The 57,620-nt window shown below is 39.7% G+C and overlaps 1 protein-coding gene across 2 annotated transcripts; it reads left to right on the forward strand.

Annotated features, from left to right (window-relative positions):
* The first annotated feature begins 8,988 nt into the window (after window positions 1-8,988).
* On the forward strand, window positions 8,989-36,203 carry LOC114058716 (hippocampus abundant transcript-like protein 1). Of its 2 annotated transcripts, none has more exons than XM_027886293.1 (12): window positions 8,989-9,208; window positions 20,926-21,021; window positions 23,769-23,831; window positions 25,188-25,315; window positions 26,164-26,278; window positions 27,496-27,714; window positions 28,802-28,915; window positions 29,468-29,539; window positions 31,513-31,625; window positions 32,494-32,591; window positions 34,326-34,483; window positions 35,937-36,203. In XM_027886293.1, exons 1-12 carry the CDS (start codon window positions 9,029-9,031, stop codon window positions 36,141-36,143), a joined length of 1,563 nt encoding a protein of 520 aa, XP_027742094.1. In that variant the 5' UTR covers window positions 8,989-9,028; the 3' UTR covers window positions 36,144-36,203. The 2 variants fall into 2 exon arrangements, with proteins under 2 accessions (XP_027742094.1, XP_027742095.1); XM_027886294.1 differs by having other exon boundaries at window positions 20,929-21,021.
* The last annotated feature ends 21,417 nt before the right edge of the window (window positions 36,204-57,620 follow it).

Here is a 57,620-nt window from a genome sequence, read left to right on the forward strand (position 1 = left end):
GCTGTGTTGGAGAAACCAAAACAGAAATGGGTTTCCCTTCCTCTTCCCACACACTGGGAAAGGGGAGAGGGAGAGGGGAGAGAGAAACAACCACCAAAAGAAAATCCTCCCCAATGGAAAAAAAAATCCAAACCCCAGACTCACTCTGTTCGCCTACTCTAATCTGCAGCACAGTCCTCTCTCTCCCCCCTGGTGTGCACAAGGACCACCACCAGGAAAAAAAACCAAACGGGAACAGGGAAAGGGAAAAACTTCCAGAAAATAGCTCCTCTCGGAGGAAAAAATCCAAGCAGGATCGGAAGCTGGCAAGCAGACTGAGGACAACAGGACACCACACCGAGCCTCCAGCTTGACCTTGTTCCAACCTGCACAGCAAGAGCCTCCAGCCCGACCTTGTTCCAACCTGCACAGCAAGCCTCAAAATTCTTCCCCTCGTTTTCCAGGAGACGAGAGAAAAAAAGGAAAGCAAAGCTCCTCATCCCCCCAACTCCTAGGAGACAAGATTCACAGCAATTCACCAGAAAGCTACTTCTTTTGTGTCCCTTAAGTGCCCACTTCACAAGCCTGCCCGCAGTGGGCAGGGGGAAGGAAAAAATTCCTCTCTAGTTTCCAAGAACCGGCAAAAGCGTGACAGAAGGCCAGGCAGATCAAACCCATCACACCCCCACAAACCCGCCAAGTGGAAGCACCAAGTGTTGAGAATGGTGGACACAAGCAGTGGATGGCCGGAGACACAGCCTGGAGACACAGCCCGTGCCTCACTGTCGTGGTTTTGCTCTGGGTCAATTTGCTTTTACATCCCCCCACCCAAATTACTATTAGTTGAGAGAAGGTTTATGCAGACCTAAGAGATTGGATTTGGGGAAAATAGGAGAAGCGTTTCTTACTAGCAAAAGAAATATTCCTAAAGAATTCCATTGACAAGAATTCTACTGAAGGAAAACTATTCTGTATTTACAGAGATACTTCTCCCCCCTTTCTATCAGTTCAAGGAGAAAAAGTAGTCTCTCTCTTCTCAGAGCTCCAAGTCTCTTCAACAATAGTGCAGCACTCTCGTCGCAGCTGCAACTCTTTCTCTCTCTCTGGGTTGGCCTCCAGGGCTGGGCCTACCCCCTTCCTGGGCTGAGGCCTGAGGTTGGGGGTTACCCAGGCCCTGAAGTTTTTTTTCCCATGGTCGTGTTGATGCCCAAAAAAGCAGATAAAAACTGTTTAGACAGGGTTTTATGTCTAAAGCAGCAAGGTATTTATTTATTTATTTAACGGCCAGGCAGCCTGCCAGCTAGTGCTGGGAAAACAGGCTCCGAGTTGGTTAGGTTAGAGTGAGTATTTTTTACAGGTTTGGCAATGATTACAACATAGATTACAATATTCATAACAGGTGGAGTTAGGGGCGGAGATTGAGGCGTGGTTTCCATTTTGAGGAATATTATGGTGGGAGATCCTGTTTGCCTTCATCCTGGGGGTTGCTTTTTAATCCTCATCCTCACCTCACCTCGGGGACCTTTTGTTCTTTCTATTGTTTCTGTGTTCTGTTCACTGAGGCTTCAAGAAAGCCTTGGCTTGGGGCCTATTTCACCTATTGAGATGTCACCTTGGCTCCTCTGGATGAGATTTATGGGTGCTGGGTTCTTTGTTCTATGTATCTGTAAATATTTTAGGTCTGCAGAATTGGTACAGAACAAGATCTCCTTTGAGCAAGGTAGAGAAATGGGGGGGGAGAACAGTGGGCCCCTGCAGCAAGATGCTTCAATTAACCCTTCTTCCTTCAATATGAATCTGTCATTGAAAGCAAAGTGCTGTGAATGCTTCAACCTGTAGTCTCTTTCAAAGAAATTAAATCTCTGCAATAGTTAACATTCTATTACTTTGGCAAAAGTATAAAAAAGTAAGAATTGAATTCTTCTTCCTTATGTGGCGACATATGTGATATGTAAGTCAGGGATATAGGCAAGTCAGAACATTAGGGATGGCTTTTGTACTAATCTAGTAGTAAGGCTGAGGTCAAGCTATGGCTCAATTAGCTTTTGCCTTACACCAGAGAAGCAGAGTAACAGTAGCATCAGCAATGTTTAACTGGATAAGAGCAATGCCAGCTGAAATTTCAATAGAGAAAATATCTGATTTGCAGCTGTATACACTGGAATTTTTGATATTCACATTTTCTCTTCCTTGAGCAAATTCAGGTTTAAATAAGTATGTTCTGCAACCTTGGCATTTTTCCTTACTTCAAATTGACTCTCCTATATTCTTTATTTTATCTACTACATTATACAAGCTGCTGCAAACTGTTGAACTGCAGCTATTTGTGGTTGACTTTCTAAAGGTCTGTTTCAATCCAAACTATTCTAACTCTTGCATTTTGAATTAATTGCAGAGACTACTTCAGTAGCACTGATGACCAGTTCATGTGTCTCCAATCAACATTAATTGAAGCTATTGTGCAACCTACATTTTGCAATACAGAGTTGCTTTATCGATCAGCTGTTTTAAAATTGATATAGAAGTTGAAATAGGCAATATTGAAAGGGAAAATGCTAATGCTTAGCTTGTAAAAGGGACTTTTCCTTAGTCCCTTACCATGCCATGAGGTAATTTCATGTGAAGCAGCAAAAGAACCCCACTCAAGCCAACTAGTTATTACAATTCATCAGGAATATGATTTTAGAAAACATCTGCATGGAAATCTTCCAGGTCTTCTTTGAATACTCTAACAACTCAAACAATAACTCATTGCTGCTCGTTAGCAAAGACATTTTTACAGTTTTTTAAAGGACATTTACCTAAATTTGATTAAATTAGCTTCAATATTTTCATGTATTTAACAGTAAAGCACTTTGTAAAGAATTACCCCAGGACTGCTTTGAGCAGAAAACCCAAACTGATGTCTGCTCCTTGATGCTTTGTTATAAAAAAGTCAGGGGTAAATTGAAACATGCTTATCACCTTCTTCAGTTCACAGGGGATGATGCTTCATTCCTGAATGATAACTGGTTATTGTATTTTCACATAAGCTACTTGACAAGTATTAATAGAAATGATGGAAGCCACATCTTCATCACTGCACTGATAAATCTAAAGCAAACTTTTTGAATGATCATGAATATCACTCTTATGGCTGTACACAAAGTAAAAGCAAGTTAAATTGAAATTTTTTTCCAAAGCTGCTAGTGAAAAAACAAAAAGTGACCAATATCCTCTGCAGCTGTGGATCCCTAAATTGCACAGAATTGCCTTTAAGCCTGTTAGCCTGAAGAGTTCCAAGTTACCACTCATAGGCAATAACAAATGTAGCTGCAGGTGAGTGATCTCATGGACTAGTCTTTGAATTTTTGCCACTAATTTCTGCTGTTATGTTTTTATATGTTGCATATCTTATTCATAACAATATCCTGTTCTGCTTGATGTAATAATTTTGACCTTCTGTCTACAGAATTAAGGAGATGATCTAACCAGTGTGTATTTCCTTTTGTAACACAAGAAATATATCCTTCTTCTCCAAAGTCATAGACGGATGGAGAGAAAGAACCCAGTGTGAGGGACCCTTGACAAATAAGAATGTTAAAGAAGAAACTGACATTGTATACTTCCATTATTCTTCTATAATAACTTCACCTTACTACTATTTTTTATTTGGAAAACAGCACATATTACATCTTGTGATGTGGATGATTCTAGTAAGATATGAATTACATATAATCCAGAAAGAAAATGTTCTTGAGCTCCTATCCTGCTGAAACCCGCATTTTCTCTGCGATATGATTGAGGAAAAATCCAAACCTCAAGTATATATTTTAAAAGGGATCATGAAAAAGTAATTTCATGTGTTCTATGTCTGGCAGCAACAGCAAACTGTTCTAACTATATAGAATATTTTGACAAGCATATATTAATACAGCAGGTTAGCAAATAACAACTGTTGAATGTGTCTAAATAAACCCTTTTCTGGGAGATCTCCTGTGATGCTCACCCACCTTCACAATGAATAAATGTTTCCTGAGGTTCAGGAGGAAACTCCTGTGTTTCAGCCCACTGACTCCGGCCCTGCCAATTAAAAGGGATGTAATAGACTGCAGAGAACCAAATAGGTGGAAGCTGGTGTATTTATTTCAGTGTCCAGCTGAAAAAAGTAGCTCAGGAGGATCCCTGGAAAAAAAAAACCAACCCCTTGGTTCACATCAGAAAAAGAAAGACACAAATCTTGCAGTTCATGCTGGAAAATTCTCAGCAGTGTCATCCACTCATTTTACATGTCTTTAATTCCAAAGGTGTGAAGTATTGCCTTCAGTCAAAATAAAAAGCATTTTCCTTCCAAAATTTAACCTTCAAACACAAAAATCTCAGTACCAGGTATCACACAATGATTTAATATTTTGCAGTAAGTAGGACCTGCTTCTTTTAATTATCTTTCAAACTTTGTTGAGCTGCTGTTATTCAAATTTCCATGACAGCTAATTACTGGTGGAAGGTAATAGCCATGCCATAGTGTTGCAGAACCACAAAGCTGAACTCATTAATTGTGCAACAACTGTAATAAATGCATGATGTAAAAAAAAAAAAAAAAAGAACTGCAAAAGATCAAAATTTCAACAAATTGCAATATATGAGGGATAAGTGGTTTTTAGTTAATTATAAGATTTAAGCACAGAGAAGAAATAAAAATGGCAAGTATAAGAAAAAGCTTAATTTCTTATTCATGGGTCAAATAACTTAGCTACACACAAAAAAGTTTCGTGGAAGCTGAATTACAGAGTAATGCAGACATGAAGTTGGAAGGCGTCTTGCAAGCACCAGATAAATTAACATAATGTGCCTTGGGATTGGATAATCTCCAATGACCTCTTCCATAATCCAATTTCCACTTGCTAATGCCATCTTTGAACAGTGGGGGGGTGGGTGGGGTGGAGAAGTATTGTCAAGTTCAGAAGGACACTCAGAATTGTATTAATGGACTCAATTATTTCACCTAAAAATTTTGGAAGAAACAAACTGCCATTGTATATTTCTTATGCTTGTTATTGTTTCATGGGGTAAGTGACAGTTCTTCTGACAGCTCCCAAGCCATAAATCTCTTTTGCTGGAAAAAAGTTTAAATATTGAGAGTCAGTGAGCCAAAAGTGAAGTAAAAAACTTTTAAATATGCTTGATTTTCCAGTACCTCTTTCTGGAATTCACAACATTTGATATAATTCCTGGATGACTCTCAATTTCCTTGTGTTCCTGTCCTTGTCCAGTTCCACCTCCCTCTCTTTTTTTTTTAACTTCCAATGGTTTTAAAAGTTAAATTTCATTTGCAATCTTTTACCAAAGACTGTTGATAGAAATGATTTAGTATTCATTAAATTCAATTAAGTTCATTACAACAGAGATGACCCTTGAGTTTCCCATCATAATACTTAAAATGTAAAATACAAAGACATTACTATAAATATTAATTAAACTGACATACTAATAAAAGTGTTCTAAGCATACAAATATGGTACAAGATTATTAATATAAGTTTTTATATAATCAAAAAACGGACAATGTAAAAAATTAAATTTGTGAATCAATTTGTTTTCACTGGATTTTTGTGTATATGTTCTTCATTTTAGTTATTACTACATTTGATCGATTCTTATTTGAGAAACTTTGTTTAAAACTGAACAGTAATGAGGATCTAGGAACATAATTATTATATATATTTAATGTAATTATTTATTATTGATTTCAGGGAAATTCAAACCCAGTTATAGGGCAGTCCTGTGCTAACCAGTTTTTTTTTACAAAAATAAAGAAATAAACAAAAACTCTAGTCCAAACAGTTCACAGATTATGGTACAAATGGTGTCACTAATGTCAAATTAGGATGATTAGTGCCATATTTATTTTTTTTTCTGTAACTGCTATATATTAGCATATGAAATGGTACTGAAGTAGTGCTGGGGATAGCAAAGAAAAAACCCCAAATTTCAGCCATGAAATCTATGAACAGTGGCAACAGTGCCCCAAACACTTACTCAGATGAAGCTGCAATAACTTATGGTGAATGTCAGAATGGTCAAAAAAAATGTTCCGGTGAGCCAAAGAAATAAAGACAATGTGTTCTAATTTCATAGAATTATGTTGCCAGTTTGAACATCATAAGAAGCAAAAGAGTGCTTAGCCTCAAACCAAATGAGAAAATACTCTCCCTTTGAAACTATAACCCCATCTAGTGGAACTCCCTTTCAGCAGCTGATAGGATTTGATCTATTCCTTACTCTGACTGAGTACTTTGTGTTACTAAAAACCATCAAATAACACTGGGAGATTCCCAGGTTTCCTCTATATCAGATCTCTCTCTTTGCTACTGTTATGATTACTTCATTAAAAAAGGGTTGATGCATATGGGAAGCTATTTACTTTATTTTCTGGATGAGCTCTGAAAAAACTTAGCATAACACCGTGGAAAAAGTGTTTTATGAGATGTAATTGATTATAGGTAGAAAAGTACAATGTGCAAGAAGTGTTGTCAATGCACTTATGCTCTTAGCTTGCATAAATTTCCTTCAAAGTTGTCTGTGCTTACAGAAATTAATAAATTATAAGGGACCCCAGGAGCATAAAAGAGGGTAATATTACTTTGGTGAATGTTTGGGACTAGGCTATAATGAATTTGAGCAAACCAACAAGGATTTTTCGCAGTGTGCACAGCTAAATTGCAGTACTGGACCACAGTCCACTGGTTTTGTTCTTTGCCTTTAATAAAACACAAAGAAATGAAAGAGGAAGAATGGCTTGTTGGTTCTAAACTCTTCTCTCTGGGAGCTGTGACATACCGAGAAGGAGAAAATGGTTTTGTAGCCCTTAACAGGGTTTTACTCCATAAAAATATCTAATTGTCTTTTAAACCACTTGAACTTGTTTAACCAAAACATTATGTGGAAATGAGTTTCATAATTACTGACAATTTGACTGGAAAAACATTTGCTTCTGCCTGTTTTAAACTCGCTACTTGATAATCCCATTTGGTGTTCTCCAGAAGGGAAAGGGAAACCTGGCTACCCTGGACAAGGAAAAGGGTGAGGTTCTCACCCCGAGGCTTCTATGCCTCCGACTTCAACAGCAAGTGCTCTAGCCAAGCCTCCCAAGTCAGAAAAGGCAACTGCAGAGACTGGAAGAATGAGGACCCTAAGCCCACTGTAGGAGAGGATCAAGGTCAAGACCTTCCAAGGAACCTGAATGTGCACATCAGTCCATAGGACCTGATGAGGTTCATCCCAGGGTCCTGAGGGAGACAGCAGACAAAATTGCTAAGCCACTAAATTGTGGCAGTGAGGTGCAGTCCAGGATGACAGGAAAAAAAGGGAATATAACACCCAGTTTTTAAAAAGAGAAAGCAGAAGATCTGGGGAATTACAGACCAGTCAGTCTTGTAATAGATTGTTAACTTTGTTCATAAAATCTTATGTTTATGAGGGAATAAGGAACTTTTGTTATAATTCAACAAGATAAGTTTCATGGACATCCTGTTAATTAAGCAAGTGTCAGTAAAAAAAATTGCAGACATCTTGCTAAACAAACAAGTATCAGTATTGGTAAAATTTACAGCTGATAAGAACTTCAGCTTTCATCTTTGACAAATCCCAGATGACCACTTAGCAGTGAACCACGAACTCAAGCCTCAACGCAGCCGCATTCAAAACTCGGGACTTGGAAATGTATAAAAAGGAACATTTACTACATTTTCGGTGTGTGTCTCGGGCGGGGCAATTGCCCCCCAGGCCACCCAGCGCTGTTTGCTTTATTATCGCTTGCTTAATAAATTTATCAATGTTTAATTGGAATTGAGTTGTCTAAAGTCTTATAATAACTTATTACAAGTCTCACCTCTGTGCCAGGCAAGACTGTGGAGCAGATTCTACTGGAAACTATGCTAAGGCAGATGGAAAACAAAGAGGCAGTTGGTCGCAGCCAACATGGCTTTACTAAGGGAAAATAAAGCCTGACAAATCCAGTGTCCTTCCATGACAGGCTGCAGCACTGGTAGATGGGGCAGAGCAACTGACATTGTCTACCTGAACTCACACAAAGCATTTGAGACAGTCCTGCATGACATCCTCTAAATTGGAGAGACACGGATTTGATGGAGGGACCGCCCAGCGCATAAAGAACTGGATGGATAACTGCATGCTTATGACAACCAGTTGGCCTTGCAGTACTTCTGAGAGGGGAAACCAAGCTAAAAGTGTTGTACCTGCCTGATGACGAAGGACTGAAGGGCCCAGCAAGGTTTAACGGAGCCATACACGATGCTGGTTCGGAAGAGATTCGCTTTCTGTATCAGAAGCAGTGTGGCCAGCAGGACGAGGGAAGTGATTGTCTCACTGAACTTAGCACTGGTAAGGCCAACCTTAAATCCTCTTTCAATTTCTGGGCCCCTCAGTTCGGGAAGGACACTGAGGTGCTAGAGGGTGTCCAGAGAAAGGGAATGGAGCTGGGGAAGGGTCTGGAGCTCTAGTCTGATGAGGACTGGCTGAGAGAGCTGGAGAAAAGTAGACTCAGAGGAGACCTTATTGCTCTCTGAAACTACCTGAAAGGAGGGTTTGGAGAGGTGGGGATCGCCCTTTTTTTTCCCAGGCAAATAATCACAGGACAGGAGGAAATTGCCTCAGGCTGCACCAGGGGAGGTTTAGACTGAATATTAGGGAGAACTTCTTCAGAGAAGGGACTGATTAGACACTGGAATGAGCTCCTTGAGGAGCTGGCGGAGTCAGCATCCCTGCAGGTAACTTAGTGCCGACGTGGTGGTGCTCGACCTCAGGCTGGGCTCGGTGACCTCGGAGTCCTTTTCCATCCTAACCCAGCCGGCATTCCCCGGGCTGGGGGCCGGGTGCGAGCCCGGGCCCGCCCCAGGGGCGGCTCCGCGGGGCGGGCGGGGCCGCGCGGTCTCGGCCTCGGCACCGCGGGGCGGCATCGCGGGGAGGCGCCGCTGCCCTGCCCTGCCCTGCCCTGCCCTGCCCGGCCCGGCCCGGCCCGGCCGCCGCACGGGCACCATGCCGGCCGCGACATGAGCCCCGAGCCGGAGCCGCCGCCAGCCCCGGCCTGGCAGGCGGAGGAGGACGAGGAGGAGCCGCCGCCGCCGCCATCGTCGTCGTCATCGTCGTCGGAGGGCGGCGGTGGCGGCGCCAGGTGGGGCGGCTGCATCATGCTGGTGCGGCGGGTCGGCCTCAAGGCGGGCGGCGGCGCGGTGAGTGCGGGGCTGGGGCCGGGGGCTCCTCGGGGCGGGGGGCGGCGGCGGCTTCGTGCGGGCCCTGCCGGCCCTGCGGCGGCGCTGCGGGCCAGGCCGGGCGGGCAGGGGGGACCTGCGCTCACCCCGCCCGTGAGGGGCCGGCTGTCCCCCTGATTCTCCCCTGGTTACCCCCTGGTCACCCCCGGGGGAGCTCTCCGGATTCGTGCCCCGCTCGTCCCCCGCGGCCCCGCCGCGGTCGTTACGAGCTTGCCGGGCGAGCAGCCGCTCCCGGCAGCAGGTGGCTGTAAAACAACGCTTGTCCGCCCGAAAGGAGCGATCCCGAGGTGGTAGGAAGGTAATAAAGCTTGAGTTTTCCCTCTGGGGTCCCAGGAGGTTGCCCCCTTTGAGGGCTGAAGTGCTGCAGTTTTTCGTGACTTAGCGCGCTTTCTGTTTCGTCTCTCCGCTCTGGGCGCTAAAAATGCGAGTGACGGGAGCCGGAGGGGAGCGATCTGTGCGCTCGCCTGAAAGCATCTCTCTGAGGAAAGTTGCATTTGTTAAGCGCGGCGGCGGTGCGTAATTTCTTCCCATCGAGGGGATTAAGCCTGCCCCTCCATACGTGTGTGCTCGTAGGTGCCCTGAAACCAGGCCAGGGATGACACCTCGTGAGCTTTCTGCAGTGAGTGGGCACGGGTGCCTTGGTTCGGGCGGGATGCTCCTGGCTGAGGCGATACAGCCCGTCCTGTTTTGTTGGCAGCGACGCCAGAGCTTAATGTGGGGTAGAAGAACCCACATAGCAAAATAGATGATCCTGTCTGTAATAGATTGTTAACTTTGTTCATAAAATCTTATGTGTATGAGGGAATAAGGAACTTTTGTTATAATTCAACAAGATAAGTTTCATGGACGTTAATTAAGCAAGTGTCCTGTTAATTAAGCAAGTGTCAGTAAAAATAATTGCAGACATCTTGCTAAACAAACAAGTATCAGTATTGGTAAAATTTACAGCTGATAAGAACTGCAGCTTTCATTTTTGACAAATCCCAGATGACCACTTAGCAGTGAACCACGAACTCAAGCCTCAACGCAGCCGCATTCAAAACTCGGGACTTGGAAATGTATAAAAAGGAACATTTACTACATTTTCGGTGTGTGTCTCGGGCGGGGCAATTGCCCCCCAGGCCACCCAGCGCTGTTTGCTTTATTATTGCTTGCTTAATAAATTTATCAATTTTTAATTAGAATTGAGTTGTCTAAATTCTTATAATAACTTTTAACACTGTCGCTGACAGTTTTTGAAGGCGATGCCTTGCCGTGCCTGAATCTCTTTCGGCAAGTTGAAGTCACTCAAATGTTTTTTCACAGCCCGACTTGCTATCTAGTAATAACTTTTTTTAGAGTACATACATGTTCGTGTTCATGTGTTCCTGAATGATTTAATGTTGGTTTACTCACAAAATAAGGCATGCTGAAAGCAGTGCATATGCCAGAAGTTGTAAAACAGTATAAAGTTTGTGTCAGGGAGGCAGTGACTGCTTTGTGTGTCGCCTGCCCTGCGAGAGAGGATAGCGCGCTGTTTTATGTGAACGTGAGTGAGTATGTTTAACTGAGCATTAACGGTGTAGCATTAACGTGATCCTGGCTGGGGCTCAAGAACGTAAAAACAAAAAAAATCTTGGCACCAAATGTTTGACACATGTACGTTCTTCGGACGTTACTTGTATTTGATGGACAAGTTAAGGTACTTTTAATACATGAATAAACCAGAGAGGACGTGGGAAAAAAAAAAAGAAAAAAGAAGTTATTCTATGGAATTCGTTAGTCAAGTAATTTATTTTTCTGTAAGTTAATTCCAAAATGATTGCTTCACGCTTCTTGTTACCCATCAGTTCTATATTCAAGTCTTTCAGTTATTTATTTGGAAGTGGTTGCATCTTTCGAAAAGCAGATCTGACGCCTTCAAGAAGAGCAGCTGTTATCTGCTGTGTGGTATATTGGCTGTTCCAGGCTTGTGTACAGGACTCTAGTGTATATAAGGTGCAGTAACCTAGTCTGAAGTCAGACTAGGAAAATGACTTTAGAAGAGTCTAAAGAGTTAATGTTTTAATTAGGAAACACAAGCTTTCCGTTTTATCCGCTCAGATGATATAGTGAAAGAAATAGAGGCTGATCCCAGTATATAGAAGAAAACCAGTTGAATTTAGTTAAGTATGAACAGAGAATAAGAAATGGAAGATAGAGGTAGGAAGATTTTAGAAAATACCAAAGGACTTCTTTCTCTAACTTTGAGAAAGCTCAAATGGAAATTCAGTCCGTAACTGACGAAGTCAGTAACCTGTTCTTTTATTAATGGGTGGAATGTTTGTTACAGTTGGATTAAGTGTTAAAAGAATGCTTTTGAGTACTTGAAATATGTTCTCCTGTCAGTTTGAAAATTTAGCTTCTAAATGATGTAAATTCTTGATTTTTATAAAATGATCTCAGGCTTTGCTTCCTGGGTTTATTTGTTGCCCCCCTCCCTCCTAGTTGTGCGCTTAGAGGACTTTGTGTTCCTGTGAAGGATCTCCTGCAAGAGAGAAAGCACTGGGGCTCTAGCCTTATCTTTTGTACATTTGTATAGCAGCAGTGCAATTATACTTACATCATCTTTGGGTCTGCGTCTCAGTTCCTGACTGAACAGTCTGTTTCCTGCTTTCTTACTGCGGTCCCTGCACCTCCCTGTGATTCTCATGTGGCTGTCACATTGCTAAAACTCTCTCTGCTTGGACTTCATTGAAAGAACTTATTCACACTAAAGCATGAGGGGCAGGATTGTAGCTTTGGATGTAGTTGCAGAGATCCGTTTGATATCGGTGGGAGTGCATCCCTGACACCTGAAAGGGGAAGCTTGCTGCTTGATCTGCTGCTAAAGAAGTAAATACGGAAGTGAAATTTGTGTGAGCTGCGTCTTTGGTCTTTGAGGAATGTCTCAATTTTTTTATTTTCATTATTACTCTTCTGTCGCATCAGATTGGTAGGAGAAAGAGGAAGAGTATGACCAAGTCTGTCAGGGCTTTCTCCTTTTGCCCCTCCAGCCTGGGCATAACAAGCTTCTGGTTTTTGATTTATCTGTAACTAACTTCATCCTGTTGAATGCACTAGCTTCTGAATCGAAGAACTAAAATATAAATGCTGAACAAATGACTTCTTATGAATTGAGCTACTGGTTTAAAACTAGTAAGAACAATAGTAATGTTGAAGTAAATTCCAGTGCAGTTAAATCAGTTTTCATTGGCTGTATTACCATGATTTCTGTAAGCTTCAGAAACTGAAAGAAAGGATGCCGTGGGACATTTTGTTACTGGTTGTGCAATCTTGTTACGTCAGAATTGTGAACACTGATAGTATAAAACTTAGTGAGATGTTGAGGATATTGACCCCACACACTTCATTTCTATGCACCCTATTGTCGGTAAAATAATGCCACACTAAGGAAGCTTTTCAACAAAATACAGTACCATACTGTCTAAATCAAATGCTTTTATGGGAGAAGTCCCCAAAGGGGATATCAGAGAAATCATACACTTTGAGAATTAATCACACCTGAGTTTAATGTTCTGGGACGCTATAAAATGCCCTAGCTATTGTGAAGCCCGAGACCTTTATATTTTTTAGAAACATAGTGAAAGCATTCTGAACTGTGCGTGTTGGAAGTATGCCAGCCTTTATTATCTAAGCTGTTTTACGCAGCAGTAAGTTTCTGGTTCTCACCCTTACTGCTAGCATCTTTCTTTTTAATATTTCATTAAAAAAATACACTACAGTGAAACTGAGGCAGCGTGATTTAATGTTACGAGACTTTCCTGAAAGAGCTGTGAGTTCAGTAAGCTGGTTTCTTAAATTTCTTGCTTGTAAGATTTAAATTGGATTGCTACTAGTAAACACATTGTTCAGTTGTCACTGTGGGTATTGAGTCCTTTATGCAGCACTGTTGTCTCCCACGCAAGTTATTTTTCATGTTAAGTAAATCTGAATAATTAGAGATGAACACGTGCCTTCTCAAGGTGGCCAGTGTAATCCTGAATCTTCCCATCCTGTTAAATTGATGCTGAGTCTGAAGTGTTGTGGGAGTGAATAGCTGCTCTCTTTGAAAACAAGTCACTCTGGCTTATATTTACACTGAGAGGGCCCTTTTGCTGTTAAGAGTCTACTGTTACTGACCCTCCAAGTTCTAGTTATGTGGAAAGTTTTGTGTTCTGAGAGAAGTACACTAGGCTACAGCAACAGAAGCTTTATATAATTATGACTTGTAATTTAGTACTGCAGATCCAACCCTACCCACTGCACAATGAGCTCGAGTAATTATCTGCCCCATGGAGAACCATGTGAGTTAACTAAGCAGTGGGAGCTTTCTGGAGGAGTTCTCAGTGTCATATGTCTTTCTATATTTTAGGAAGAAAACTTCAGCAGTAGATAAATCAGCTTGTTATTTGGGGTAGCGTAATGTGCTGGTTATATGTTATTTCTGTAAGAAGTAGCTTAATTAGGCAATTAGTACTGTCTAAAGCTGAGCTTTCAGAATGTGGCAGGCTGTGTGGCAATTGTTTGTTTGGTTGGTCTTCCTCCCACAGTGGCCTCAGCCATGAAGACTGAACCAGAAATGGTGTTCATGTTTTACATGCCTTAGAAGATTCCTGCTTCATAAGCTTATCCAGCTTAAACTTTAAACAGGAATGTATTCCCAGGAGGAAATATAAAACAGCAAGATGTTTTAGACACCAAGTGTAAATTATGTGAAGTGCCACTTATTTCCTTGTGTTCCTAGTATAAGAAGGCAGTGACAATTGTTTTGCCACACCCTTCATGCCACTCCCGGTTCAGTGAATCCCAGTTGTAACTGCAGCTAATCTGACTGCAGCTTGGAGGAAGCTGCTTCGGCATTCCTCCGTACCTTTGGCAGCGTTCGTTTTCTTTCTGTTGGCCCCTTGGGGTTCTGTGAAATAGACGTTCAATAATGTGTATTGCTTAAAGCTTCTGAACGAAACGAGCGGTCATGGGATGAGAGGAGGATCTTTTTGTAGCTCTACTAAAAATGTAGGTCTAATAAATTTTGTTAGAACACGAGAAGCAGAGGGTTAGCAAGGCAGGCACATCACATATTTATGCAGTAATATAGTGATAATCCTTTTCCTAACGGGATATATGTTTGAATATACTTTAGGAAACCACTGAACTCATGTCTTTCACTGAACTGTTTTCTCCAGGACCACATTCTCACACAGTAGTCATCCTATATGTGGAAATAAAATTGTTTTTCCATGCTTGGATTGGTTGAATTCAACTACGTTAATTTCAATCTGCCATCAACTTTTGTTGCTCTTCACCATTGCCCTATAACTTTTCCAGTGTGAGTTGTGTTTTGTCATCAGTGAACTTTGTCACTTTGCTTTTGCCCTTTTTTTACAGCTCAGTTATGAATGTACTGAACTACATAGCTGCTAGGGCAGAGCACTGGGACTGGTCTGGTAACTTCCCTTTGCTTATGTATTTTGTTTTTTAATTCCTGTGAAGAGTTTGCTTGCTTTAAGAGCCTTTGGTGAGCATCTTTGAGTTATGGTTGCTAAATTTTCAGAAAGCTTGTTAATGTGATCTCATTAACTATACATGCTCTTTGAGAACTCCAGGATCTTTTTGAGGCACAGCTTCTCTTTACAAAATCTGCACATTCTTAGAAAGAATTGTAGCTCCAAACCTGTGTAATAAGATTTAGCTTTTTCTTGAGAGAGCGCATCATGATCTTACAGTCCAGAGAGAGATCTGCCTTTGCAAGTGAAGTACAAGTTTGGGCAGTGTATAACCTGAATTAGTTGTGATTTATATTGCAATTCACAAGGCGTGTCTAAAACGCTGTACTGAATTAGAAAGTACTTTCATTTGTGCTCAGTGGCTTTTTTCCCACTGAATGTTTGCCAGTTCTGACAAATGGAGCATTTGTGGGGAACAGTTGGAATTAATGTCGATCCAAAATACTTCTGTTTGAAAATTAAAGAGAATAAAACACTAGAAAAAGGTAAACATGCAGTATCCCTAGAGAGCTACCTGGCTAATAATATGAGTGGACAAAAAGAGAATCTGTAATGTAGTGGGACAGATTGGAGCATTCTCTTTGTGCAAGAATAAGCTAAAATGATTAAATAGTCATGTAGAGAGGCCTACCAGGAAAAGTTTGCATTTGAAATTGTTGAATTTTGGAGGGAAACTCGCAAAATATTGGAAAGGGAATGCACTTAATAATTTGGCACGAACTTCAAGATATGAATGATTCGTGCATGAAATCATGTTTCTGGAGATGTTTTTCAGATTCTGTTAGTTCAATTATTTGTTTTCTTGAAAACATGAGAGTTTCCACAGTGGACTGCAGTGCAGGTGGTAGTGTGAAAAACAAGTACTGTTACCAGTTAATTTTTGTGGGGAGAAAATGTTTCTGTAGGCACCTTTTTTAAAAAAAAAAAAAGTACAAAAATTTGTTATCTAAACGCACATGTTATAGAAGGAAAATGAGTGCTGTTTGCAAAGTGTGTCTGTACTGGAACTAAATTAGCAGCTAGCAGGCTCTCCTGAGAGACCCTGTTTCCTGGTGGGAAGGAATTTCCAGAGGGTGGTGTGTGTGGGGGGGAGAAAGGCAAGTTCCTGCGGTTTGTCAGTTCAGAAGTTCAGCCTGAGTTTGGTTTTTATCTGCTTGACAGATAATAGGATTATTCGACTCTAAAGGTACTTCAGGGAGATCCCTTCCCCTTCAGGACAGGGTCAGCTTCGAGGCCTGAGCAGGTTGCCTAGGGCTTTTCCAGGTGAATATTGAAACAAACCCTTCGAGGATGGAGAACTTGTGCCCAGCTTTGTGGGCAGGGGGCTCTGCTGCTTCACGCACATGGAAGCAAAAAAAAAAGCGTGCTGTATTTATGCAACTGAATGTTTTGCTTAATTTGCTTGGCAAGACTATATGGCCTTCATCAAAATATGAAAAGTTTGAAAGGGTACTCTAGAGGACTTCAGTATTTTAACAGTGAGAAGTGATTTTGTTTTTTTTTTTTTCCTGAAATAAGCATATTTCTTAAGAGACACAAACAATTAAGCATGTTTGAAATTCATGTTATGGTGCTTTTGCAACCGTTCTAAAAATTTTAATAATTAAATTACAGATTTAAATCAACAGATAAATAGTTACTTAAAAATGTGTGAATAAATGAATACTGTCAATTCTAACTTTGCTCCAGAGATCTGGGACTGGCTATAAGATTGCGTGTTGCTGTTGAGTATTTTAGGATGAATTGTACTAGGTGTTCTTCAGAAGGTCTAAGATAAGGCATTCTTACTGATACTATATTGTGTTTTTCCCCCTCTCCTATTAGCAGTTCTTGCCAGCTGGATTTATGATTTTGACATCCTCTCATGGATTTATTAATGTCCAACAGCTGTTTGGCTTAGAAAATAAAAATTGTATTGCCTCCCAGTAGTTTTCCATGTTACCTTCAGATTAACTTTTGGGTTTATTCTGACTCAGTAATGGCAGAAATAAAAATGTTGTTCTGGATCTTTTTTAGAATTGGGTAGTGAAAAGAGGCATAAAAGGAACAAAAATGTAAAAGTGGAGAAATAATAGGTCTTTTGTTAGAACCTTTAGGACTTCAGATTTTATACAGATGGCCTTAAACTTGTATTGTTAAGCATTTGAGGTTAAGTAATGTTTTGCTCATTATTGACTATGCAAGTATAAAAGCTTGACCAACAGCTGCATTTGAAAGCAATTGTAATGTTTATACGTAGTTTCTCTGCCAGAACACTGGTCTGTCATACGGAGATGATCCAGGTGCACAGAAAATAAAACCAGAACGGATTTTAAGGCTTTCTTGAGGGCACCTAATTTAAAAAAAAGGCACTTTCGATTTTGAGGGTGGAGGATGAGGCAAGCAACTTGTATGTTGACCATATCTTTGCTATTTCTGAAATCCTTTTAATATCTTTTTAATCATGAGGAATTCTATAGGTTGTTCCCATATCGTTAAGTTCAAGATGCCTCAAGATCTTTGTGGTTCAAGTTTATAACGATTTTTTTTTTTTGCGTGCTCAAAGTTCTTTATGTAAATTGCAGGCAGTTGTGTTGCAGAGTGTTTTCTTACTGTAGAAATGAGACACACCCACTACTTCTGATATAGCTTCGTGCTAAAGGCAGGTGTGAAGTGTTTTCAGAAGGCTCTTTGAGTTTGAAATGTGTGAAGAGTTTTTGTTGCTTTTTTTTAAAATCTGTGAACCAGGCTGTGTACGCGATCAGTCATAAACTTTTTTCTTTCTTAAAAAGAATTTGATACTTGATTAAAATTTGGAAGCTTTTATGATAAGCTTCACCAAAAGGTGATTTCTATGTTTTTGTTTTTGTGTTTGTTTTTTTTTTTTAAGTAGTTCAATGCAGCCAGCTGTAAGCTGAGTGGTTGCTGCCAGAAATGATTTGCAGACTGTTTTGATCTTCAAGAAAGATTCATTGAGGCCCAGAGAAACAAAAATACTTTTTTAAATGACTTCTGAGGAAAAAAGATTCATGTCCTTCTCAGTATGTGTGTACATCATCTTTCTGTTAGATCATGTAAACCTCAACTCAAATGTGCATGTAATAACATTATTAAAAAACCCACAAACAGACCAAAACTTTGTTATTAGTGGCATTAAAAATGTTTGCTGAATACGGACCAGATGTTTATGGCCCAACATCATGCTTAGTGATATAAGGGTGTGAGAGAAGTAGAGGCAGGAGAAAGTCCAGGGAGTCCCTTACCTACTCCATACTATAAAATTTGCCTTCTCCAGAGGAAAGCACTGTGGAAGGGATCTTTAGACTTCAGTGTAATCAGTGTTAAGTGCTAGTCAGACTGACATACATATTGTCAAAAAAATACTCTTAAAATTGTTGTCCTGTTACGTTGTATAGAAGTACTTGCAGACTTATATGAGGAAGAATTTTTTACCCTCATAATCTTTGGAATCTTTGTTATTTAGAGATTTAAAACTGCATGGTAATCTGTGGAGAAATGTTAATAATGCTTGAAAGTTATCGGCCTCTCAGAGGTAATCTTTTATGCATATCATATTATTTTCCAGGAGAAAGAAAACTGTTCTCTTCAAATCCTCACAGTTTGAAGCAAGCTGCAATGTAGAAAATAAATTGAATTTTATTAGGTAGGATACACTGCTGCCACAGGTTTTGATAAACTCTGATAGCTCTAAAGATTATTAGAGATCTAGGCATTTAGACTGTTTGGGCAATAGGGATTTCTTTAAATTTTTTTTTGCTATACGCTGTTAGCTGAAATGAATCTTGTAATACAAGCATTTTCTGAACCTGTGAATTCTACCAATTTGGATAAACATTGCTGAGTAGGGAAGAAACTCCAAAGGTGTCTCTGCTCCTCCTTCATCATAATCTGTCTTGACTTCTTTGAGATTCAGTGGAAGACCCTGAGTTTCGTTCTCTCCCTACTCTCCAACTGCTGAAATGAGAGTCTGGTTGATACTTGTCACTGGATGATGTCTGAATTATTATGTTGCACAGCAAAAGACATGTTCTTTTGTATTTTGAGTAAACCTCAAGTATCTGTGGTAGTATTAGATGAGAATCTTGTACTGCTCCTTTCTAAGAACTGCCAAATCCTGTTGGAATGTTGTGGCTTTGGAATAGGTGGAAACACTGAAGAACGATTTTTTTGCGGCTTTGGAATAGGTGGAAACACTGAAGAACGATTTTTTTTCCTTAGGGGAAAGGGAAAAAGTAATTTAAGAACACAAAACCTATGTAAAACAGCTACTCTGGCAATGGGAAGATAGAAATGAAAGAATCATAGAAAGCTTTGGGTTGGAAGGAACCTTAAGGATCATCTAGTTCCAACCTCTCCACGATGGGCAGAGATTAAACCCACTAGATAGGTTGCTTAGGATCTCATCCAACCTGGCCTTGAACACTTCTAAGTATGAGGCATCCACATCTTCTATGGGCAGCCTGTTCAGTGCCTCATTGCTCTTTGAGTAAAGAATTTCTGCCTAACATCTAATCTCAGTCTCTCCTCCTTTAATTTAAAATCGCTTGACCTTGTCCTGTCACTTTTTGCCTGTGTAAAAAGTCACTCTTCCTCTTTTTTATAAGACTCGTTCAGGTATTGAAAGGCCACAGTGAGGTCTCTCTGGAGCCTTCTCTTCTCCTCTTGGAGTTTGAAGAACCCCAGCTCTTTCAGCCTGTTGTTGTGGGATAGGTGCTCCTCATATTTGTGTCCCTCCTCTGGACCCAGAGTGTTGTTGTGCTGAGGACCCCAGAGCTGGACGCAGTGCTCCTGGAGGGGTCTCACGAGGGCAGAGTAGAGGGTCAGAAATCCCGTCCTTGACCTGCTGACCACTCCTCTTTTGATGCGGCCCAGGGTGCAGTTGGTCTTCTGGGCTGTGAGTGGATATTGCCAGCTCGTGTCCAGCCCCTCAGCCGTGAGAACCCCAAGTCCTTCCTTGCAGGGCTGCTCTCAGTGACTTCTTCTCCAAAGCGCGTTCTTACCTGGGATTGCCCTGACCCAGGTGCAGCACCTTACACCTGGACTTGATAAACTTCATGAGGTTCATGTGATCCCACTTCTCAAGTTCGTCCAGGTCCCTCTGGATGGCATCCCTTCCTTCTGTTGTGTCAGCTGCACTGGTCTCCATCTCACAGTCTGTGTCACTGATGAAGATATTAAAGGGTGCCAGTCCTGAGATGGAGCCCTGAGGGACACCAGTTCCTCCATAGGGACATAGAGCCATGCACCACAGCTCTCTGGTGCATCCATCCTTATCCATGGAATAGGTCATGCCTTAAATCCATGTGTCACCAGTTTGGAGATAAGGGTGTTGTGTGGCACTGTGTCAAAAGCCTTTACAGAGGTCTAGGTCGATGACGTCTGTCCGTCTCCCCTTGTGAGCTGTTGCTGTCACTCCATTGAAAGCCACTGGATTGTTCAGCAGTTCTGCTTGAGTCTGCTTGGGGAAGAAAGAAAGAAAGCAGCAGTTCTGCTTAAATGTGCTTTACCCAAGGGTTCTGCCCGTTTTATCGAAATAAAAATGTTCCAGATGTTTCGTCTGGGATCCAGTCTTTGAATCTTGAATGGCAGCAGCTTCACAGAATCATGAGCGCTTCAACAGTTTGGTAATTCTTTCTGGGATTGTTGGCCAGTAAAATAGCTCCTCAGTCTTTGGCATAAGTAGCCCTTTATTTTCTCATACTTTGGCATTTTCAAATACAAAAACTATTGCTCTTCTGATTTTGTACATAGCCATAGTTTTGGTGAAACAGCACTTCAGTCTTCATAAAGTGGATCTGCTTTGTTGTCACTGGTGGAGGTAGCAGGAGAGGTGTACCGTTTGTCACAGAGCACTGGAAGGGTTGTGAACGATGCTCAAGGGGAAGGAAGCCTAATGGCATGCTGGAGGTGAGAGCAGTACAGGCAGTGTCAGGAACAGAGCAAATAACTCTGTTCAATCGGCAAGAATTTGAGGGAACAAACGTTTCCGAGTTCCCTGGAGATCTTTTATTTGCTTTGTAGTAGCTTTTCTCCTCCCTCTTTTGGCTTACTGTCATTTCCAAGGGCGTGGTTTGTAGGCCATCCTGAAAACTGGTTATGCTCAAAATGTAGGAGATGTTTGCAAGTGTAATGAGCTGGATGTGTACAACCACTGCTTGTGTTTTTCTCTCTTAGCAGCAAGGTGTTGGCCGGCCAAGCGTGTATCATGCGGTGGTGGTCATATTTCTGGAATTCTTTGCCTGGGGGCTCTTGACAACTCCAATGCTAACAGTAAGTATCAATTCATCAACTGTTACCTGGCCAGTAATGGCAAGTGCTAATATTCCAGTTCCTAGGGGTTTGGGTTTTAATTTGTTTTACATTTCTTGCCTGTCTCGTTACTTGAATTCCAGAAGTCTTAGCATTCAACACTGTGCAGTAGTTAGTATCTTACAGCTGAGATCTGGACTGCTGATAGACTGAAAGGTAATGAAAAATAAATTAGTAATATGCTATCCTGCTCTTTCCTTGCCCTTTAGAGTAACATCAGTTTCGTTTGTTGACGAAAATATCTCTGGAAATTCTGTTTTTTTAATAGTTCAGTTCATCTCCCGGTGTGACAACTGAATAAATTATGCAACCCGTAGTTAACTGTGTTCGATGTTGTAGTCTGGCTGTGTTACCAGCAAGTAACTGAAAGTGAAATGTAAAGACATTCATGTAAGACATGGATTTCATAAGTATTTCATCTGTTCTGGAACCACGTTGTTGTCCAGATAAACACATAATTTGTGTTTGGTAATAGGATATGAGCCGTTTCATCCTAAGACATGCATCTCATTCCCTGAAATTGGGCCTGCCAGGGAGAAGCCATTAAAACTCTATTAATCCAGGTTTTCATCAGTGAATACCTGAGAGCACTTTGAAGATGTGGCAAGCGAAGTTTTGTGGGATTGAAAGTGACAATTATTTTTCTTCCCCAAACCTCAAACAAAATAATCTGCGTAACTCTTGAAGCGTGTTTGTCTAACCTTTCTAAAGACAATCACTGAACTTTTAAACACAGCTTGATAATAAAAAAGTCTATATAAACAGTTAACACATTTCTGTAAAGCAGAAATTATTTCTTTGTTTGTATTCAGCTTTGCACTCACTGAAAGGCTGCTGTTTGGTTTAAATAATTTCAGGTCTGGTTTGATACTTTGCACCCTCTTGTCTTCTGACATACTTACGTTAACTTACCTTGGCCTGCTTATCAGCCAACCGTACCAGGAGTCATGCAGAGATTTCTTATGAGCTGGGTTCAGCCTTTGAACAGTGCCAGCTGTCCACTTTTGCTCAGTCAGGTTTGTCTGACAGGGGAGGCAGAAATGGAAGTGCCTGGCCTGTTGATCAAAGCTCATGATCACCCAAATTTTACGTGGTTTTGTCGTGGTTCTCCAGGTCATTGTCAGCATTCGATCTTATTAAAATGTTGTGTACTATGAAAAGAAATTGCATGTATTCTACGATAACTGAGATTATTTAATTTTTTAAATTGCTTTGTCACTTCTTTTGACATCTGTCGGCAAAGCTGTACTGTTTGTTACATGACACTGTATTTGGAGAAGAAAAGATTTAAGGTGTTTATAAAGCACAAAAAGGCCCTTTTGGTCAAAAAGCTGCCCGAAGCTTATGCCCATTACATTTATTTATGTACTAAACCAGTGTTAGTAAATCACCATAAGCAATATTAATCACTTACTGACATGTTCTGTCTTCAATATAATTTTTTTTTTTTTAATATGTATCTGTTGGTAGAACTTGAGTAAAGCAGTTCCCTCTACCAGTTTGTCAACTTGCATTTCTCTAGCCTATAAAGTAACAGAAATTAATCTCAAAAACTCAAACCAATATCAGCAGTGGTTGCCTTCCAGGAAAAAACACCTCAGAGAAAGATAATTAGATTAGTAAACAACTCTGAGTTTCCTGCTCTTTTTTTAACTTAAAAGGCATCTGCTTTTGGATTTCTAATTTGAACCCTGACTTTTTTCTTCCATTCATATAATCAGATAGGTGATCTAACAGGTGAAAAATTGTTTTAAATGTCTAACCAAAAGATGGCACCAGAAGGTAAAAGGAGTATAAATGAGAAGAATTATCCAAGCGGTAGTTAATATGAGAACCACCACCTTTATTAAGCGTATGATTTGAGAATCCCAGTCATCCCTGAAAAACGATGCTGACACTTCTCAGTGACAGGGCAGTATTCTGTTTCTTCAGGCTAATGGCTTTCTCAGTGTGCATATAAATAATTTTTGTAGTTTGTGGCACTTATCTCTCTAAATAAAGAGCAAACGAATTTGAATTTTGTGTGCATACTTGCTTTGATCACTTCAATAACTTTTCTCAATCGACCCTGTAGCACCTGTGAGGCCCCTTAACTCTCTTGCATATTTATGGTAAATCTGTTTAGCATAGATTAACATTCTTGCCCTTGAATTAAGACTGCTGGTAAAGCACCTTAAATGAATTTATAGCTGTATTTAAACACTCAGAACTCTTGCTAGTATTTGTCAGTATCTGCTCGTTCATCAGAAGTGTTTCTGATTGTATGGTTACTAGTTGCAATTGCTCAGTTGTGAATATGTAGCTCTTTTTTCCTCATCAGTGTAAGTTAACAGAATCTCATTTTCACTCCTAAATATTGACAATTTTTGAGTCAATCTTTTGAAGGAATTAGCTATATAAAAAATTTTATAATTTTTTGCTGGATGGAGAACATTCGATCCTCTTATTTTAGTAACTTCTTATGAAGAGAAATAGGAAATATAAGAATTTTCTGTGGTTTTTTGTTGTTGTTGCTTGCTTTGGTTTTTTTGTTTGTTTGGGGGTTTTTTATTTGTTTTTTAGTTTTTATTTTGGGATAACATACAAGTTCACGTAGGGCTATCCTGTTTTACAAATCAAATTTAAACTTGGAATCAACTTTGCTCAGTCTTTCCGAATGCAAATAATGTTGGTTTGTTTTTTGTTTTTTGTTTTTTTTTTCCTGTCAGGTCTTACATGAAACATTTCCCCATCATACATTCTTAATGAATGGTCTTATTCAAGGTGTTAAGGTAAGATCTTTTTAGAACCTTTGACCTAAATATTGTGTGTGTTCTTGCATCTTAACTTGCGCTCTCCGTAAGAACTTACAAAACTAAAAAAACTTACAAAATGGCTTTCTCAGTGTGCACATAAATAATTTTTGTAGTTGGTGACACTTACCTTGTAAGGACTTAGCAGAACAGGGATTTACTGCAGTTCTCTCTACACTTATCTTAAACTTGAGAGTGACTGTATTTAAATAACAGAGGTGAGCTAAAGTTAGCTGGAGTAGACTTCCAGTGTACAGAACTATACATTTACTAATATGTATAGTAAATATATATATATATATATATAAATATATATATATATATATATTTATATATATATATATATATATATATATATATATATATATATATATATATATATATATATATATATATATTTTATAAAACATATATATATATATATATATATATATTTTATATATATATATATATATATTTATATTTATATATATATATATTTTATATATATATATATATATATATATTTATTTATATATATATATATATATATATATTTTACAGCACAGTTGTGTTGATGAGTGAAGGATTTACTGATGTGGAGGAAAATGTTCTTCTAAGCTAAAGTTCTGCAGTTAACAAACTCATGAAACCCTTCACTTATTTTAATTCTGTAACGCTGAACAGGTTTGAGATGAAGGCCTGGATTCCAGGTCTTCATGAAATGCTGAAAAATCTGGTATTTGATCCTTCATCAGTACATCACTCTGACCTTTGCCACTGGAATAGCATAATGGTGTCCCATAATTTCAAGTTGCCAGGCTTGCTCAGGTGATCCTCGTAGTTCTTGCAGTGCCCAGATGGACTATACACAATGAATACTTCATATAAGGCAATAAGTGCTATCTTAAATTTGTTTCAGGGAACAGTTAACGTTACCCAGAACTCTCTTTTGGAACAGTCCAAAAGACCCTTCCATTAGAGAGGAACTTGGGTTTGAAATCTAGCACAAAGTCTCTTTATAGAGGCTAGGAAAATGTCCTTTGTGGAACTAGACTGTATTTTGGAGATGTTAAAGAAGGTTTTTCAGTCTGTGATACTTCTATATTGAATTAAATGGATCTTGAAAAAAAAATTAACTTTTTTTTTTTTTTTTAATTCACTGGGGTTTAATAGATTGGAAACATAAAACATCAGAATCACAGAAAACTAGATAGTAGAAAAAAATGTGTACTTTTTGAGTTATCGACAACTTTGTGTTTAATTTCAAATCAATTTTAAATTTTAGTCCTTCCTTATATAGTGGTTAAAGGAAATGTATATATAGACATACTAATTGTTTTTCTTCTGCCCCAGGGTTTTTTGTCCTTTCTCAGTGCTCCACTAATAGGTGCTCTCTCAGATGCATGGGGAAGGAAATCTTTCCTTCTCCTTACAGTTTTCTTCACCTGTGTCCCGATTCCATTAATGCGAATAAGCCCTTGGTAAGTGGTACAGACTTGTCAGTAGAGCAGATATCCAATCAGAGGAGTAGTTTGGATAGATGGGAAAGGGGCAATAAGACAGGAAAGCAGCTTTCCTTTCAGGAGGTGACTATGTTATTCTGGAACTTTTCTGTTTAAGAGGTTTTTCTGTTAAAACCGAGTATCTTAAAAGAGGAAATAATGAAATGTGATTTAGTAACTGTATTCACACAAGCAAAACAGTACTGGAAAGGATTTGATAGTCCTGTCTAATTCAGTTTTAAGCTCATCTACCTGTTTTTTTCCCTTGATGACTGACAGTAATAAACATGTTTTTAAAACTAAACGGACCTTAAAATTTCTTAGCCACTGAAAAGTATAATTGCTGCAAATGAGATCTTCTATCTGTTTGATTAGGCCTTTGAAACAAAGTCAATACCCCTCAGTTAAAACTTCAGTTTCATTTACATTAATTGTGAAACTTGCTTGATTACAAAAGAACTTCATGTGCATGGAATGCATTCAGAGTTCAGCTTCCACAGCATTATATGATAGTTTATTCCTTAACTGGCTGAGAGAATTAGTTCTAAAATAGTTTGTTTTTCTTGACTTAAACTTGAGAGTGTAAAAATCCCTTCATGTCCACTTCTTTTAGGCTGATATAAAGGAAACAGAAGAATATGAAAGATTAGGGTGCTGTTTTCCAGTGCTTAAGTGAGACTGCACAAACATTCATCTCCAGTAAAGCTCTGTTTTAGTTCTTGAGGAACACTTCTCTTCAGCTTAAATACAGACTTGCTTATTATTAGTAAGATAAAAAGCAAGAGGTCTTAGCTCGAACTTCCTAATTGTTGCTTTTAAATTTCCAGGTGGTACTTTGCAATGATTTCGGTATCCGGAATCTTTTCTGTTACCTTCTCTGTCATATTTGCCTACGTAGCTGATGTGACACAAGAGCACGAAAGAACTACAGCCTATGGACTGGTAAGATGTGCTAAACCTGGCAGAAAGGGTCAGATTATGACCTCCCTGTTGAGCTGGTGTTTTGATGCACAGATTGGTTTTCTGATTAATGTAAAGAGGCTGGTAAAGGAATGAAAAATCATGCCTCGAGACACAGAGTTGAGGCGATGAGCAGGGTGCTGTGTGCTCAGAGGAGCAGAATAAAGGTTTGGCAGCTTTGCCTGCGCAGAGGGCACGTGTAACAAAGCATGTCTTAGGTTTCACAAGCAGAACATGCAGTGTTGTTAAAGGCAGTGCAGGTTGTTTAGTGCTTCCTCCAGCCATACCTTTATCACCTGTAAATTGCACTTTTAGTTCATTTGACTTCTTTTAAATGTAGAATGTCTTTTCCTACAGTCAAAACAGGTAGTAAGGATGGAAAGGCATAATGCAGTATTTTTATTAACTTAGTAATGACCTTTCTTAATTAGCAAAAGGTGAGGAAAATGGTTCAGTTAGTACAAACTATATTACTACTTTCAATAGTAATATAATTCCTGCTTAGTTTGCTTTCCTAGTATTTATATTGGTTTAGAGTTTGGAGATCTGTTGGTAGATGCCCTTAGCCTTTGAACATCTTTTATCCCTTTGTCTTCTGTGCATTTATTTTCACTTTACAGATATTCACTGAATTGATTTTTGGCTGATTATATCCTACTTTCGGCTCTTTAAGGGTTCCCTTTACTTTTAGGCTTATGGATATGCGGTTACTCAGATACTGATTTAGCAGTTAAGAAAATAAAGGACTTAGTTCTCTTGGACTTGTGTGTATTGTTGTAGCAGAGCTCAAAGCAGATATAAAAGTTCTGAAATTCCCACTTTATTTCTGCTGCATATAAAGAGGGCCATAGGTATACTTGCAGCATATATTTGCCTGCATTCAGACAGTTTTTCTTCACAAAAACAGCTTTATCTAAAATGCTCTGCAGCGATAGACAAAAATGCATTTTTTTTTAATGAGATCTGTTTCTGTTTGTTGTACCTTTTCTTTATTTTTTTCCTGCTAAATTGCTATAAAGCTAGGTTTCTAGCCTGTGTTCTTACTTATTCTGTAGAATAGTTATGCTTTTATTTTGAGAACTGTAAAAGAGCAACAAAAAGACCCCAACAACAACAACAACAAGACACTTAGCTGCTCTTTAACCTTCCTCTGGTTAGTTTTGTCGTGCAGCTTACTTACAACACTTGTTTTTTCGCAGGTATCAGCCACCTTTGCAGCAAGTTTGGTGACCAGTCCTGCCATTGGAGCGTACCTGTCTGCCAGCTACGGGGACAGCCTTGTCGTGCTGATGGCCACGCTGGTGGCTGTCGGGGACATCTGCTTCATCCTGCTGGCTGTACCAGAATCTCTGCCAGAAAAAATGAGACCTGCTTCTTGGGGATCTTCTATTTCGTGGGAGCAGGCAGATCCTTTCGCTGTAAGATGCGCTCCAATTAAGTAATTACTAAATATTTGGTGATTAATAAATAATAATAACAATAATAATGATTAATTGTATTTTGTAATTTTGGGAAATCTTTAATCTAAGTGGTAGCTTGACTGCTCAGTACGCCATAATCTTGCTTCTCTGTTCTTGCCCAAGAAGATCTAGATACATTTAAAAACCAAAATCAAGCCAAACTTTATGCATTAAATGATTTTTGATTTGAAAATAATGTTTCATATGAAAGCCCAGGGGAAAACGCTGTGCTTTTGCCACTTATATACTCTATTTTATTGTAAGAGAAATGTTGAACTATCACACCACAAAAGTTGATATTTTAAGATTTTCCATATTCACTTTATGTTTGTACTTTTGGCAGTATCTCTCTTTATTTCCAGTTTTGGTTACATGTGATTTCTTTCTAATACGGAATGGATTTATAAAGCCTGATTTATCTACAGGCTTATATAAAAATGTCTAAAACTTACTGTGCAGTCTTTGTAGTAACTTGTTCACTTATTCAATTTGTGTTTATGCTACACCTTGATATCTTAAAAAGAGGAAAGAGTGATTGTTCTTCATGAGAGGCATCCTGCTAGGAGCTGGTTGTGAATACTGAGAGAGGAATGGCATGCTTGAAAGACTGCAGTTACAGAATTTCTTTTCCAGAGTGTGTTTGTTTCTCAAATTAATTATTATCATGAGTGAACAGGTAAAAGAACTGCACAAGGAAAAAATACTCTAATGATTTTTGAAAAGAAGCAGGCTATGTTATTTGCTAACATTTTATGGAGATCAATTTCCTTAAATATCATATGATTCTGTTTTCAGGGAATAATTATAATTTGGCACTGAACAGTGGCTTCAAAAATCTACTGGAAGCTTTGCAGAGGAATCAGATACTGCAGACCTTAATATAATGAGATTGTTTTTAACTTAACATTCACCTTAACTGTTTCCATGTATGATTTTTTTTGTTTGTTTTGGTACAGTAAAATGGATGGGTAAATGCATGGGTAAAAATGGATTTAAGAAAAACTACACTGACCTGCTGCTTGCTTTATGTTACTTTGTTTTACAGTCTCTGAAAAAGGTTAGAAAAGATTCTGCGGTTCTCCCGATTTGCATTACAGTGTTTCTCTCCTACCTGCCTGAGGCCGGCCAGTATTCCAGTTTCTTTCTGTACTTGAGACAGGTAAAATGTTGGCGTCTTCACATACTCATAAGGATGTTTAAATAATTATCCCCTAAGACTTGTTTCTTGTTGAAGACTCTTCTCAGAAACCCGCTTTCTGGCAAAATACAGCTTTAAAGCTAAAGGCAGGGTGCTTTGCCAAGCAGAGAGCTGAATCACACTTGGCTCTTGATGATAAACCCTACAACAGCTTAAGCCTGTGTTAACCTTAAGCAGACCTTTGCTCCCGTTCAGTGCAGCAGTTTCTGGGTCTTGAGGTGAGGTCTTGCCTGGTGAAGAGCTGTTGTGTTTATGGGAGGGAGAGAGAGCTCCAGTTTCCGGATGCATGACTTCCTCTGTCTCCTTTTTTTAAGGCTTTTTTATTTTTTTTTTTTTTTCCTTCTGTGGTCTTGGCGAGCAGTCAGGGATTATTCTCGGAAGTGGACACTTCCTGTGTGGATTCAGAGTATGAGCAGGGATCAGTGTTTTCTTTGAGTATGATATCTCTCTGCTCGTGATTGTCCTGGATTGCGTTTGGCATTTGTTTTTCATGCATTTTCTGCTTCCCTGCAGATCATAGGTTTCGGATCTGGTAGCATTGCGGCGTTTATAGCTGTGGTTGGCATTTTGTCCATAATAGCTCAGGTAAGCTTTGTTCTTTATAGTGCTTTATTAAACAGCACAAACAGTGTTGGGGCAGGCACTTCTTTAAGCTTGTCTGTAAACTTTTTACATATTCTAATGTGTGTTGACTAAAGGTTGTATTCATTACATATTATGTGTAAATTTCCTTTTCTTTATCAGCTTTTCTTAGAAGTGCAGTGTCTTGACATCACAAAATAAAACTGTAATTTGCTAACCTTGGATCAGTAAACTCACTGGAAGTCTGACTAAAAATTATTAAAATGATGCAGGAAGTTGGTTACTTAATACAAGGCTTTCTGAAAGGGAAATGTGTTATTTTAAGCAAAAGTCATGCTGCTTGCACCTATTCAGTTAGCTCATGTTATCAGACTTGGATACAAACAGTGCCAATATTGGCCTGGTCTGTCCAGACTTGCTTAAGCTCAGCTTGGAGGCTGAGGAGCTGTAAGGCTTTGGTGTGTTGCTGTCATACCTCTTAGCTGGCAACAGCGGGCTGTTTTTTGAACAGATCCTTTGTATCTTTTGGAAATCAGGAGTTTTTATGATACGATCTTTGGTGTCTTTATGGGTACTGTCTGCCCTCCTGTTTTGATAACAAGGAGAGGAACGGCACACACAGCATGTTGTATCCTTGCTGCCATCTTTAGCAGAGCGAAGGTCTTACTGTTTTGATGTAAACAACACGTTCATCAGTGTTTACCAGTTTTACTGGCGTCGGTTGTGGCCTTCACTATCAATTCAGGCCATTGTACTAATTCTCGTTTTGTGGTTTGTTCTGGTGCTGTGACATTCACTGACATTTGCCAGTCGTACTTCAGGCAGACGAGTGTTTTTGCTGAAAACCTCTCAAATGGCTGCCCTTCTGGCTTATAATTTTCAGTGTTAAAATGAGGAAACTCTCTGTGTTTTTGAACTCTTTGAAGAGTGTAGCTTGTTGGAATAAGCTTTGCTTCATAAATACTCGTTTGTGTTGGCATGTTGGACATATCCAGAAAGAACTGAACGTATGTAGATAGAATTACTGTATTTTTGCTATTTAGCATTCCAGCTAGCTTTGTCTAAGAGTGAGAATCAAGAAAGCTAGGAAAAAGCAAGAGAGGAAGTGCACTCTGCTCTCAAGTCCTGGTTCCTCTTCTCTGTCTTAATTGATGCATTTCTGGGTTTCTCCTGTTAAATGGAAACGTGTGCTCCGTTAACTGAGTCAGGTTGTCCATATGGACTTGCTTTTCTAGGAACAGACGGCTTCTTACCACGAGTGTCTTGCTGCTGTATCTGAATTGAGACCTCCTTCCCCCTCAGCAGTAACACTTGTAACAGCTGAGAAACACTGCTCCTCCCTTGAGATTAGCTTCCATGTGTGAATAAGAAAAGTTGTGTCAGTACTAACTATGTAGTTAGTGATGCCTAGGAAATTGGCCTTGGCCAAATTTCTGTGCATGTGATGAACTTGAAAAAGCAGCAGGATTTCCTTGTTGGTTTTAGTTGTAAATTTGGATAATAATTCACCTGACTGAAAAAGTTTGATTTTTTTTTTTTCTGAGCTAACAGCCTTTTTTTCTGTTCTATTTGTAGATATTGGTAAATTCAACTCATGTCCAACCTCTACTGTCTTAACTTGGTACCAGCTTTTATTTTGTGGAACTTTCTTGTGTATAATGAAGCAGCATTGTAGAGGTGGAAATGAAAGCCTGTTTACAGCAGAAATAGACACTAAGATCTAATATTTGTGGAGAAGGCAATACATATGCTTCTTGATGTCCTGAGGTAGAAACCCCTTTAGGGTTAAGAGTATTTGTACACTAGTACTGATATGACTCATCCGTGTTTGGACTTAATACAAGGGAAATAAGAGCACAAATAATATGAATTTTGTCATCAGTTGAAAGATCTTCTGAATTACTTTGTGTAGCAGAAATTACTTTAACAATCTGGCTTTTTAAAACAACTTTTGGGTGAACTGATTTCTCTTGCAGACTGTGTTTCTCAGTATCTTGATGAGGTCCATAGGGAACAAAAACACAGTTCTCCTTGGCCTTGGGTTTCAAATCTTTCAGCTGGCTTGGTATGGTTTTGGATCTCAGTCTTGGTAAGTTCATGTTTTCATAGGTATGTGCCTGTTAAGGAACAGAGAGTTTTTTCCCAGGAAATGCAGCAATTTAATTCTGTGGTCATGAGTGTTTAAAAGTTCTGTGGACTAGGCATTCTCATTTTCTTTACACTACCAAAATTTGGTCTGTATTTTGCATATGTAGTAATGATCGAATTTTCCATGCCTGTGGTGCACTAACAGCCCTTTTGAAAAGAGAGTCTTTGCACCACTTTGGTTTTTATATATCTAGGAATGTGGTTAAAACTTCTTCTTAAATGCCAATTAGTAGCATGTTCTCTCTTGTAATTCCATTAGGTCCTGGACCTGTTCTTTATTCTGTTTTTTTAACATACTGTATTTACTATAATTATATTTGGTCTTGGAAGCTATCTAGAGCTTCTTTTTTAGGAGCAACTGTCTGTAAGTAAAGACAGCTAGAACCATAAGCTAGAACAGCTTCTTCTTTACCAGGTTTGTCCTACTGACAGCAGTGAATGCTGTTCCTTTATCAGAGCACTTCCTAATAAGTTATAGGAGCCTCACTGAGACACCCTTGGGGAAGTGTTTGTTTGTGCAGTGTTTGGAGAGGGAAAGCTCATTTCCCTCCCCTTCCTCTCCTTTTCTCTGCTGTAATAGCTAGTGCAGAAGCAAATCCAGTGGTATTCTGTTCTAACAGCTTCGGGATAATTTATGGGAGGGGAGCAGGAAGAGGGTTCTAACCACATAATTTCTAGTCCTTAGGTATTTTAATAAGAACATTTTGAAATGACATTAATCCTTAAATAAGGGCGCCCTAGTGGTCCTTTTGGGGGTGTGGGCAGTAATTACAGTCTCATTTCTAATTCAAATTATGCACTTAACACAGGATGATGTGGGCAGCAGGAGCTATAGCAGCGATGTCAAGCATCACGTTCCCAGCAATCAGTGCTCTGGTTTCACAAAATGCAGAGGCAGATCAACAGGGTGAGTATTGAATGAATTCCTGTTTAGGCATCATATTTCTTTTTCTGTTGAGGAAGCAGAAGAGTTACCTAGCTGTACTTTCAGTTATCTTGGTGAGTAATATTTTTACTTGGTAGTAGTTGTGGAAGTTTGCCAAGCTACGTAGAGAGGGATTTTGCGTTGCAAAGTACATAGTTCATGTCTGACCAGCTGGTTTTTTTAGCTTTCTTTAAAAGTACTAAAAAAGCAACAAAACCTTTTTCTCTTTTATGTCTTTCCTTTCTTTATTACAAACAATATTCTCTTAGTAGACAGTGAGGATTAATGTAACCATACTGCCTTTAAAATAGAAACTAAAAACACATTTTACCTGATTAAAATAAGTGTATGCAAGAAGCCTTATTCTTTGTGGAAAAGTTGTCCCTGTTTAATATAACACTTCAGATCTCTAGGAATAAAAAAAGGAAACCAAAGTAACTAGTTGATCTGAGAAGACAGAAAATTTATTGATGTGAAGAGGAACGTAGAGTCAGAAAGAACTTCTTCACTTGAAATAAAGTCATCACTGGTGTATATATAAATTCAGTGTTCTCATAGAAGAATATCCTGTATATGTACATTGTAAGTTTCAGTCTTGCTTTAACATCATACAGCTTGAAGCTAAGTCAGTGCAGTTGGTATGAGTGGTACCAAGCAGGTTCTGTTCCAGAAGGCAGATTTCTGTTGGGTTTGAAAGGTGCAAAAGACAGTATTTTACATGGAATTTTTAAATTACTCCCCTCTCCCCACCCTTTTTTTTTTTTTTTTTTTTTTTCTGATAGAGACATCTGAAAGATTTTTAAAGATTTGTTTTCTGTTTATATCAGGGAATGAATAGTTCAGTTTAGCTGACACAAGCCTCCGAACCTTCATTTCACAGAGAGGGAGCTGGTGTCAATAGCTGAGGCTTTCAGTGGTTCCGGGGGTGAGGTTTCGCCACCTGGTGGCATGAGGATTTTAAACTTGCATGTCAGCCTAGGAAGTAAAAACTTGGATAGCTGTCGTTTCGGAATGTTTCTTTTGCTTTCGTTTTACAACTTACTGCCTTAAGGAGGCAGCAGATACACAGACTTATTAGTGTAGTAAAAATGGCAATCTGTAGTGTCTTCATATGTAACATCATCAGAAAAGTTTTTGCACTGTTGTTAAAATCACTGAAGTTGAAACAGAAGTATACCTACAGCACTTTGATTAATCAAGCTTTTAAAACAATCCAGTGTAAAACTGCAGCCAGTCAAGTATTGTGAATTTACTGCAGTACACTTGAATTTACTGCCCCGAATCCTGGTCGCAGTTTGTGCATATTTTGTCAGTTGTGATCCTTAACAGGTAGGTACATTACTTTAAATTTCACTTGAAAATAAATTGAATGGGTACCACACCTGAGCTCTCCTGTCATCACTGTAGGCTTTGGGAGAGAGTGGATGAACTCTAATATAAAATGAAACCTATACATAAATTTCGTCTCTGTTATTGCTTCCAGTAGCCTGCAAGTTAAGTGACAGAACTATGGTTATGCAGAGGATTATTTTAATCCAGCAGAGTTGTCTTCAATGTATTCCTTTAGATCATAGAATGCATAAGTAATTATGAATTGAGCTTATTTTGAAACAGCCATTAGAATGCACTCAGAGCTCTTGGCTCTGAGTGTTTCTTACTTGATTTAAAAAAATGTAAAATCCTACTTTTTTTTTTTTTTTTTTTTAAATTCATTAGGTGTTGTCCAAGGAATAATAACTGGAATAAGAGGACTGTGCAATGGCCTGGGACCAGCACTGTATGGCTTTATTTTCTTTCTCTTTCACGTGGAACTGAATGAATTACTACCTGATCATACTTCTGGAAAAAAAGCAGTGCAAGCTCCCAGTGACAAGGTAAGCTCAGAATCTGGTGTGCAGTTTGCAGCGTGTAACTCACGAGGGTAGGAATCTGTCTCTTCTGGTTGATTTAAAATCTTGGTATCTTACTCCTGAACTACTTAATTCTCACCTCTCAGATTTATTAAACCATTAAGGTAGCTCATAATTTAAATGTGATAGTAAATACTTAGATTTATAATAGTAGCAGGATTGGTTTCAGTATCGTAGCAGAAGCAGGGAACTTTTGATGTAAATTTACTGGAGGTAACAGTGCAGTTGTAGGCTGTGTTTGGAGAGTAATAATAACACTTGGCAATGCAATGAGGAAAGATCTACTTTCCAAAGATTCTTACCCACAGCAGTGTAATATTCAAAAGCTGCTCAGATAAATTAGCAAATTAGGGTAATAATTTATGGAAGTTTCTCATATCTTTAAGTACATGTGTGCATAGCACCTCTTGAAGATTTAGGTAATGCCATTAATATAAGGTCTGTTGATGTGGTTATATTCTGTACATGTAGAGACCATTAACTGAAAATTCAAGGCTCTGATTGTAACAGGAGTTGAAGGAAGGGAAATATCTTATTTCTCTGTGCTCAACTGCAGCTACTTTCCTCCTCCATATTAGACTAGTGGCTTCCTACATTTCATTTAGTGGAGTAAAAGTAGACTGGGTTGACAAGTTTCATATTCTGATTTTTATTTAATTGACTTGGATGCAGAAAATTGTTTCAGATTAAAAAAAAAAAAAAAAGCTGCATTGCTGACCCTTTCTTTTGTAGAAGTTTGTCATCAAACTTGGCTGATTTAAAATTTGTCTTACAAACTTTCTGGTGCTTGCTTTTAGTTGTGGTTATGAAATGTGGATAAGTTGTGGTTTAAATTCTAAAATAAACGGCATAGAAGCGAGAGAGGAGAAATACCACGTTATCATACATGCCCACAGCCTTTCTCTGTGGTGAGAATGGTCTGTAGTGCACAGCCTGCTGTTACTTTCCTCACTCATGTATTAGTTTCTGGGGATACTTGTTTATTTGGATAACTTGGTTCTAAAGTATGTCAGCCATTGAAAAGTGAATTTCAGGATCTGTTGAGTATTTGTACTTCTGCATGTTGATACCTTATTGCAGTAATCTTCAGAGGAGTCTTGCTGATTTAACAGGCATGGTGCCTAAAGTGAAAAGAAATTACAAAGAAGCATCAGTCAACATCTGTTTCATCTGCTAGGCAATCATATTACCAACTGATAGTTTTGTGTGTTTCTGGTTTTTAGATCAGTGTGCAAGATCAGGTGAGGAATTCATGGGCATTGTGGATGCAGAAAATTTGTGTTGAACCTGTTTGCAAAAACTTCCCAGCCATCATAAATGCATTGCCCGCGATCTCCTGCCTTCGTGGTGTAATTCGTAATGCAGAACTCAATGTCTGAAACTTCACAAATTCTTTAATATGCTTGTTTTGCCACAGAGAGCCATCGTTCCTGGTCCGCCCTTCCTGGTTGGAGCGTGCGTCGTTCTCCTGGCTCTCCTCGTCGCCTTATTCATTCCCGAGAACAGCAAAGCTAGCGGTACCAAAAAACACAGCAACAGCTTCGGCAGCAGTCTGAGCAGCAGCAACCTAGACCAAAGTAACGGAGAGGACGTTGAACCACTGCTGCAAGACAGCAGCGTCTGAAGGCTGAGCTCCAGGGGGGACTTGTGGAACGAATTTGTGCCCTGAGCTACAGCTCTGGGAGCTGGGTGGGAGGTGCGGAGTGTCTGCGCTCTGAGGGCGAGGCAGCTGTGCACAGCAGCGGGTCACGTGCCGTAGGACACTTTGAGGCTGATGTCACACCTGCAGGAGGGGTTTTTTTTGGGGCTGCAGGTCGCAGCTTGATGTGGTTCTGCTCAGTGTCGGACTGCAGACGCTGTGTCGAATTGTGGTGTGAGGTGGAAACCCGAGTATGCAGAGATAACGGGGTTTTTCTTAGCAGTTTGAATGTTCGATTCCCAAAGGTGCACCGTAATGCAAAATAAATAGGTTTGAGCCAGAATGCCATCACTATTAAAGTTTGTTTTGCATTTCTCATGCCTTTTGTCTGCATCTATGCCACGTGTAGTCTCCACGACCCAGGAGGGACTGATCTCCATACAGTTCTGGTATCTGAAATAACAGTTTTCAGTAACATTCTCTAATATTACTTACTAACAAGAAGTCCAGTAGTTACCAGAAGGCAGTGATGAAACTGAGATGACGGAATTCTGAGTGTGTGTGATTCCACATGACAGTCATTACCCATAAATGGGGGGGGTCACATGGAAGTCTTAAACCCGCACTGCAGAATTAATACTCAGTTCTGAGCAGTTAAAGCAAATCCAGATGGTACCAGAGAGCCACATCTCAGTAATGCTTTACTTACAAAAGGCCAGATTTTAATTTTTAAAATGAGCAATGTCAGAAAAACAGACACTCCTGACTTGTGAGTGGGAGCCAGAGTGGTTTACATCGAGGAATATGTGTATTTATTGCATTTTGTCACTTTATCTGCCATGTGAAGTAATCTTTCTTACTAATTCCTTTCACCCCTGCCTTAACTGCTACTTAGGGTTCAGTTATTAATCATATTTAACCTTCATATAACTGTCTTACCTGCTGAATATCATGGATATGTTCATATCAAATTTCCTTTCTAAATGATGCTTTAAAGGAGTTACGGATGGCTACAAATATGCTAATTTTTAGAGACATTTTTTGAAGAATACACAGATTTATATGAATTTTGCTGCAGTGGAAATGGACTATTAAACCCAAATTTAATGAAGTACTCCTATGAATGTTTTATATGTATGCAATATATGTAGATATTTGTAAGGAGTTTTAATTTTTACACATGAGGTGCTGTGTAAATCATGTATTTATAAATGTAATGGGGGTACAGACAGATAAACAGTTTTTTAAAAGGATTGTGTATTGACTGGACAAATTTTAAAAATATATATTTTGAAACTTGTTCCACATTGAGCACAGATAACAAACCTTTTGTACTATGTGGTTTGGTTTTTAAGTTAATAAGCTTCCTAATGCTTAATAAATCTACATTTTAAGCTTTCTAGGTTTCTTGAGTAACTGCGTGTTCTTCCAAGCTCACTGTTGTGCCTCGGCTCCTTCAGAACAGAAGTGGGTTAATGTCAGTGCTGGATGACAGTACCTGAATTCCTGCTCTTTTGTGTTGTGCCAGAATCATCAGGCCTGGTGAAAAGCTTAGAAGTTCCTTTGGTGTCTAACATGGTGTCCACTGGGGTAGAGAGGTGGAAAGAATGAAAGGGAGTCGATTAAACAAAAAAAAGAGTAATTTTGGATCTCAACAGTGCTCCTGAATTAAGCAGCTTTTTTTCTGATGAGGCTTAGGTGTTAGGTGTTTTTTTTTTGTTTGTTTGTTTGTTTTTTTTTTTCCTTTTCTTTTTTTTAATTTCTTGGAATTCAAGCCTGGGCTTTTGTGCTGGATATTTTATTTTTGCAGCAGGCCAGACTGCAGTTAGATAGGTTTTGCACGATCCCAACACAGGATGTCTTAACCTTGAGGCAGAACTGAAGAGATCGTACAGTTATGTTAATGTTAAAAGTAGCGGGTGTCAGAATTAAGTAGCAGGTGTCAGAATACTAATAAGTATTCCAGCAATGGATCAGGTTTTTGGAGTAGAATCTCAGCCACACAATGGTTCGAGACACCTTTAAAGGGACATCTTTCACTAGAGCAGTTTGCTCAAAGCTACCCTGTCCAACCTGACCTGGAACACTTCCAGGGATGGGGCATCCACAACTTCCTTCTCCGCTAATAGAGCACATGATGAAAGTGAAAAAAAAAGGTGAGCTATAGATTAGATAAACAATTTAAAAATGTTTTTATTAGCGTTACAAAATATTTTGATGTTCTCAGTAAATTAATAAATACACTTTGTTGGTTTTGGAAATTTAGTTTTGACGCTGTGTGGCACAGAGATTCAGTGATTTGGTTCTGGGTTCAGTTTATTTTGATACTTGGTTTTAATGTCTGTCACTGTTGGAAAAGACACCTCACAAAGAGACACAGATCCAAGTGGAAGAAGTCTGTTGCTGACTGTGCCCAGTGAGTCATGATGCTCGTTTTTCCATCCTGCCCTCTATAGTTACGCAGAGGGCTGTGTTAATACTCAGCCAGGAGGTTTCCAACTTCCCCAATGTCAGTCAGTTGTTCCTGCAAACTAACTGAAAGGTCTTGACTCTTTGTGTCGCACGACGAGGGGAACATTTTCAGCCCCGTTTTCAAAATGCGCCCTCCGTGCAGATTTTTTCTTTAAAAAGAAAAAAATTTTCTTTCTCATTGTTAAAACGTCATCTTTATCTTGAAGGGGCACATTAAATGATTTCATTTTTCCAAAATATTAGCATAGTACTGACAGGCCCTTTTCATCAGAGAAAAGGTCAGGAAATTTGGAACAATTGCTTGTCTTTCTGTGGAAGAAAAATGTAAGTTTGACAGCATTCTTAGGCACTTTGCCATGCTATAACGAGTGAACCTCTGTGGTACAAAAGACATCCGTGATCACTCCTCATCTGTTTCCAAAGTATTGTAAAGATTCTAAGATGGAAAGCTCTTGTTGTTACAAAATTAACCACATTGACGTCTTGTAGCACTTTTTGCACTTCTGGCTCCAATTTATTTGTTGCACTGGCTTGCCCACGAGACATCCAGTGAATGAATTTCACTATTGCTGTAACCTTCTCCTGTGATCCCTTTTTTTTTTTTCTTTTATTCCGCGCAAAGCGTCCACTTCATCAGTGACTAAACTTGTACAGTTTTTTGTAAGACATCATTTTTAATAAGTGTTTTGCTGTTGAGAAGCTCTTTCCCACGACATCTTTTCTTTAGTGATTTAACAAAATCCCTCTTTACGTGCTCCGTCATGTAAAAACTGAGGCAGGTTAGGAAAACCTGTAGTTTCAAACCTCCCACAACTTTTATTTTCTTTGCGCACCCCAGTGGGTTGCCTTGTTATTTGGGTAACTTAGAGCTGGATGGGTCGGATTTTGCGAAGATGTGCGGGGTAGCAGGTGCTAAATCAATGCTTTGTGAAATGCTTTGGTTGAGTGTTGCCCTTCAAACTTTTGCCAAGTTCCTTTATTTTCTAAAGTTGCCGATAAAAGAGTGTTACTTGACCTCCTGAGGAACGTGTGCACATCTTCTGCCATGCACTCTCTCGAGGTCTAAAAAAGAGCTGCAGGGCCCTTTAGTAAATACATTGGGAAGATTTTTGGGGCCTTTTGTATTTTTAACATAAAACCCCTTCAGTCAGCTCACAGTGTGAGCCTGGGTTCTTGCACCAGTGCTTCAGAGCATCTTTTATTGTGATGTAAGGACTTGCAATAATTGCGGTTAAGACAGTGTCTCCCTTCCTCAGGATGATTAGGGCAGCTGCTGGTCTCCATTTGTGTTGAGGTGTGCTTCTGATCCAGGGAAACAGAGGCCTAGCTCTGATGCAATTTACTGTTATTATTAATTTATTTTTTCAGGAGAAATCAAAGATAGTCTTGCTCCCCTGAAAGTAGGGTAAGAGAGGAGGGATAACAGCTGAAAGATCTGGAAAACAATACTTAGGAAACTTGCTTCATTTTCTGCTGTTGTCAGAGATTTTGCTCTGCTGTGTGCACGCATTTATCACAAAAATATGATGTTACTGTACTTTGATTATAACATACTAGAAGATTATAATAAGTCCTATGATAAATAAACCTATGATTTAGTTTGGACAAGTGTGGATAACCAATCTGTTGTATATACTGGCATTAAGATTTCTTTAACCAAGAAGAGAATTTTATAAGTTTTTAAAGAAATTCTGCAAAAGCTTTTCCATTGTGGTCCAAAAGCTTTCACTTACAGGATCTTCCAAGCTCAGCTGGCTAAGCTTAGACACTTCCTGGTCAATCTGAAATAATTTGGGAACCAAGAAGACTAGGTAAGCCAAATAACCTATTTTTTGTGGGATTGAGGAAAATGAGCATGATTTCTAGTCCTCTGTTTAGTGGCATGCTGTCTCGCATGTTGCATTTCAGGAGTGTGGTGGTGAGATCAATCTAAGAGTAGAGGTAAAGTCTTGAATCCCATGTGTTTAAACATAGGAATTAAATCTCTTTTTTTTTTTATTTATTTTTTTTATTTTCGAGGCAATTTCTCTTGAATAAGTGTTGCAGAAAAGAAGGTACTCTTTATCTTCTCCCATTAGTGTTAGTCTTGCTCTGTTTCCCAAAAGAACACTGCAACAAGAGCATGGAGGATGTTGGGCAAGGTTCAAGGCACAGTCCCAGGCCTTGCTCTGCTGCTCTGCTGGCCTTGCAGCCTGTCTGGTTTGTGTTGGGTATAAAGGTGCCTTTATGTATTGCATTTTCAGCACCAGCACCTTAAAGGGAGTGTGTTAAAATCCTTCCTTAATTTGAAAGTAAATGCTGGAGCACTTGCTGAATCCCTGGGAAGTACAGAGCTGGTTAATGGACTGCATTAACAATTTTGAAGTCAGAATATTTTTTATAGCCCCCGTTTTTTATTGGCAGGAAACGACGGCCACTTCTGATTGCATACCCCAATGAGAATTTAGGCTCGTGGATCTCACAAAGGTGCTTGTATCTGAAATGTGCCTTAACTGCTGCCTGATGTATCCCTCAATGTTTAGGTGTCAATATAATTGTGTGAGAAACAGGCTGTGCTGCCAACCCTCATCCATCTGAACAAAGGCAAAAATCTGCTCAGCAGGACCTTGTTTAATGATGATGCAATAAAAAGTGATGGTAAGCAACAGGCAAGCAGCATCAGCCATGACAAATGACTTTCCTACACACGTGGGAAGTGTTGCTCTTGAAAACTTTTGCTGTGCTTGTATTTTGTCCAGAAAATCCGTCTTACAGGCAGATTTTGTTTACAGGCAACTATTTTTCTTTCCCCTCTCCTCCTCCCGGTTTTGATGAAGGGTATTTTTAAGCATATTTTACGCTTTGCAGCAAAACACTGCAGTCTTTTCTGAAAGTGGCTGTGAGATTTTTCTTTTAAAAACGTGCAAGACGGCGAAAGTTCGCCCACAGAGCCTTCGGTTCTTTGATACCTTGGAACAGCGTCAAGAGAGAGAGAACTCTGCACACGTGTTCTCAGGAGATACTGTTACTGATGAAATATGGCAGAAAAGAAGGATCTTGGCAAAAGCTTAAAAGGGTAACACAGAATCAAAGCAAAGCACTGACCTAGCATGTGCTAACCCACACAACTTAGCAAAACCCAACCATTGGTTTTAAGCCAACCACAATGTTGAGAAAGCAGAGAAGGAGATTAGGAGAAGAAGAAGGGGTAAAGATAGAGAAGAAAAGAACGATGAGAATAAGAGGAAAAATAGATTATTAAACAGCTACCACCAAAGAGTCCTGTGGAGGTCCAGCTTGGCATGGTGGAGGCAGGTCCTAGGAAAGAGGTTCATAGTGATGAGTTCTCTTTTGTTGGGGAAACTTAATCACATATGGAGGTGTCTATGGTAGGCAGATAAAACTTTCGATGTCTTTTCTCAGAGGGGTGATTCAAACATCCCCTGAAAAGCAGTGAGGGGAAAAAGAAAAAGGAAACCATGGCAAAATTGTTATAGTAAACAGACTGAAATGTGAAGCACTGAAGGAAAAATGAAACATAGAGGTCCAATCATCCTTTCATGTTGTCTAAAGCCCAAAGCAGGTTATTTTTTTTCCTTGCTGTCTTACCTCTTTATGCCTACATAATAAAAAAAATGTGTTTTTTTCATCATTGGCATAATCTGTAGCTGTCATATAAGTAGCTGAAAGATCAAACCTCTGTAGGCTTGTCCAGCTGTCTAACCTGTACTCCTTGTGCTCATGCTTAAAGGCATTGGGAGTTTTAATTCAATACAGGCAGTGGTTCCAGAAAGTCTGAAACATACATTTGAGCAGAACAGCAGAATAATTTAAATGCAGTATTTAATACAATATAAAAGGTGTATGTTTCATATTTTTGCTAACACTGTGAGAGAAATAAAACTGAAAAGGAAGATTGAGAAATATAAATATTCACTAGACTATGCCACTTCAAGCCAATTGTATTCTGCATATCCTTGTCAGGCACACATTTTGACCTCAGGGAGAGGTTTCAGGTCTCTGTACAGTCCTTGGAGGAAAAAGAGGTTTCGGAGCTGATAATTTGTGACTTTAACTGAGTGGTTAAAGGATTTAATCTTCCTGGACAATGGATTTCCATTTTTCCTCAAGGAGCAAGCTTTCCCTGCCAATGAGTTAGCTTTAATTTCTCAAACATGAAGGCATGTTTGGGAAAACGCCTTGGGAAATACAGAGCACTGGAACTAAGTAATCCAAAATGAATCCATTTTTTTTTTTTAATTATTTTTTTTTGGTTGCAAATCGCATGGAAAGAGAAGATGTGGCAAGACCAAGCGAAGAACTCAATTTTTGGCGTTTTAGAATAATTCTGAAATTATTTGTCTGTGTGTGAAACACATCAGCAGCACCACAGCCGCCCTCCTTGAAGGTGAAAGTAAAGAAAAATGCGATAAAGGTCAGACTGTTAGGCAGCCTATTATGAGGAAAACACTTCCCTGGGGTAGAGCCTCACCAGGAGTGGGCTGGTGCCACCTTGACATTACAGCATCTGTCAAAAGGAAAAACAACTCATGACTCCAGGTAATAACTGAAGGTAGTAAAAACAACTCATTTGCCCTATTTCTTCCATCTCTAGGGGGAAAAAAACCCATCAAGCTACCGTGTAGCAATAATATTAAAAGTTCTGCGCAGTTGCCTCAAGCAACTGGTTGACGTCTTGGTCTTTTATTTTATTACAAAATGCACAGAAGTAAAAGCTTATCTCTAAGTTCATGGAAGGAGCCCAGGGCAAATATATTTGAATTTACTTGCTTTTATTCAGTGTTAAACATAGTAATATTTGGGGAATGGACAATGAAAATGGAACAGGAAAGACGCCACATGTGCCTTTTGCAGTAATTAAAAAAAAATTCTTTTAAATTGGGATATTTATTTTTCCTTAATTGCAAAGACTCCAAACTCAACCGAGGAGTTTCAGCTTGTGCTGTTATATTTTTAACACATTTACCAGAATTGCTGACCCACCTAAGGTACAGGATAAGGTTATTAAGAGTGCATTTGAGATAGCGTGGTATTACTGAAGACAGAGATGGAAAGAAAACAGCGTGACTTTATTAACTAACTGAATTTTCAAACCTGATAAAAACATCATGAGGTGAGCAAGCTTTATCTGGATAAAGCTACACTAAGGATTAGTAGTGGTGGCAAAAACTTTCTTTAATATAATTTTCTCAAAAAGTGTTTTACTTCCAGCAAGACCCAGCTTTGAAATGGAATATTTTTTGACATCCCATTGATCAGTGATTTTGACCAGGGTTATATCTGAGGTATACCTAGATTTTTGAATTTAATCCCATGAATCAAAAGCTAGTAGGAAAATCTGCACATTAAAATTGTTCTCTGAAAACTGAGCAACTTGACCTTCAAACAAGAGAATTCAACCCCATCTCACAGATCCGTTCTCCTTTGATATCCTGCTTGCCGCTTTTCCAGCACTTCATTTGTCGTTCTCAGAGGAAAACTTACAGCTCCAGGTGCCTTGTTTTTACAGCTGGGAGACTCCCAACTGCTGCAGTCTCAGGTGTCCGTTCTGCAGCTGATTCCAGTCGGATGCACTTCCTTAACTCCGGTGCTGTAAAAATATCTTTTATTTATTCCTTGCTGCTCCAGTATCATTTTCTGCCTGAACTGACAATTCTTTTCTGCCCCTTCTGAGAAGTTTTTTTGCAGCAGTTGGTACGTTTAGCAGCGAACAACCTCACTGGAGCTGGAGTGCTCAGATGCTCGTGGCCAGAAGAACACCAGTTCAGGGATTTCTGGTGTAGCTTTAGCCCTGCACAAAAAACAAACACCCCAAAAGCCTAAGGAAAGGGTGACACAGCAGTCCTATTTAGAGCATTGTATGTGCTGGTCACTTAAGACTAAACTGCATAGTTTATTTGCTGCCTAAGTTGCAGATGATTAATCCCACTGGCAGCTGGGACTGAGAGTGCCTGACACTGCTAGTTGCAGCTGTCTGGAAAGCCTGCAGTTAGTAGTAAAATGTCTCAGAAAATCTTGACTTTCGTGTTCACAGTGTTAGCTTTCACATCGTGGTCTCAGGAGTACTTTAAGGTACAGGTGTCCTTGTAAAAAAGATGGTACCACTTTACTCCTAAGTGGAATTAGTCATAGAAGAAAATCTTAGCTGAGGAAGTAGTACATCCATCCACAAACCCCAGAGTGTTGTTTGAGTTAGAAAGTGCCTTAAGGCACTGAGCTTCAAAAGCTTGGGTAAAATCATCATACACACTCCTCAGATGTTAGTCTGAGACCTTGCCAGCTCTTTTAGAAAATACAACACCTGCACTATGTCAAAAGGGTATTGAACTATCCGATAAAATTATATCTGGCATCAACCTGAAACTCAAAGGACCACAAAGAGCTTTAGCAACTGGAAGAAAACTGTATTTCTAGTATATAAGACAACCCTCAGTACAGACAGATTGAGGGAGTGAAGAGTCCTTGTTGTGTCTATCTGTGAGATCTGAGATCAGTTTCGTTAATGCACTCTGTGGATAGATTAAAAATCCTCATCTAGTCATGCACAATCCAGTATAGTCTGTTGTTCAAGTCTGGTGGAAGTTTTAGAAAGCTTGAAGGGTTGTCTTCTGTCTGTTCATGTACAGATTAACCTGGATTTCACTAAACTGAGAGAGAAATCTAATTTAATAATTTTCCAAAAATAATCACCCTCTGTGCAGCAGAAACGTGTTTGCCAAAGCAGATGATGGAAAGTAGGACGCACTCCTGTTTGCAAGTGAATGTACTCACACACTGGAGGAGTTGTGCCTCTGTGAGGTCAGATGGCTAAATCACTGAAAAAAAAAAAAAATGGAAAGAAATGAAGATAATTGATCTAAAAAAATATAGGGAGAGGTTTGTACCAAAAATATTGACTGATGTGGCTGAAATTTTAACAGAAGATTGTGTTAAAGGCATAGAAACAGCCAGACAAGGGCATGGTATATCTTAATTACTATAGAATTCTGTACATAGTTTCGTTCATATGGCTTGATAGCAAGAAGGAAACACTTGAAATATCAATGCTGTCAAGGTGACAGATCTGGAAGCCATAAAATACTCGTATGGGAAATCTAAAGGGCCACAAGTCTGGGTCATTCTGCTCGAGGTTTACAAGTGGTGAAGCAAGTTACAGAGGGGAAAGATCCCATGTAGTGTCCACATGGGAGAATCGTGTTGACCACTTGTGCCAGCTGGTGTGTGGTAATCAACCCGAAATAAATAAAGATGTGTGAGAGCTGAGTAGGCAGCAGTGTTGGTCCTCCATGTCGTGCCCAAGTGATTCTGGTCAGACTGCTTGAGTGCATTGAGTCATAGAATCATACAAGGTGTTGAGTTGGAAGGGCCCTTAAAGATCAGCCAGTTCTAACGCACCTTCCACTAGATCAGGGTGCTCAACCCTCCCATCCCAACCTGCCCCTGAACACCTCCAGGGATGGGACATCCAAAACTTCTCTGGGCAACCTGTGCCAGGGCCTCACCATGCTCAGAGTAAAGAACCTCTTCCTAATATCTAATCTAAACCTACTCTCTCTCAGTTTTAATCCGTTCTCCCCTTATTCTATTGCTACATACCCTTGCAAATTCCACCTTTCTTGTTGGCTCCCTTCAGGCACTGGAAGGTCACCCTGAGGCCTTTTCCTCTCCAATCTGAAAAATTCCAGTTCTCTCAGCCTTTCCTCATGGGAGAGGTGCTCCATCCCTCTAATCATCTTGGTGGCCTTCTCTGGACTAATTTCAGCTGGTCCCATCCAGAGCTGAGCACCCCAGAGCTGGATGCTCAAGGTGGGGTCTCAGCAGAGTAGAGCAGAGGGGCAGAATCCCCTCCCTCGCCCTGCTGGCCACGCTGCTTTGGATGCAGCCCAGGACACAATTGGCTCTCTGGGCTGTGAGTGCACTTTGCTGGGTCATGTCCAGCCTCTCACCCACCAGCACCCCCAAATCTTTGTCAGCAGGACTGCTCTCTATCTGTTCATTCCCAGCCTGTAAAAGAAAAAAAGGGAAACCATGCCTCGGTGCTTTTTAAAATGCAACTGCATGCACAGTGTGCTCAAGACAATTTTGTTAAATGAAATCACCCTCCTCTTGTGTAACGTTTTATGTTGAGTTTTGCTACACTAACTTCCCACAAATATAGGATTGAGTTAAAATCCTTGCTGTGACTGATGGCATTTTAGTAGAATGGGTGGTGGCTGGAGAGTGCTTTGGTCTGTGTCCACAAAGACAAGTGGTGTCACCAAGAAGGAAGGGTGCCAGAGGACAATTTCTTCGGTGGAAGTGCTAGTTCTGAAACAATTTGGTTTTAGTGTTTTCCCTTTATCTCAGGCAGATGAGCAAGTGCAACTGCATTACAGAAAATTTAGGAATGTTGCTCTCTGCACAAAAGCGAAGCCTACATCAAGAAAAGTTCTAAGTATTAAAAAGAAAAATCAATAACAAAACATATATATGTATTGATGGTACTTATTGCTGGAAGGAGGAAAATGAGTCCCTGATGAGGTAATGGGTTGTGTGGGACAGAGAGTGAAAACTGGAAGTTGAGATCAATGAGCCTTTGGCTCTTCAAAGTTCTTGTGCTGTAGAGAGTGAGGGCTGTGGAAGGGATTACATAAAACATTGTAAAAACTGGCTGGTGCTGGCACAACACAGCTCGATCCAAGAGGTAACAAATGTGCTGGTGTTTGGACAGTCATGGAATTGGAGAGTCACTGGAACTGCGGGACCGTCAGCCTGAAAACACTCCTACAAAAGCCACTTGTAGCTGCACAAGTCGGTGACTTCCAAGTAAGTTAGAAAAGTGTTGCCAACACCTTTTAGAAAGCAAACAGAAACATAAACTTCCTGTAGTTGGAAATGGGGGAGTAAAACACAAGTCACAGCTCTAGACCACAGCAAGACTGAGGCCACCATATCTGACTTGAGGGAAGCTGTAGCTACAGAGCTGTCCTTGGACATGTGTGGGGGCATTGAGGTAAGTGCCTGAAAATGTAATATAAAAGTAGACATTTCCCAGCAGTTGGATGCCTTTGCGAGTATCGAAGGAGAATCTGAGAATTTAAGAGAGAGGTGGTGCACTGGGATGGCTGGAAAAATCTGAGTCATACCTGGACACTTGTGGGGATGACAACGGCCCACCAAGAGTTATTAAGTCCAGTCCTCGACTGCAAGTCTGCTCATGCCCTGGGAGATTTGGGATGCACAGTGCTGAGGCTAATTAAATAATCTGTTAACAAACAATGTCTGTGTGGCTTTGAAGACCTGTACTCTGTTAGTGGTGACTAAAAACTTAACAGGCTGCGTGTTGTTTACTCAGTGCCTTTTGTTGTATCTACATCAGGAGATCACCTGGCACAACAAAAGGAGATTGGTGGTTGGAAGCTGGCCCTGGACTTCGAGTTTTTTGTTTACAGTGGTTCTTCAGGGGATTTACTCTGAATTGCATCTTGATGCCCCAGGCCAAAAGTCTTCAGCACACAGGTGGTTTGCAGACAGCTGAAGGCAAAATGTTTAGAGGTTGACTGGACATCCCTGTGAAAGAGAGACCTGTTACAGTGCCCAAGGCATCTGTCCAGTGCGCAGGAAAACCACTCTGTGAAAGCAACCTGTTCAATACAGACAGCTGCAAGAAAAAAACACTTCAAAATTGCTCTGAACCAAGTAGCTAGTGCGGACTCAGCCTGAAGGGAACAAATTTTCTTTTGCCTCTTTTTAAATGCTCTTGCAGGCTAAAAGGTGAAATCTGCCTTTTCTCCCCTTTTTAGACATCCTCTAAATTAGGGCTTCTGTAATAGACAGCGGGTATTTTAAAGGATTTTGAGTTAAGGCCTCAGTAGTAGCTCTCTACTTCTGTTGACAGATCTGTTTCCTCCAGGGGTGTTCTTCATACGAATTTTAATGGCAGCCCAATTTTCCAGACCACTGTGGACTTGGCCCTCAGGCTCAGTATCTCAGTTCACACCTTGGACTTACCCTGGCCACCAGAATGCTTTGCAAAGACGCCTGCTATGCTTGTATTTTATCCACGCTGAGTAGTCCTGCTGAAGTCAGAATGAAATCAAATGGGTACGTAAATCTTTGCAGAACGACGCCCTGAGGCTGGAAGGACCTTAAACGGATTGTGTTTTAGGATATGCTAGCCCTGTCCTTTACAGGCAAAGCCAGACTGGTCCTGCTGGTGCTTCCTGCCAGTAAGAGCACAGTGTGTTCTCACTCAGGACTGTTCAAACCCCATAACTACAGCCAGCTCAGAAATGAAATCCACGCAATAAATCTGTCTGCAAGGCAAGATGAACTAATACAGGTCTGTTGCAAGGTGATGGTTACTCCCAATTCCAGTTGATCCAAGTGTGAAAAGAGCAATTTCAAAGCTGCTTGCAAACGATTGCATAGATATACCCTTCAGCATAATAAGACAGCACTAATCCCAATAATGCCTTAATAAGAACCGTTTGGTGATAACTGCTTATAGCCTCATAGGCTTACCTTTAAAATTTTTTATTAGTTGTAATTTCTTCTATAATTTCCTAAAACTTCCTTTCTTTTTTTTCTTCTTTTAATCTGAAGGAACTGTCTGCTTCTGAAATGTGTATTCCTCTCTATGACCTTTACATCCTGACATACAAATGCTGACTGACTTAGTTTTTACAAAGGTAAGTGCAGCTAGTGAAGGTATCTATAGAAAATGCTAAGGGTATATGTTTTTGCAGGACGTGACATTTACCTTAGGATCCATTCATTCCATTCATTTACTCTCTCTTACCATGTATTTTTCATTACTTGCTGTTCATGTTTCTTTGTGTCTTGACAAAACAGCTTGTTTGAAGCCAGACCTTAGATTACAGAGAGAATTCAGAAAGTTACATCATTTAAACTGCAAATGTAATTATTATAAGTGCATGCCTTATGATAAATGCAGGCTCCTGAGTTTTCTTTGTCCCTTTAGTATCCATTCCATGTCTGTTCTGCTGGTGTCTGTGCCTTTTTGAGAGTTCACTTTTAATTAATAAATATTATTTAGCAGCAACAATTGTAATAAAAAAGTTAATGTTGTTTTCATCCAGGTATCAGAAGATATAGGTCACAGATGACATAGTAAAATTAAATAACACTAAATAAGTTATAAAACAGTTTTTTGCACTGTGGGAATCAGAGCTGTTATGAACTTAAAATTTCCATGCACCCTTCAATTGGAAAACTAAACATAAATGAAGGACTAACATATTCATGAATTAAATGTTACCTTCACGCAGATTTTTATGTCCTGGTAGCTAAGCTACTGAAATATGCTTGCAATTTATTTGTCATCTTCTTAAGCTACAACTATAAAAGGTTTTATTACATTTCAAAAATATTTAAACTGTGCTAGAATTGAGTTATTGTGCTCTGAAGTCAAGTGACCACTAGCTGGCAATGTTATACAGCTCTTCCAGTTGCAGATTCATTGCATAATATATCATGGTTTGACTCAAGACCTTTAATTTTAAAAATAGAAAAAGAAATTGGATTTCAGTGGGGCTGGGCACTTCTGAATATTTCAATGCTCAGGCTTCCAGTAGATTAGCAAGAAAATAGGAAGGGCAGTGGGCAGAAATAGTTTCTAAAGTAATAACCTTTGCTTATAGGATTTCTTTTGTTTCTCCAGCCCTGTGTTTTTCGTTTTAATTTTGATTTTACTTTGACTTGCCTCAGACCATCCAGGGTGATGAAAAAGAAGCTTATATAATCATCTGCAAATAGCCTGGACTATGCTATCAGCTCCTTGACACTCCAGTGCAGGTGTCCTTCACTGCACTTCTTTAGGGTGTCTTCCCCTCACATTCAAATGTCATAAAACTATAACATTTCCTGTCTATCCACTACCCTTTGTTTCCCAAGGCTTAATTTCATGTCTCCTTTAACTATTAACAAGGGAGACAACAATGAAAGTGATTCCAAAGTTCAGGGCAAGGAGGATGGCTACCAATGGCAGAACAACTTGGCTCCATTTCCAGTGCTCATGCACTGGACACTCCAACTGCTTTTATCCATAGTACTCTTTTATTACTACCAGGTCCCTGACTTGCACACGTATGAAACTCACACGTGTATGAAACTCAGCAGTCAGAATCTATCATTTCCTAATATGAAAAAAAAAAAATATAAGAGAATGAAACACTGAGACAAACGAGTTTTAGAAAAAAAATACTTTCACTTTTTTGTGCTCTCGTGTGTTTTATCCATGAGAAAACTAGAATGGGTAACAGAAAGGTGGGGTAAATCTCTGCTCTTAATTCCAAATGGATCATGGAAAAGAAATCACTCCTGTGCCTGAAAAAATGTTTCACCTGCAGTTGTTACATGAAGAATTTTGAGGTTCTTACATCTGTAAGATTTTTGGAAACAGGTTGGTTCCTGTTTGTTCAGTTAGCAAACAGTCTAGTGCACAAGTCTCAGTGTTCATTTTCCTTTCTCTAGTCAATGCTTTCACTTGGTCCCCTTCAGAAATAAGTAAAAAAAACAAGGCCCTGGTAAGGACAAAACTGTTACAAGGCAAAGGAAGAATCATTTAAACAGAGGCATTTAGAAGGCAGATGTGCAGAGTAAGCTTTAGCTCAGCTTCACATGGAGTAGGTTCAGCATAGAAAGCCAATCTTTGCATTCAGAGCAATTCTTTGTTAGTCCAAAGTGGTGGCCCAGCACCCTGTAAATACAGTGGGAAATCTGGCCTGCAGAGACTGAATCCAGCTACTTAAGGGCTCCTCTACACGTGAATATTCCCCTGTTTTGAGAAAATTTCTGTCATTAGAGTGAACGGATACGTGAAGAGCACAACTGTAGATTAGGCACAGCACACTTTTATCTAAAAATAAGAAGTGGCTTCCAGCCAGCAATTTGCCCAGTGGAGCTTCTCTACAATTGGGATCCTAGCAAAAAGGTTGAGGTTTTGGTATGTAATTACTTCTGTATCACTCAGGTTTTTTGTGCTATTGATACCCGCCAACCAGCCTTTAATATGAAAACTCTTTTGATCATGCACACTCTTTCGCTGTTCTTTTATCTTTTATCTGAAACATGCCTTCTCTCTTGGGAGAAACTGTTCACTTTACAAAGGTTAATGAAATGTTTACTTCAGGAAACTGTTAAGTCAGTAGATGTCTTTCGGTGCTGGATAAATTTTCTGATGGCAAACAAAGGGAGCAAGCTGGAGCTCAAACTGTGAAAAGTACCCTTGTTTTCCTTCATAAGCATTCATTAAGAAGGGATACTTTTTGGTGCCGTGACAGAAAAGCTTTCTTACTCATGAAATACAATTCTATTTTATAATATTAAAAATGGGCTTAATTTATATTAATTACAAAGATTTTTCTGAAATCCACCAGGATACCTCAGGGAAAAACCTTCTCCATTTCTCAGATGCTGGTATTTGTCTTGTATTTTTTGTAAGTATGCCTAAAAAGATCTGTGCTAATGATCTCAGACCTTAGCAACACTTAAAACTGAGACACGTACTCCAGGTTTTCAAGTTAAAAACAGTCTACTCTCATTGAACTGGCCACAGACAGATCAAGCCTAAATACCACCTTTCTAAATTACAACCTTAAAGTGATGCACTGAACAAAAATTGATATTACCGGCTAGAGGAGCTTTATATCATGACAAAATGGCAAATCTATTCATCCTTTGATACCAAATACCTCCTGATTTCCTTCTCTTCAGGTCACTGCAGCTGCAAAAAGGATTACTAACTCTAGATTAGTATGTTGCATTTCTGTTTTGTCTCCTCTGCAGTCTACCTAAGGCAGCACCTTCTCTGAAATGGTGGCACTGGAGCCAGTCAAGGTGGAACTCATCAAAAGATTTTGTTTTGATAAGTTGCTGAAAAAATGAAGAGTTTGCCAGACGTAGCTTGGCAAAGATGACATGCTCAGTTTTGACAAAGAGCTGGGCCAGTAGGCACAACAAAATAGGTGGAATTAAAGTGATTAAGTGTTGAACACTATTACACTTGTTAATAACAAATGTCTATTACTATTTTGACACCATTTGTACTTCTACACTCTGCTGTGGGTGTTCATCAGGGTTTCTTAAAAAAATAACAATAACAACAACATAACAACAACAACAACAAAATCAAAGTGTGGCAATGGGAATCTTTTAATTTGTCCAAAAATCTGAGGGGAAATTGTTTGTCCAAAAATTATCAAAATTGCAGAGACAAGATGTCCTCTATAAATGCTGTTCTCAAAGAAGCCCACATTATAGTCTAGTTCTTTTCGTACAAGATTATTTGGATTGTGATGGTTCGGACTTGGCTCCCTGCCAAATGCCCAACCCCCCAGTAGCAGCCCCTCTTCCCCCTTCCTACTTCCCCCAGGGCAAAGGAAAACAACTATGCAAATTGAAGAACCTGAAAACCAAGCTAGTTATAGAAAAAATATATTTTATGTATATTACAGTTAAGATGCTATGTACACAGCAAAATAGAATCCAAACACCCCCTGAAGGGATAGGGAAAGGGGAAAAGGAACAAAAGGGAACAAAAAAAGGACACCGAGCAGATCTACGCAATCAAACCCGAGAATTAGTAAAATAACTAGTAAAACAAATCTCACCACATCCCTTAGAAAGCAGGATTGGCATACACTGCCAGCACTCTCCAAGCCTCCACATGGCAGGTCAGTGGATGCTGCAGGTCTCAGCTTTAGATAAGCGAAACCAATGCAGGGACCCACTGTTCCCGAACTTCTACGGAAGAGTAGAGGAATGAAGGCCGCTTCTCCCCTCTTATTTATACCATGATTTACGTAAAAATTGTATGGAATACTGGGAACACTGCCCTTCCTTGGTTACAAACTGGTAACCAGGGAAGGCCTAGATTAAAACCACCACAGGATTCAGTCAGATTTCTTCCTAACTGGTATCACTATTGGGGCTATTATTGTTATCACTGCTATTATTTTGATAATGATGATGATGATGATGTTCATTGTAGGGATTGTCTCAGAAGGGTCAGCAAATGGAATAAAAATGAAAATGGGAGTTCATTTCTGTGTATACCTCTAGCCCTTTTTGTCTTGTTTACTGCAACAAAAATTTAGACTGATGCAAAAATGGTGTTGAATGATAGCCTGCTGGATTTTATTGTGTTGTGCAGCTACATAACTTGGTGGAAGACTTTTTCCCAACAGGAACCATGCCTTTTACACATTTGCTTTAATGAAATGCAGGCCTCAGCTGTAGGCAGAGGTTATGTAAGCAAACTGGTTCAAACATACAAAACTTTGACAGTGATTGCCACTTCTGTGAAATATAAATGGCTGAGGTGGTCTTGTTATTCCCATTCTCTTCTTGACTGCACCTGATCACTTTCCCAAAAGACTTCAGTAGCATCAAATCTTATTTTAAATTTTTCCTTTGCATCTCCTCTGCAGTTAAACTGTTTGCTGACCCGTTGTAAAGAGAGAAGATTTGTCTTCTTGTTATTTCTGTTTTGAACATGAAAATGTGAGAGTTAGAAAGTATGACTTTCTTGGCCTGAGGCAGAAAATTTACCAGCTAATAAAGAACTGGATTTTTTTTAATGCAGTCTTCAGGTATGACTATCAGAAGTTTCTATTTTATTTATTTTCAATCTGTTGAACATGTCTAATTATGTAATACTTCCCTTATGCTTCTGCATTTATAAGGATTGTTTTGTTTCTCACTTGCAGCTGAACATGCACGAACCCAGTACTACAGGGTTTTTTCATTATTCTGTACAATTCATCAGACCATCCTGTGGAGGTTAAGAGTGACATCATATTAACAATAGATGTCTTCTGAGAATAGCTGATAAATTTCACAGAAAAAAATAGTCCCCACTAACATACCAAGAGTCCAAAGTACTGAGCCCATTTTTAGTTCTTTCCTGATCTATTATCTTTTTGTTGTTCTCTGTGAGACTTGAAAACAAACAGGGTGTTGGCTAGAGTGTAAACCATCATTCCAATACTGTCCACGAGGTTCACCTCACCCTTATTCTGCGCCTTTGTCCTGGGTTTGCCCCCAACCCACTCTGGGATTGAAAATGGTTTTCTCCACTTGGATTTTTGGAGTAAAAGAAATCAAGAGTTTTAGTAACGCCTCTGCCAATTACGTATTTAAGAAAATGGAAGAGAAGGTGGTTGGGCAGGTGAAATTAGGAGCCATGTAGGAGCAGTGGCAGGCCCCACATGGTCCAGGGCCCCCTCCTCCCCTGGCCCTGGGCCAGGGGCAGGTGTGGCACTGAAAGCCCCCCTGACCGAGACATGTAACAGATTGAAGGAAAAAAACCCCTTCTTTAAAGAAAACTACCTGGACAAGACATACTGCAGAAGAAATTCCAGGCAGAGATAACAGACCTCCAAGGTCAAAGCTGGCAGCAGAAGAGAAGAGAAAAAGCTGCAAAGGGGGGGAACTCCTTCTCTCCCCCTCTCGCTCTCTCTCCCTTCAGCAGGGAAAAGACTGAAAACTAAAATCCCTGCCACCTGTGGAAAACTGCTGGGGAGTGGAGACGACCCTCTGCAGCTCATGAAAGAACAGAGGAATCCCTGAAGAAGGTGTGACTCCATGAGAAAGCCCAGAATGAGACAGAGTCATGCTGGAGACCTGTGGCCCATGGAGAGAGAGAGACACCTACAATGGAGCAAGTTGGCTCAGTTAGGATTTGTGTGATCCCAGTGAGGGATCCAGGCTGGTGCAGCTGAATTTGTGACCCTGAAGGACAGCAGGGAATGGAAGAACTGTTGCCCAAAGGTAGATTCAGGCTAGAGAGGTCCATCAAGGACTGTCTCTCGTCAGGAGGGACCCCACAAGAAACAGGGTTGGACTCAAAAGCCATTACTCATTGAATCTGTGGGGAAGGCCATGGTATAAAAGTGTCCCCTTGCAGTCCATGGAAGACCCCACAGGGCCTGGGGAACCCCTCAGGCTCCAGTCTTAGCCCAGAAGGGGGTAGGTCCAGCCCAGATGCCAACATGGAAGAGAGAGAGAGAAAGAGAGAGAAAGACAGTTCCAGCTGCAACGAATCAGAATTGTCGTCCTAGAGATAATAGAAGAAGAACTTTCGAGTGCTGCAAAATTATTTAGAAGACCTGTAGCTCCAGAAGTGGAAAAGAGACTGCGCCTCCTCCTGACCTGATACAAAGTGGGGAGATATATTTCTCTAAGTATTTTTATCTAATTAGATTAGTTGTAGATATAGTTCTTTATTTTTTATCTTGCTAATAATAAATCCTAATATTATTCTCCCCAATCAGATCTCTTCTGAACCTTCTCCCAACTTATAGCAATTGTGTGGGGGGTGAAAAGAAATTGACCCAGAGCAAACTCATGACAATCTTATTAGTGCTGACAACTGTGATTGTATTTCCCTAATTGTTTGAACTAAACTCTAGAATGTATCAGTGAGTTATAAATAGAAAAGCAGGAGATAAGTTCTTTTTGTATTTGGCCTTAGAGAAGCTTTTCTCAGAATTGTGGTTCATTTTCTAACTGTCCAAAATCCAAGGTAGAATTTTCTGAGGAGATTTAGAAGAGTCAAGAGAGTAAGGACTGCTGCAAGTTGAGAGACTCCAGGAAATATTTGGTGAACCAAAGAGAAAGAGGAGGAAACATGATTTATAGGTATCTGAGGAGGGATAGGCATCTACTAAGAAATATGTGAGAAGAGTCTGAAGTTATAAAAGCAGACCTGAAATTTGGAATTTAAAAATACAAATATTTGGATTTGAAACGAAGACTGTCACCCATGGCCATAAACAATGGCAATAAAGCACTTGAACAACACAGTTCGGTGTATTTTCTGTTCAACTTGTTTGAGATTTGGATTTTTTGATGTTCTTTTATTAGAGTAAACCCTCATGTTCATGGCCTGTGCTGTGGTGTAGAAGGTGGGAGCATAGCAGTAACTTCTTGGTAGTTCCTTCCACCCTTCTACTCTAAAGTTCTCATGAATCAAGGCACTACTTTAGTCCTTGGAGACAAGACTTAATATGCCATTATCTTCTGATTTTTTTTGCTGTAATACTGCCGATTAGAGCTAAATTTTAAAGGGCTGGTATCGATTGCATTTTCAAAAATACATTTCCACACAGCGTGATATACAGGGATAAAGAAAAGAGCCTGTAATCTGGGCTGTGCAGAGACAGGATGTATTTTACCAATCCGAGTAGTTTTTTTTTCTTTTTTTTCTTTTTTTTCCCAGCTTAATTACAAATCCTGTGTCAGCAGATTGAGAGATTCGTCATTAAATGTAAAGGTCAGGATTTTCAGCACCTTTGCTGTCATCAGCTCTGAGCTGTGGAGGAATTCCTTGAGGGGATGAGCGCAGTTCAAGTTTCCTTGAAGCTCTGTCCAGCGTAGCTGGTATGGAGCATTGGAAGCACCAGGCAGCGTATTTCCTTTTAGGTAACTTTTTGTCTTGGCTGATGTGTCCTGTGTGAGAGATGAAAGCAGCTTCTAAGGGGGAGAGTTTTCCCTCCCTGACCTCCCTCAAGGGTAGAAAATTGCTGAATTCGCATCGATTGAAGTCTGGTTCCTGGGTTGGACTCTGTGGCAAAGGCGTCCTATTTTAGGGGCTGATATCCTTGCATAACACAAAACCACAGTTAATAAAACATTAGTATATTCATAGCTTTTCCGTTGTGACAGACCATATCCGAGGACCAGGGCTTCCTGGCAGCCCTGGGGTACAATTCTGAAAGGACAAGTGGTGGGGAGGGGGCCTCAGAAGCGTTTCACATTGGTAGGGTAAAGAAACGATTCTATGCTGATAAAAAGGGAAAAAGAACCTTTTCTTCTCTTTCTGGAAGCTTTGGCTCTTTCGGCAGAATTTTTGAAGGTCCGGAAGGGCTTTGCTTATCTCATATTTAATAGTTGCTTGCACCTGCATTACCGGTCCAAAATTTATTTGCTGAATTTATTGAGATAGTCAAAAGTAAAGCAATTTATGACTGAAGAAAGTTGATTGTT

Source organism: Empidonax traillii, unplaced genomic scaffold, assembly GCF_003031625.1.
Source record: "Empidonax traillii isolate 1590-97213 ecotype Southwest subspecies unplaced genomic scaffold, ASM303162v1 scaffold184:size927826, whole genome shotgun sequence".
Taxonomy (NCBI): domain Eukaryota; kingdom Metazoa; phylum Chordata; class Aves; order Passeriformes; family Tyrannidae; genus Empidonax; species Empidonax traillii.

Bases quoted from the DNA above. Each gene is read 5' to 3' on its own strand.
- LOC114058716 (XM_027886293.1), top strand. From the start codon at position 9,029: ATGAGCCCCGAGCCGGAGCCGCCGCCAGCCCCGGCCTGGCAGGCGGAG. The intron at 21,022-23,768 runs GTAAGTATCAAT...TTTTCCTGTCAG, and splicing joins TGACAACTCCAATGCTAACA to GTCTTACATGAAACATTTCC. The intron at 23,832-25,187 runs GTAAGATCTTTT...CTTCTGCCCCAG, and splicing joins GTCTTATTCAAGGTGTTAAG to GGTTTTTTGTCCTTTCTCAG.